General features: G+C 58.9%; 3 protein-coding genes across 4 annotated transcripts; 1 reads left to right on the top strand and 2 right to left on the bottom strand.

Moving 5' to 3' along the window:
* Positions 1–20,792: 20,792 nt before the first annotated feature.
* Positions 20,793–25,149, bottom strand: LOC142003950 (membrane-spanning 4-domains subfamily A member 4A-like). Its single transcript, XM_074981344.1, has 7 exons — positions 25,029–25,149; positions 24,246–24,413; positions 23,607–23,723; positions 22,923–22,979; positions 22,093–22,248; positions 21,555–21,674; positions 20,793–21,171 (listed from the first exon to the last, which is right to left on the bottom strand). Exons 2-7 carry the CDS (start codon positions 24,360–24,362, stop codon positions 21,076–21,078), a joined length of 663 nt encoding a protein of 220 aa, XP_074837445.1. The 5' UTR covers positions 24,363–24,413; positions 25,029–25,149; the 3' UTR covers positions 20,793–21,075.
* A 20,831-nt stretch (positions 25,150–45,980) lies between these two features.
* On the bottom strand, positions 45,981–56,290 carry FXYD1 (FXYD domain containing ion transport regulator 1). The gene is made up of 9 exons (XM_074981345.1): positions 56,188–56,290; positions 53,877–53,911; positions 52,930–52,994; positions 51,724–51,756; positions 51,427–51,501; positions 50,949–50,985; positions 50,623–50,672; positions 49,348–49,390; positions 45,981–48,726 (listed from the first exon to the last, which is right to left on the bottom strand). The coding sequence occupies exons 3-8, from the start codon at positions 52,985–52,987 to the stop codon at positions 49,368–49,370; spliced, it is 276 nt and encodes a 91-aa protein (XP_074837446.1). The 5' UTR covers positions 52,988–52,994; positions 53,877–53,911; positions 56,188–56,290; the 3' UTR covers positions 45,981–48,726; positions 49,348–49,367.
* A 3,143-nt stretch (positions 56,291–59,433) lies between these two features.
* Positions 59,434–67,766, top strand: LOC142003949 (leucine-rich glioma-inactivated protein 1-like). Of its 2 annotated transcripts, XM_074981342.1 has the most exons (9): positions 59,436–60,526; positions 62,018–62,089; positions 62,519–62,590; positions 62,796–62,867; positions 63,906–63,977; positions 64,469–64,638; positions 65,025–65,189; positions 65,843–66,354; positions 66,744–67,766. In XM_074981342.1, the coding sequence occupies exons 1-9, from the start codon at positions 60,309–60,311 to the stop codon at positions 67,047–67,049; spliced, it is 1,659 nt and encodes a 552-aa protein (XP_074837443.1). In that variant the 5' UTR covers positions 59,436–60,308; the 3' UTR covers positions 67,050–67,766. The 2 variants fall into 2 exon arrangements, with proteins under 2 accessions (XP_074837444.1, XP_074837443.1); XM_074981343.1 differs by lacking the exon at positions 62,519–62,590 and having other exon boundaries at positions 59,434–60,526.
* The last annotated feature ends 478 nt before the right edge of the window (positions 67,767–68,244 follow it).

Genomic DNA, 68,244 nt, shown 5'->3' with positions numbered 1-68,244 from the left:
CCGCCGGTGCTGCACATGGCACTGACGCTAAAGAACTTGGGGCCCGACTCCCTGCAGGTCTCAGTAAGGAACAGAGGGAGCTGGGTTCGTCTGTGCTTCACCGACACAAAGCAGCAGAAATGCAGCACTTCCAAGAGGAACAAAATGATTTATTTGGTGGTGAGAAGTGGGTCTGGCCCACGAAAGCTCATCACCAAATAAATCATTGTGTTAGTCTTTAAAGTGCTGCATTTCTGCTGCTCAGTGAGGGAGGCCTCGAGCCTCGCCGCGCTCGGTTTGCAGCCAGAGCCCATGTGCCTCGCCAGTGCGGCAGTGAACTCTTCTGATCTGATGGATCTGATGCATCCGCATCTGACGAAGTGGGTCTTTGCCCATGAAAGCTCCAAAACATCGGTGAGTCCGTGAGGTGTCCCAGAACTTCTTGTTGAACTTTTCTATGGGTCTCTCCCAAACACTTGGTGCTACAGCGGCCTCTGGGGGCAAAAGGCAGAACTGCAGCACTTCTTGGCCAGAGGGTTTCTTGTGTCATCAAAACCAACAAGAAGTCCTGGGGCACCTTATAGACTAACAGCTATTCTGCAGCGTGAGCTTTCGTGGGCAAGGACCCGCTTCTTTGCCTATGAGATCTGATGCTCCAAAAATATCTGTTAGTCTAGACGGCGAGACAGGACTTCTTGTTGGTTTTGAAAATACAGACTAACGTGGCTACCTCTGGTTTTATGTTGTCGTGGTCATTGTCATCAACAACCATGGGCTCAGCACCCATTGGTGTCCGATACCTCCCCCAGGATTTCCTTCCACCTTTCCCTGCCCAGTGCAGTGTGGCTCAGCTTCTGTAGACGAGCTCCGCACCAATCTACTATAACTACATCTATAACGTCTTCTTGCTGTTCTCGAAGACACAGACTAACAGGGCTACCCCTCTGACACTTGTCGCCAATCTACTATATCATCTACCCATTCCCTGTGGGGTTTGCCGCTTCTATTCGAACCATCCATTATGCTCAATACCAGGGTCTTGACTTTTCGTTCATCGTTCATTCGGCAAATATCCCGAATAGCTGTAACGCTGTTGTCTAACCTTCTGCGGTAGGTTCTTTCGGATGTATCTTCCTCTATAATTCCTCTCTCGTATTTTATGTGTGTGGGGGGGGCAGGAATTCCATGCATGCCCTGTGCTGCAGAATTCACCCGGGAGTAGCAGGTCCCAACATACTGCTGGGGGAGCCGGTCTGGGACTGAGTCCTGTGGGTGGGTGACAGGCTGGGCTTAGGAATGCCTAGAGGGGGACAGACTGGGGCATGGGCCTGGGAGCTAGTGGGGTGACAGTGTGGAGCCTGGGGATGTTGGGGGAGCAGGGGCTGCAGAGACTCATGGGATGCGATGCAGGGGCTGACTGAGCAGGAGGGACTTGGACTCAGCCAGGCCCTGCATGGGGGAAGCTCCCAACTCTGTAAAAGTCCCTTCCAAAAAAAAAATTCCAACCACACCAACAACCTCCAGGTTCACTCCCATTTCTTCTCTGCTGCTCATCTCATCTCTTACCCCAATGCCCCCAAGCTTTCGTGTAGCCGGAACACTAGCCAGTGGGGTCTAGAGCCTCTGGGACACATTAAAAAGCAATGATGTTCAGTTGGGTGGTGCAGAAAATCCTGGGCCTGACTCAGGAGCCAATCAATAAGCAGCACGCTGGAGAGCACATTGGTCCCATTCACTCAATAGCCAATGACAGTGCAGTGATTTGCATGGACAGCTTGGGTCAGAGCTGCGAGCAAGTGTCTCTTAGTGGGAAACATCAAGAATTCTAGAGCTTTTGTGCAAATGATTTCCCAATTTACTTATTTGATGAATGGTACAAGAACTTATTTGCATAAATTACAGCATCCAAAGAAAAGAGAGGCAAGGTGGGTGAGGCGACCTCGGTTAAGGAACCAACATCTGTTGATGGCAGCACAAGCCTTCAGGTTATACATATATATCTCACAGAGCTGGCAGGGACCTCAAGACATCATCAAGTCCAGTTCCCTGCCCCCTTGGCAGGACCAAGAAACATCTGCCTCTGACCCCCCACCGCCCCGCCCGTGGGAGGGATCTCTCCCTCCATGGGTGTCCCCCTCCATGTAGGGGGGAGGATATCTCCCTGTACGGACAGGTCCACCTGAGATGCATGGGTGGGACCCTGTCTCCTGGCCAGATCTTTTCCCTAAGACAAGGTCCCCCAGTTCTACGAGGGGTCTCTCCCAGGTCATCTTCTGGATCAGAGACACACTGCCTAGAATAGATCCTGCCACTCCTCCCCACCTCCAGGTCGCTCCCCCACCCACATCATCTTGCTCCCCTGGCCCTCCTGGCCAGCCCTCCACCTCCACCTCAGAGGCTGGGTGTCCATCCAGGGGAAAAAGAAAGGGTCCCACAAGTGTACAGTTCCCATGGTTACCAGTAGGGGTCGCCCCACTGATGACTCTCTCCCACCTACTGAACAGCAGGTTACAACTGGCATCTCTAGTTAGCCCAGCATAGGTGGGGTATGGCACAGGGAGGCCAGGGCTGGGGTGCCATGAGCAGCCTCCCCAGGATCCCTGGCCTTGTCCTCCTGCAACCTCCTCCCACCTCTGAGACTGATCCACCTGGGCCCCTCGTCTCCTGCAGGGGAACACGGTCCAGGCCGTGCCGGCAAGCAACAGCAAAGTCACCTCCCTCCTGCTGAATGCTGGCCCTGCCCCCTTTGCAAACCTCTGCCCCCTGCCCTGCACCGTACGGGTGCCGCCTGTCCAGGCCCATCCCTGCCAGGGCGCGGCAGACGGCCTCTCTGCTCATGCCAAACCTGCGTCCTTCCGCCGGATAGACTCAAGCCTGGCTTGGAGGGGCCCCTTCTCAGCCCTGCTGGACATTGTCCAACCCATTGCAACTGCTGGAAGGATCCAGGCTGCTGCCCTGACTGGCGGGGCGCCCCCTGCAGGTGCACTGTGTAGTGTAGTGATAAAAGCTCATGTGTGTGTAACACCAACAGGGCTAGAACCTGCGAGCATGGGAGCTAAAGCCCTGCACTCTACCACGGGAGCTAAAGGCCAGGTGGAGCTCAGCCAAGGCTGTAGAGCAGAGACTTCACTCACCCCAGATGATGTCTCAGTGCCTGTGGGTACTACATGTGTATCATGGCTCACCTGTCCGTCACCTGAAAGATGGGGGGCAGGGTCTGAGTCCGGGAGTTGCGGGGCGGGGAACGGCTGCATTTCTGTGCCACTGCACTTCCCGCCCCCCCGAGCGAGCTGTGCTCAGGGTCTGGATTTCTGAATGTGACAGCAAGATTTCAGGGAGGGAGATGGGGTGGGTGGGGCTAGATAGGTACCGAGAGGGCTGTGTCTGGAGATGGGGCTGGGGCCAGGTGGCGGGAGGGCTGTTTGGAGAGAGAGACGTGCGTCTGAGCAGGGGCAGGGGGAAGGGTTCTGGTGGCTTTTCATCCCTAAGTGTCTCGTTGCTGCTTCTGACTCAGTCACCAGGCGGCGTGTGGCAAAGTGGCCCAACTCAGTCCTGGGCTCCGAGGGTGCGTCTGTCGGCAGGCTGGCTAGAGACACAGCACATGGCAAACGGACCCCGTGATGAGGTGAGCAGGGGTGCACCCCTCCCCCATTCCCTCCTCACTGGCCCGGCGAAGGCCTGGTGCCAGCCCAGGCGCCGTGCTTCTGCGAGTGAGAGGTGCTGGCGCCAGCACAGCTCAGCCAGGTGCAGTGGAGAGGCCCGTAGTCTCAGTGGTTAGGGCACTGGGTGCACTCTTGGGAGAGCGGCACTCAAGCCCCTGCTCTGCCACTGACCCCTTTAGTCAGGTCACTTAGTCCCTCTAGGCCTCAGTTTCCCTTGGGCTGAAAGCACTGCCCTGACTCACAGGAGCCATGAGGCCAGAGGCATTTGCAAGGGACTCAGGTGTGGGGGACAGAGCAGCACTTGGGCGCCATGGCCTGGTAACCAAATGCTGCGTCACGCTATAACCCCCGAGCTTCCCGGTGTGTACCTGTGTGGCCACAGCACAGTCCCTGCCCCCGGCCAGCCCCAGGGATCTAGTGGCTGAGTAGCACGATGGTCACACTCCCAGCCCCAAGCTACCTCCACAAGCTCACCACCCCCATCCTGTGGCCCCACACCCTCGGCCCTGACTCCTGCACCCCCTGACCCCCCTACACATCGCAACCTCCTGTTCTGACTCCTGCACTTCCCCACGCCCTAACTTAAGTCTTTCCACAGCCCTGCAGAGCCACTACCTCACTGCCCTGAGCCCCTGCGCCCCTTCCCGCACGTCAATGTCGTACAGGTATGGTGGGGTTGCACCAGGACAGGGCCTGCAAGAAATACAGAACAGAAAGGATGTGGATACATTGGAGGGGGTCCAGTGGAAGGCAACAAAAAATGATTAAGGGGCTGGAGCACATGACCTATGGGGAGAGGCTGAGGGACTTGGGCTTATTTAATTTTCAGAAGAGAAGACAAAGCCCTGGCTGGGCTGATCTGATGGGTTTGGTCCTGCCTTGGGCAGGGGGCTGGACTTGATGGCCTTTTAGGTCTCTTCCAGCTCTATTGTTCTATGATTCGAAGGCCAAGGGGTGATTGGGTAGCAGCCTTCAACTTCCTGAAATGGGGGGGCTCTAAAGAGCATGGAGAGGCTGGTCTCGGTGATGATGGATGGCAGAAAAAGGAGCAATGGTCTGAAGCTACAGAGAGGGTGGTGTAGGCTGGATATTAGGAAAAATTATTTCCCCAGGAGGGTGGGGAGGCACTGGAATGTGTTGCCTAGAGAAGTGGTAGGATCGCCATCCCTGGAGGTTTTTAAGTCCCAGCTTGACAAGTCCTGGCTGGGATGATTTATTTGGGGTTGATCCTGCTTGGGGCAGGGGGCTGGACTCGAACACCTCCTGAGGGCCCCTCCCGCCCTTGGATTCTCTTAGTCAATGAAATTGGCTACGTTTACCCTAGTACTGTGGTGACACAACAGAGGGGGCTCAGCAGGGGGCGCTCTTCCCTGGATGTCACTGCTGGCCCCAGAGCGGCACTAGGGGGCGCTGCGCTGCAGGGAATGGGGCGCTCAGTTGCACAGCCAGGGAATAGCAGAGCGAGGAGGAGAACCCAGGAACCCCCAGGGCCAGGGCCCCAGCCTGAACCTGGAAACAGCTGTCTCTGCTCCCACGGGTACCCAGTCCTCCCCTCCTAAGCTGACCAGCCATCCCGTATTAGGTGGGACGGTCCCTGTATTTAGGCATCCCGACATTTTTTTTATATAAAACCAATCGTCTCATATTTGACCGGTCCCTGTGCTGGCCGGAGACTCGCAGGGCTTTTTTTTCCAGCTGCTGTCATATTACAGTGTAGCTCCTTGCCTGCTGCAGCACAGAGATGCCACTGCCAGCCCCAGCCTTGCTCAGGTGTCTGGGTGGGCTGGGGACAGAGCTGGTGGGTAGGGAAGGTAGGGGCTGGAGCTGGGGTCATCGCAGTGTAGGGCTGGGCCCATCGCCAGAGCCCCCTCCACAGCCCCCGCTGAATCACAGGGCCAGGGCTGGAGCCCTGTATGGTGAGGGGCCCCCCTGGACCTCCCGCAGTGCCGGAGCCCGCAGCACTGGAGCCCTGTGCAGTGTGGGGCTAAGGTCAGAGCCCCTCTGGAGTCCACAGCACCGAGCCCTGAAGAACCTGGTGCTGGCTTCTTTCTCTCCCCAGCCCCAGTGGGCCGGGGCCGGGGCCAGGGCTGGGGTCTTGCTGGGAGGGAGGGCGCAGGCTGGGGCTGGGGTTTGGGTGGGAGGGAAAGTGCAGCAGTGGGTGGAGGGTTCAGGAGGGGGCTGGAGGAGGAAGGAAGGATGCAGCCATTAAATGATGACCAGCTGTCCCGTTTTAGCCAGGACAACCCCCACCCCCAGGATGTCCTGTATTTACCCTAGGGAAATACCCTAGGGGAGTATGGTCACCCTGTCCCCTACTCTAGCAGCAAGACCCCCCCCTGGGGACACCAGGATCCTGGCTCCCAGCTGCCCCTGTTCTAAACACCAGCCCCCTCGCCCTTCCTGGAGCTGGCGATGGAATCCAGGAGTCCTGGAGCCCAGCTTCCTCACTGCTCCAGCCACTCAGCCATCCCCTGTGGCTGTCACAGCCTGGAGCACAGCCTGATAGCTCCTGCCTGGAGGCTGTGATGGTGCTGGGGCTGGAGGACAGACCCATGGGGTTCCTCTGATCTCTGCGCCCCCCCACCCCCACCCCCAGTGGGGAATGTTGCTGCAGGGCTGTGCTTTCTGACTCCCTTACCATCAGCAACATCTGCTCAGCACTTGCTCAACCTCTTCAAGGAAACTGTCAGCAGTCAATGGTGAGCGAAAGGGGAAGGAAGCTTCCCACCCCAACCCCACTGTGTGCCTGATGCTGGGCTGGGCAGAAGTGGCGGCCTGTGGTTTTCCAACCATGCAGGGCCAGGAGGCAGAGTGTGTTTAAGGAGGACTCTCCTGTGTCTGAACAATACAGGATGCTCTATGCCAAAAACAAGCCAGTGTCTAGTTGTTAGAGTGGGGCAGTCAGGTCTAGCCTGGCTCTGGAAGGAGAGTGGGAGAAATAGGTCAGAGCTGGGGGAACTGGCAGCCAGGACTCCTGAGTTCCAGGGGCAGGATGGTGGGGGGGTAGTATTGTCAGTCTGATGCTTTCATACACAGGCAGGGAGGACATGGAAATATGACCAGCAGACGGATCATCCCTGAATACAAACCCTGGCACAGAGTGAGCGAAAAACCCCCGGGCAGAGTTCCCTGTGAGCTGAGCACTTGGTCAGCTGCCCAGGAGTGGTTCAGGTGCCGCCCTACTGAGCAGCCAAGCCCCCACAGCCGGCAGCTTGTGTTTCTACTGGTGGTGCGCAGCTGCACATCACTGTGCATAGAACAAAATGTATTCTACCCATGGATGGGAAAAAACTAGACAGGACACTGTTCCTGGGGACCCCCCAGTGCAGGCCATAATAAGGGTGAGTCAAGTGAGGCACTCGCCTCAGCTGCCACAGCTCAGGAGGTTCAATTAAGATGCCAGCAGTGCCATTTTTAAAAGCCAGCTGGGCAGCTCTCTCCTAGTTGCATATGGCTCCTTAAGGAGCCATTTGCAGCTTGGGACGCTGCTGGCTCTTCCTCCGCTCCCTCCCTGCCCTGCCCTGCTGCACTGATGGAACTCAATTTAATTGATTAAACAGCTGGCTGTTAAACCAAATAAATTGAGTTCCATTAGTTAGAACAGTGAAGTAGGGACTTCCTGTGCTGTGGGGGAGGGGGTTGGCGGGGAGGGGGAGGCGGCCTGGTGAAGGAGCAGTGGGGGCAGCAGCTGCACCAGGGGTTGGCTGCTCATGTGAGGCAGGGAGGGCTTGGGTGCAGCAATTTGGCTGGAGCTGAGTGTGGGGTTTAAGCCGGGGTGGGGGGGGGTCAGGGGGAGCAGCTTGGGGCTGAGTGTGGGGTTTAAGCCAGAGGGGTGGGGGGCAGAGCAGTTTGGGGCTGAGTGTGGGGTATAAGCCAGTGGTGGGGGAACAGTTTGGGGCTCTACTCCTGCCTTTTGTTCAAACAGTTGTAGTACTTTGTGTTTACGCAACTCTGAGGGGTGGGGAGCTGGCGCCTGGCTCTGGGCTGCCCACCACTCAGGGGAGCTACAGAACTGACCAGCACAGCAGCCCTGCTGGACAGTTTCTCCTCTCCTGTGAGCAAGGGCAGCCCAGAGCCAGGCTCTCAGCTGCCCCACTCACAGAGACAGGAAACTGACTCCCTAAAGTTGTACAACCCCAAGTAAGTCAAATTTTGCACAAGAATGAAACCTCTGTGCAAGTTAGGGGTTCACTGTAATTACTTAAGGAAACTTGTCATCTATATAAACAAGGCTCACATTTTTACAAATTTATCCTTCCCAATTAAGGCTTATTTTTATATGCAGAACATACAAGTTTGCTGGTTGTCTACAATTAACTTGTTTAACTGCTCTCCATTGTGCCATTATGTATTTGTTTTATAGTGAGAACTTAAGATGAAAGATTTTTTTAACAGGCAGGTGGGGTTGGGGGGTTGCAGTTTGTGGCTATTTTGTGTTTGGCCCCCAGAACATGTAAAAAAATTACTTTGTGGCCCCGTTTTCTTTTATAAAAAAAAAAAAAAAAGGTTGGCTACCCCTATTTTAGGGCCCAGGAAATCTAAGTGGAAAGCTTCATAAACTTACTTTGTCCAGGTGTTCCCAGAGCAAGGTGTTTAAGATAAAATAATCCAACTTTTCTCTTGGTTGTGTATTTAGTGTTCATGGAAAAATGAGAAATATTTCCAGTGTGGTTGGCCCAATCTGGATTGGTTTTACGCAGGGCACAGCTTTTTGTTTTTCTTTCTGTAAAATAAATTGTAAACGCTTTCTGTTCCTTTCTCCCACTTCACCTGCTGGTTGGTTTTCTTGCCTTCAGAAGTCCTGTTCTGTAAGCAGTTGGATCAAAACGAAAGGAACGCATTTTCTCCTTTTCCATAAAAAGCAGGGCAATAGTTTAAAGAAGTATTTCTGGTGTCCTCAGGTCTGTTACCTACCTTTTATTGTAACATGACAAAGACTTCAAAGCATGTGTGACACGTAACTCTCTTAGCGATAGGTCTGTATGTTGAAACAGGCCATATTTTTGGTTTATTTATTCCTCACAGTGCATACTCTTCCTGGAGTTATTTTTTAAAAATATGACTCCTAATGCACAATACAGTTTTAAAACTTATTATGTAACATGTAAGCATAGAATCATGGAAAATTAGAGTTGGAAAAAGGGCTGAAAAGTCCCCCAAGTCATGTTGAAGCAATTCTGAGGGTGGGAACAACTGCATTCATGTAGTCCAAACCCCTGCTCAAAAACTGGACCAACCTCAACTGAATCACCCTAGCCAGGGCTTTGGCAAACCTGCCCTTAAAAAATCTCTGAGGATGGAGCTTCCACCATCTGTCTAGGTAACTCCTTCCAGTGCTTCCCTAACCTGCTAGTGAAATAGTTCTTCCTAATATCCAACCTGGACCTCCGCATCTGTAACTTGAGACCATGGCTCCTTGGTCTGCCGTCCATCACCCCTGAGAATAGCCTAATTCCCTCTTGTGGAAACCCCTTTCAGGGGGTTGAAGGCTGCTCTCAACTCCCCGCCCGTCGCTCTTCTCTTCTGCAGACTAAATAAGCTCAAATCCCTCAGCCTCTTTTCACCAGTCATGTGCTCCTGCCCCCTAATCACTTCTGTCACCCTCGGGTGGGCTCTCCCCAATGTGTCCACGTCCTTCCTGTGACACGGAGCCCAAAACTGGGTGTGGTCTCACCAGTGCTGACTAGAGGGGAATAAGCACTTCTCTCGATCTTCTGGCAGTGCTCGTACTAATGCAGCCCAGTATGCCGTTAGCCTTCTTGACTACAAGGGCACGCTGTCGGCTCATATCCGCCTTCTCATCCACTGTGATCCCTGGGTCCTTTTCTGCAGAACTGCTGCTCAGCCAGTTGGTCCCCAACCTGTAGCAGTGTTTGGGATTCCCCCACTCTAAGTGCAGGACTCTGCACTTGTTAAACCTCATCGGAGGGGATGCAGAAAAATAATACAGAAAATTAATTATTTTAAGACAGCTACTAAGCCACCTGCCTCATGCCATGTCAGCCCCACTGCCCATGCTGAGAAAAGTCAACTTCAACCACTCCTTAGGGGCGCCCTCTCCATAGGAGCACATCTTTTTCAAAGTGGTATAATAAAATAATATGCTTTGCAACAAAGATTTTGTCTGCTTTCTGAACAGCTGTTTCCTGTATGAGGTCCATGGTAACATCAATGTAGCAATCCCTTAAACATATGTTTCCAATTTTCAGGATACCTATTTTAACCAGGAGTGTGAGCCATTTAAAGGCTGGTGTATTTAAGTTTAAGAATTGAAGGGGAGAGAAAGTAACTCCTTTGAGTTTATTGCATCATGAAGTCAATGTGGCCATCCCTTGAACATGTTGCAAGTTAACTATATTCAGTAGATTTTAAGTTTCAAAGATGGCGGTGATTTGAATGCCTGAGCGATTTCGTCAGAGACCAAGTTTTACACATCAGGCATTGACGTTGCCAAGTGTTTCATCTGCGATTAGTTTGGACTTTCTACAATTAATTCATGACTATAATCCAGACAAATCTTATTCAAATTTGGAAATCGCCCTGTGAATATTTCTCTGCTTGCCAGCGACAGTGGCTTCTTGCAAAAGAAGTTTTAGCCAACTAAAATAAATTACGATCTACCTTTGAGCATCCACAGGTCAGGAGACATTATCAAATATGCCCATCTTATCAATAGTGACTAACATTAATTTCAATACAACTATTGATGAGTTTGCCTTAGTAAAAGCACGCAAAGTGCAATTATAAACAAATACCTAACAGTACCTGATATGGTGATATTTTAAAGGTATTAATATATAGATTATATGTATCGATGATATTAAGATATATCTGCATTTTCCCTTTTTCTATGACATAAATACTATGAATATACAAAGATGAGGGGACGCGATTTTATATTCTTGCGTCAGGCGCAAAATTAGCTAGTTGCGGCACTGCCCCAGTGCGGAGCCCAGCGATCCCGTCTGAGTACACAAACGCAGTGGCCTCAGCCTGTCTTGTACCTTGTTGGCGGGGGCTTGCTCCAGGGAACAGGCTGGGGGTCAGTAGTTGGTGCTTTGCCCTCATCTTTAATACTGCCCTCAAAAATCCAGCTGGGGACTAGGGTTGTAGGGGCAGGCAATGGGGTCCCCTGTTCTGCAGGGGACGCTGTACTGGGGCAGAGTATATGGCTATATACATCTCATAGAGTTGGAAGGGACCTCAGGAGATCACCCTGCCAGTCCCCTGCCCTCTTAGCAGAATCAAGCACCATCCTTTTTTTTTTTTTTTAAAAGCTATTTGCCCCAGATTCCTAAATGGCCGCCTCAAGGAGTGAGCTCCCAATGCTGGTTTAACAAGCTAATGCTCAAACCTCCCCACACTGTTCTCCATGCCTGAGGCAGTGGCTGAATCTCTGCCCCATCAGGACGCTGTAGTGCCCAGTATCTAGCACAGCACCATGATGTACCGGGAAAGGCTCACTCCAGCTGCTAGCAGGCTCAGGGCACTCCCGATGAACCCCACCTTCCTCTGCACGGCAACCAGCCCACTTAGCCCTTCACCCTTGTGCTGCCCCAGGAACAGCCAAAGAGGGTAATGGGGTCGTGGGCAGCTAGGAAGCCATCGCAAGCCGCTGTGTGTGGGAGGACATGAGCAGAGGCTGGAAAGCAAGAGGAAGGGGCTGTGAACCCCTCCCTCCCTTCCCTGACTTAGGCCAAGGGGCACTGGGGTGGGAGCCCGGGGTTTACTCCTGTGGAAATCATCTCCATGCAGTTTAAAATTAGAGCTGGGCAAATGTAGATTTTTTTCAGTTCACTGCCAATTGCCAAAGACAACAATAATATCCCTTTCAGCGCGGCCCAAAGGCCAACATGTTTGGCTCCACGAAAAGCAGGAAAAAAAGTGTTGTTTTGAGTCAAACGAGCCGTTTTGTTTCGATGGAATCCAGTGAAATGTCCTTAGTCTGATCATTTCTTGCTGCTCGGTGTGCTGTTTTAAAAAGAAGGCCTGAAAGGCCGACCAACACAGCCAAGCATTTCATTTTGAAAATGACAAAATGAGACAGTCTGATTTGACCATTGAACACTCTCTAGTTTTTTTAAATAGAAAAGTAAGGGCTTTTCGGAAGGAAACACTGTGTCCAACTGGGAAAAAAGGGTTTATTTAAAAAATGAAGCCTGCCCATTTTAACCATTGCTTCATGTTTAAAAAAAATAAGACACTTCCAAAGGAAAAGCTTTTTCCAACTGAAAAGAGCCCCAAAGCTTTTTGTCAAGCAATGACAATGTGAAATGTTCCAATGTTGGGTGTTAAAAAGCAAAGTTTTTTTCAACTGACATGCCCAAAGGCTTTTTTTAAAAATGCCAAATTTATACATTTTTTATTTTTGTTTTTTTTTTTCTTTTCCTGCCCCCAAAAGAACCATTCAGCAAACGTGACGTGAACTGGTTTGGGGGCTGCCAGAGCCACATTTCTTACTGAAAAAATATTCTGGCTCTAAAACACAACACGGTTCCGTGCACAGCTCAAATACATCTCCTGGCCCCAGTAAAAGGTGATCGGCATCCCTGACAGCATTCCTACAAGAGGCTCCTAGCGGGAGAGTGTGCGCACAGCTGGAGGGAGTGTCTGTCGTATCCAAGACGGCATGTCTATTCCCGGTGGTGTCACGTTTGCCTCTGTGTGGCTACGTCTACACTAGCCAAACACGTCAAAATTGCCATGCAAATGGCCATTTCGAAGTTTATTAATGAAGTGCTGAAATACATATTCAGCGCCTCATTAGCATGCGGGCGGCCACGGCACTTCGAAATTGACGCAGCTCGTCCAGACGGGGCTCCTTTTTGAAAGGACCCCAGCTACTTCGAAGTCCCCTTATTCCTGTGAGCAGATGGGAATAAGGGGACTTCGAAGTAGCCAGGGGTCCTTTCGAAAGGGAGCTCTGTCTGGACGAGCCACGCGGCGGCGAACCGCGTCAATTTCGAAGTGCCGCAGCCACCCGTGTGCTAATGAGGCGCTGAATATGTATTTCAGCGCTTCATTAGTAAACTTCAAAATGGCCATTTGCATGGCCATTTTGAAGTTTTTGGCTAGTGTAGACACGGCCTGTGTGTTCCTAACTCTGTACAGTCGACCCAGCTTACCTGACTAACCTGCCAAGTAACAACTGACCCATTGGCTGTGTCTACACTTGCATTCCTCGTTCAAAAAAGATATGCAAATGAGGGGAATCAAAAAATGCAAATTAGGTACAAGTTTGCATATCAGATGCATCATTTGCATATTTTTATTTCGAAATAGCTTCTTTCAAAAGAGGAAAACCAGTGCAGATGCTGCTTTTTCGAAAGTCAACCCTGTCTTTGAAAGAATCCTTCTTCCCATAAAAAAGGGAAGGATGCTTTCGAAGACGCGGTTGACTTTCGAAACAGCAGTGTCTACAATGGTCTTCTTCTTTTGAAAGAAGCTATTTTGAAATACGAATATGCAAATGATGCCTCTGGTATGCAAATTTGCGACTCATTTGCATTTTTGATTTACCTTATTTGCATACCTCTTTCGAAAGAGGAATGCCAGTGTAGACACAGCCACTGAGGAGCAAAGACACTTGGTTAGGTTTATTGCCCGCTGTGACAGGTGGGAAGACACATGCAGTGTGGGGTGAGTTCACCCCCTCTTTGGATTGTCCTCTGTCTCCAGACAGTGAGGCCTAAGGTGTAAAATTAGTAGCGTTATCCTGATGATGGTGAGACAAGCACACGGGGTCAGCAGCGGCAGAGGCAAGGGTGGTCCCGGGGGCTCCAGTCGAGGTATGGTTCCAGCCCCAGGCAGCTACAGCCCTGGCTCAGCTTGTGCCCCGTGAGTAATCTGGCTGGGGGGGTATGGGGGATGCCCATGCCTGGGGAGCCTGGCTGCAGGGGAGGGGCTGTGGCGATTGGATGAATTTCAGTCGGACACCACCGCTGTAGAGGCTTCTGCACTAAGCTCCAGAGGTCCAAAGTTGAAGCCCACCTGTTGGGACAGTTACACCTACATGCTGCTCCCAGATCCAGGAACCCTTAAGAGCAGACACACAGGGCTCGCCAACGGGCCACCCTGACCAGCATTTCCCCTCTGACATGGCTGGCGCCAGCTGCCTCAGAGGGAGTGGACGGGAGGGAGGTGACACGCTACGGTGGGGTATCTGCAGAGGGGTGGAATCTCCATCCCTCGAGGGGTTTAAGCCCTGGCTGGGACGATCCTACTTTGGGCAGGGGGCTGGACGTGATGACCTCCTGAGGTCCCCTCCAGCCTGTCGGTTCTATGGCAGACCTGAGCAGTCAGTGAGCGACCCCTCCCAGTCTGAGCGCCGGACAGTCAGAGGCTTGTGGCACCTGGCACAGGACATTGTACTGCTCCACAGACCCTATTGTCCTCCCACAGCTTACCTGGGTCTTTGCAGAACCCAGTTCCACTTTTGATCTTTGCACCCTCCCTGGCTGTGAGCGCCCCAGGCTGAGGACACAGCGTGGGAGGAAACACTTCTGGTGTTTGCTTTAAACCTGCTGCCTCCCGATGTCTTCAGCTGGTCCCTCTGTCCCGCTTTAGGTGCCTGGATAAATGTCACTTCCCTGCGCCGGTTCTTCCACACTGTTCACCAGATCCTCTCCTCGGCATCTCTCATCTACAAGGAGGGCCTAGAGGGAGCTGGCAGTCAGAACTCCTGGATCGAGTACCAGGTCCAGGAACGAAGTCGGGGCTGGTGGTTGGAGCCCTGTGTGTCTATAAGAAATAAACTAAAGATTGTGACACTTGGCAACACTCCTATCCAGGGGCCCATGGGGCGGGGGGAAGGGCCTTTCATCAGACAACTGTTTGTTTAAGATAACATTTATGGTTCGGTGCAAACAGCCAGAAACCAATTTGCAGAAAAGCACTCCTAAGCAGCTGTGCACACCGTGCAAGGAGTCCCCATGCTCCCTTCCCAGCTCCCTCCCCGGCCATCTGCCCCACATCAGCCCCCCAACCTCCAACCTGCCTGAGCAGCAAGAGACAAGCCCCTGAGAGTTGCCTCAGAGAGGGATCCAGAAGCTATGTACTATAGGGAACAAGAGACAAATTGCACCACTGGGCCTTGAGAGAACTTTATTCTCCTCCCCGCCCCCCAGCCTTCCAGACACCCTATGAATAATTGCCACTATGAATCTACCAGGCCATACAGCCAGCTCACGTGACTCTGGGCTCCATTTTTTGTCCCTGTATTTTCCACAAACTGGGCCAGGAACCAAGTTTTAACCGAAGGGTTCCCACCCCATGGAAAGGCTCTATGAAGCAAGGCGAACTCATGAGCAAAGATCCCAAAGGAAACGGCTTTGAACGGGGGCAGGAGCAGTGAATCTCAAGCTGCAAAGCAAGTAACACTCCTGCCTTCAGAATGTGCCAGCCTGCTGCTATGAGAAATTGGTAATTCATATGTCAGCTTGCTCATACCTTAGGCTTGGTTGACGGTTTTGTTTATTTGCTAGGTCATCTGCTTACGGCAGTTTTCCAACACTTGTCATCTAGTTTTCTTTAGGTAATAAATGTGCATTTCCCCTTATCTAAAACTGGCATGCCTTTGACTGAAACCGCTGAAGAAAATTTCAGCTAGGTTAATACATGCTTCTTGCATGTTCTTCTCCGCACTGGGAGGGGGGGCTCTGGATGAGCTACTTACACTATTTGCAGTGCAAAATGATATTTTGGGTTTAAAGTCCAACATTTGTAAGCATTTCAGCATGGCTGGGGATATCCAAACTGTTTTAAAATCCACATGCCTGGGCCAACCACCTAGAAAACTGGCGTGCCAACTCGGGGCCTACCAAGGCAGCTTGTGGTATAAAAGTGGTGTCATTTGTTAAAGGGGTTCCTGAGATACAGGTCCCTAGAATGACCCGTTTTTAAAATGTCAGCTGCCTGGCTGCACTGCTTTGACAGGGCAAACCTCTCCAAAAATACAAAGTCAGAGTAGTTTGAAAATTTACTAACCAGCTAAGGAGCAGGGTAGAAAATTAGGCTGCAATACTGGGCTTATTCATGCATGGAGTTTCTGAGACACAGCTCTTCCTTCAGTGACTCATTTTTTAAATGTCAACATGCTTCTCCTACTTTTTTTCAATCCTCTCTGGAGACCAGGGGCTTAGATTATCTTGAAATTTGCCATACAGACAGAGAGAAGACCATGGCAAGATTTACAAGGCCACTTTGGAAGGAGTTTCTAGAGATTTTTTTGCAGCTCACACATTTTGAAAAACATTCAGCTTCCTAATTGCACTTCTCTGCACAGCGCTAGGAGAAAAAAAACCCACAGAAACAGTCCCCTTTCACACTGGAGAGTGCAGTCAGGAGCTGGGGTTAATACAGAACCGGCACCAAACCCAACACTTAAACAGTTTTCGGACGTTTTGCAAGGCTGATGCCAGACCTCTGGGTGCAAAACAGACAAAGCCTCCAACCAAAAAAATAGAAAACAAAATTAGTATTCAGCAAGGTGCATTATGCTGGAGACCTGGAGAATTTTGCCTGACAAACGTTAACCATAGAATCATAGAATCACAGACCTGGAAGGGACCTCACGCGGTCATTGAGTTCAGCCCCCTGCTCCAAGCAGGATCAACCCCCAACTAAGTCATCCCACCATGACTATGTCAAGCCAGTACTTAAAAACCTCTAGGGAATGGAGCTCTCACCACCTCTCTAGGCAACGCATTCCAGTGCTTCACCACCCTCCTGGCGAAAGTTTTTCCTAAGATCCAACCTACTCCTCTCCTTCTGTAACTTCAGAGCATTGCTCCTTGTTCTGCCATCTGTCACCACTGAGAACAGCTTCTTTCCATCCCTTTTAGAGCTCCCCTTCAGGATGTTGAAGGCTGCTGTTAAATCACCCCTCAGACTTCTCTTCTGCAAACTGTGCATCTCACAGCTCTATTAATTACAGCTTCACGTCCCTTCTAGCGATTGTAACCCCTTCCCTGACCCCACATCCTGTTCACCATCACAGTGCAGGGTTGTACAACACAAGGTAAAGTCTGTCTTGTGGCTCCATTCCCAAAGCACCCACTGTCGGTGTCCAGGCCCAGACCCAATCAGATAATCCCCCAGGAACATGTCTCATTTTGCCAGGAAACAGAACAGGATTCCAGTCCAGCTGCCTCCTCTCTGCTGGTTACCACTGATGTTCCAGGCCAGGTGTAACTCATTTTGTCCCTTAACCTTTCTGATTGAGTCCTGGCAAGCTTGTGCTATTCTACGTAGATAGATAGCCACAGGTAGCTGCAGTGTCGGGAGAGACAGAGCGTGAGCAAGTCTGGGGCTAGAGATAGATTAGTGTCTGGGGAAAAGGAAGTGTCTGGTGTACGAAAGGGAGGGGATCTAGAGGCCAGGAGAGGGGCACAGGCTGGGGAGACACTGGATGTGGGCTGCTGGGTAGCCCCCAAAACACTGTGGTTGTACCTAGAGCGCCCACCCCAGATACCAAGCCATCGCTCTTCCGCAATGGACTAAGCAGCATACAGTTGCCTCTGTCCGTCCGTAGGTGGGACTGTCCCGGTGGGCACATGACTCTCTGGGTGGCTGACTGGCCATATGGCTATGTGTGCAGGCAACGTTGCATGTCTGACTCCTGGAACTGTCCACATGTCCGAGTCTGCCCATGCCGGTATGGCTGGTGGGAGTGTCCGTGTGTGCCTTATTCTCTGGGTAGCTGATTGGCTGGGGAAACTGTGCGTAGCTGGACATGACTCCGGCTGACTATCTGGTGGAACTCTGGGTGTGTCGGTGACGCTCCCTGTGTCTGACTGTTGGAATTGTTCATGTGCCCGTGTCTGCGCAAACCTTTCTGGGTGGCTGACTGTCGGGTGGGCCTGTCAGTGTGTCTGCATGCACATGACTTTCTGCCTGGCTTACTATGGGGGAGGGGAACAGTGTCTGTGTGTTCATGTTGCACCTTGGTGGTTGCCGGCTTGATGTGTCTGTGTGTTAAGAGTGTGAATGCGTGTTTCTGTTATGTGTCTCCCTGAGTGTGTGTGTGCGCGTGTGTGAACATGCATGTATGTGTGAGCGTGCTGGGACTGTGACTCTGTTGTGTGTCTATTGTGGCCAGGCGTCGCTGAGCATGTATGTTTACGTTAAGGGCTGGGGGAAACTGTGCTGTTGTTTTGGTTAAAACCCTGCACGCGCGCGTACGCATGCACGCCCACACACACACACAGAGTGTTTGCACTGCAGAACCTTCCGCTGCTGGCAGCAGGGCAGGTCCCATCACTGGCCTGAGAAACGCCAGGGAAGCCAACAGGTGAATCCCAACATGGGTCTGGCTGTGTCCGCGCCCAGCGTGCAGCTCAGTCAGCTCCAGCACTCACAGCATGAAGTTTTCACAGCCCTGAGCACCGTGGCTGGCTCAGCCTCATGTTTACACACAGAGCGAGGCAGAGGCCGGTCGGCAGAACAGCCAAGTGGGGCCCTGTCCACCCCAGGGGAGCCTGGGAAAAGATGGAGCCAGACCTTCCAGGGCTGGGCTGGGCAGGGAGTGTGGGGGCTGCAAGCTGAGTGGCAGTTTGACTGGGGTGCAGGGCCCCTGGACTTTGCATGCTGCTTGCAAATAAACAAAACCTCCTCAGAGCCAATCTGGCCAGCCCTGAACTGTGCCTCCAGCTGGGATGTCCCTAGCACCCTGCCCTGACTAGCTGCCAAGCTCAGGCAACATGTGTGTCTGTTTATTGGGCGTTCGTGTGCATGCATGAGCCTAGGAATGCCCAAATCTGTCTGCCCCATCACAGCCAGGGGAGAGTCTCCCCGACTCTCGTACACCAATATCCCACTCCGTAACCTGGGGCAACCCCAGAGAGACCCGGCCAGGGCAAAGCCCTGTCCCCAGCCTGGCCTGCCTCCCGCTCACCCTCCACCAGCTGTGCAGCTGGCCCTGGCTGCAAACAGCTGAACTTGGACCCCAAACTGTAAACAAGGGGCCCATCCTGGGGAGCTCCAGAAACCCTGCTCTGCCCAGGCCTCACCACCACCAGGCCTCCCTGCTCGATGGCTGCATCTACCCTCCCAGCTGCTCTCTGAGCCAAGCACACTGTAGTTGGGAAAACCCCTCCCCTTTCTGCAATTTCTTCCTCAGCCAAACAGAGTGTTTCCCCTGTGTGCTGGGTGGTGTCTGGGAAAACAGGACATGCAGAAGGTACCAATTAAAAGCACTAGATTTGGGAATAAAAAATGTCACAGAAGAATGGGGATGGAGGTGACTGAGTCCAACCAATGCAACTAAACCATCCCAGCCAGGGCTTTGTCAAACCGGGACCTAGAGATATCTGCTTGATGCTGGCTGCCCCCCAAGCCCCCACCAGGAAGCAGTGGCCGAGCAGGTTGCTGGGCCCCAGGTGAGCCCCACGCCTGGCTGGGAGGTGGGACTGTGAGCACCAGGGTGGGGAGGTCAGCAGCTGGCAGACCTGCTCCTGTTAAAGGCACCGCTGACAGGAGCGCTGCATGGGACCAAGCCCCAGCTTTCCTGTCTGCCACAGCTGCTGGTGCCTCAGTCGGCTGCGCTTTTCTCCTGTACACAAACCCCGGGACTCTGTGGTGAGGCCCCCACAATGGGGAAAACACCCCCTCCCCTCCCTGCCCTTCCGCAGGGCCAGCATCCCTGGCGCCTGCTTGGCAAGGGACAATGGGGAGGAGGGGTCCCTCAGCTAGTACAGGGTGCACGCAGGCCCTCCCCAGTACAGCCCAGGCCGCCCAGGGGCCACTCCTGCCCTCAATACCACAGTGATCTGCAGGGGGCGCCATGCTGCTGGGGTCAGGGGGGCTCAGCAGGGGGCACCAGGGAGCTTGGCAGGGGGTTCCCTGCTGTGAATGGGGCTCGGGCTCAGGAAGGAGCAGCAGGTTACTGGGAGAGGGAGTCGTTTCTCAGCTGCTCTTCAGTGTTAACCTGTCAGGTCTGCTCCAGCCCAGGGCGAGTTCCTTAGGTCCCCACATCCTTCACCACAGGGCCCCAGGTGCAGACACTGCCTGCTCACACTGCACCTGCTGGGGCTGTGGACTGTTGAGGGGGACGGCGCAGATTTTTCCCTGCAATTGACTTCTACTTCCTTGCTACCTGCTTCAACCATTCGAAATCACTCCCCTCGCGGAGCTGGCGGAGACCCAGGAGTCCAGGCTTCCTCGCGCTAACCACTAGCCCCACCCCCAATCACAGCACACAGGTGTATCACCACAATCCCTTCCCACCCCCTAAGGCCCCTGGTGCCTGCCCCCTACCACCCCCTCCCCTCCATTCCCACCCATCTCTGATCCTTCCACCAATAACATTCACACCCTTTGCACACCTGAGCCCCTTCGCATTCGCCTGTGTGCCCAGCCCCCGCCAGCGCAGGTTTACACCCTCTCCAGATTTCCACCCAGGCCTGTATTTGAACTCCCAGCCCCTGGGGCTGCCTCATGTTTCATGCCCATCACCCAGACCATGCAGCTGGGCCTGGCGGGCTGCCCACCTGCGCACTCCCAGCACCACCCCATTCCTTTGCCATGGGCCCAGGAGCCACACATCCAGCCCCAGCACCATGCTCAGGTGAGCGCCATGCTGAGCAACGCTCCCTGGAGGGACAAAGGGGCCCCATGCAAGCCCGGTGAGGGACTCAGGCAGGAGCTGAGCCCTGGCTTGACCCCACTCAGCACCTCACCTGCGAGAAGATGGCTTAGTGGGGGAGGGGTGTTTCTTGTGAACCCCTCACTCAGCTGGCACCAGTTAGGTCTCTAACCTACCCCACGAGGAACACCAGCTCCCCAGGCTACCCACAGCCCCACATGGATTTAGCGCATGTCACTCCTTGCATTTTACTGCAGTGCTCAGACCTGAGCTGTGCACTGAGCCGGACCGATCTCAGCTTGTCCCCTTTACCGCAGTGCTGAGATCTGAGCCGTGCACCGAGCCCGACCGATCTCAGCTTGTCCCCTTTACTGCAGTGCAGGGGCCTGGGACATGCACCAAGCCTGCCTGTTCCCACCTCACCGCCTTTATTGCTGCATTAAATTCACTCGTTGGCAGGTGCCCTCCCAGGGTTTTGGTGTGTCTGCAACACCAAGGCCAGGCCTGGGGCTGCGGGTCTCTGCGCCAAGTCAGGGGATGCTGCGGAGTAAGAACCAGAGATGGGCTAGTCCTTGGTATGAAACGTTTACTGGGGGTGGAGAGAGGGGGTGAATGGCAGCAGAGGGGGTCAGACCCTTTCAGCAGGGACCAAGCTGTCATTGGCCAGGCTGGAGCCCCCGGCCCTCCTTTTCAATACGCTGCTGCGTGACCGCTTCGGAGACAGCACCCTCAGGAACAGGACTCCAGCGAGTGCTGCTATCCGCAGGGATGGCCCATGTGCGCTGGGGCCCCGGAAGGGCTGGCAGCAGCTTGCAGTGGCTCAGGTAGGTGGCTGCTGGCATTGGGCCCAGCTCAGGGGGTCTGGCAGTCCTGGTAAGGGGGTGGGCTTTTGTGGGCTTCCATGGTGGGGGCAGCTGGGGGGCCCATGGTCTGATAAATCACCACAGACTGGAGGGAGAGACAGGAGCAGAGTATGAGGGGCAGCCCTGGGGCCAGCCTATGTCCTGCCCCCACATTCCCCTGTGCCACCACGCCTCCCTTCTTCCCCCCACATTCCCCTGCAGCCCTACAGGGGACCGCACAGACACTGCCCATAAAATCACACCCCAGGCCCCTCCCTGGGCACACCTCTTAACTAGCCTAGAAAAAGATGGGTTGGAAACATTTTTTCCCCCCGAGGAAGCATAGCAGTCCTGACCGTGGGATTTAACCACTAGCCCCCACTTCCCTCTCTGAGCCAGGGGGAGAAGGCAGGAGTCTTGCCTCCCAGCCCCTCAGCTCGAACCCCAAACCTCCCTCCCCCTCCCTTCCCTCCCCCCCGAGACTGTCACCGTGTCACTGTAGCTGTCCCGGCAGATGGTTCTGCACCCGAACGCAGCGCTGGAGATGGAGACACAGAACTCCAGGATGGTGAAGACCAGGAGAATCATAGCCACTCCGTAGATGGTATCCTAATCAGGGGAGACCCTCCAGGACTGACTGACACAGCTCCCCACACTGAGCCTCCTACTCCCTGCAGCAAGGCAATCCCTATAGGGCCCCTACCCTGCCCCCCTCAGCACCAGGCCCCCAGCTGGGCTCCCACCCTGCCCCCCTCAGAATCTTGCCACCTGCAGGGTCCCACCCTGCCCCCCCACCACAAAGCCCTCCCAATGGGCTCCCACCGTGCCCCTGCTGGGCCCAAACCTTCCCACCTCAACACAGCACAACCTGCTCAGCCCCCGTCCCACTCCCTGTCTCCTGCCTCCCCGTAATGCCATGCCAGGCACCAGGCCCAGCTGCTCCACCCTGCTGAGCTGGTCTCAGGCAGCACCGATGCCCCAGCTCAGCTGGGCAGAGCTGGGCAGGCCCGAGGGCACCCCGACTCACCATGGGCACTTGGGAGGCCGGGGCGCAGGACATGGACCCCTGGTCCCAATCACAGAAGCGGTAAGGGTAGTACATGACGAACGAGAGGGAATGGAGAATGATGCCCACTCCGGACAGGACGGCACTGATGATGTTCATAGCCAGCATGGCCTTCACCTGGGAGAGGTGGGAATCACAGGCAGGGAAGCCCAGGGCCTCATCCCCACCCCCCGCCCAGCTGTCCACACCTGCTCCGTCCTCGCCCACTCTCCATGCTGACTGGGGGAGATTTCACATCAAGCAACACAAGCTGAGGGGGTCCCAGCTGGCCCTATACCCAGAGCTCTCCTGCTCCTTTTCACATTGCCCAGCCCCAAACGGGCACTTGGCTGATGTCCGCCGTAGTTTCCACTGACACCGGCCTGAGGTTTTGGGGATTTTAATTTTCATTTTCCCTCCACTTTTTAGTAGCTACCAGCTAACAATTTGCTCTTTGCAGGGGCAACTGTTGGCCATTTCCAGCCCTTTGGGAAGGGCTAAAAAAATCTGGTGAAGGGGGAGAATTTTAGAGGCTGTTTTGGGATGAAATTTTCCATTTTGGGCAATTTTCACCTGCAAATTCTGCCTTTTCTGACTAGTTTTGGGTTTAAAAGTTTCCATTTTCAGCAGTTTGTAGCTGGTTCTATATGGGGGGGGTGTTAAATTTTGGGGGAAGAGTCACAATTTTCCACCGGTACTTTCACAGTGAACTTGCACCAAGAGTTTTCATGTTTTCATTTGCCGGGGCAGGGGAGGAACCCCACGGAATTCCAGCTGGCTGAAAAAACCAGGACAAACATCTTGTTCCTTACCAATGAAATCTTGGGTTTCTTGGCAGCCGCCACACTGAGGGACCCTGAAATGATGAACTGGGAGGAAAGCAGACATGGGTGAAGGCTGCTGCCCACTCTCCACCCAACAGCAAGTGAGACTGTACCGGTGCCCTCCCGCCGGTGCCTCAGTTTCCCCGCCAGCCATTCGGGATAATGGCAATTCCCTCCCGCAGCAGCAGGGTGAGGATCAATCCACTGGGATGGGAGGAATGGGGATGTCAGACGTTGGCCAACTCACTAAACACCCCGGGGATCCCTCCCCGCATGCCAAGGGCCTTATGTGCCCCACACTTCCCAGCCAGACCTGGGTCACTCCAGATTCCCCCATTCTACCCTTTCCCCTACGCTGGGGCACTGTGTGCCCTACAAGGACTCAGCTGAAGATGGGGAAGGGGAGTCTGCACAGACATACAGCCAGCGGCCACCCCAAAGGACTCAGAGGAAATGCACAAGCTTACCCAGCAGGCCAGCAGCAGGTCAGGGGCCAACCACCAGCTCCCCTAGCTCCACGGCCAAAGTCCCAGCCACTCTCTTACCACTGACAGTGCTGCCTGGGCTCCCAGAGACTGTGGCCAGGCTCAGAGCACGGTGCAGGATCACTACACTGTCCTGCAGGGAGGATTTGGAGAGGATATCCTCCCTTATTCTGCCACCAGGACTTACCAGGCTCCCCATCCACACAGGGGTCCCTACATCCATCGAAACCAGATGGTGATTGTCTGCCATGAGCAGGATGATGCCAAAAGCTATTAGCATGACACTCGTCAGTATTTGTGTGATCTGCCGAGAGACCATGGGGCAGAGTGTTACTGGTCAGGAGGCACATCCTAGGGAACTTATTACGTGGCTACTCAGCCCTTACTATGTGGCTACTCAGTCCTTACTATGCAGCTACTCACTCCTTACTACACGGAATCTTTATTTTCTAAATAGCAAATCATTCACTAGAGGATAAAGCCTCTAAACAGAGGCTTAGGTTTGTGTTCTGTTCCCAATTCTGCCTCTTACCTGCTGGTTGACCACAGGAAAACCCCCTTCCCTACTGTGACTCAGTTTCTCCATGATTCCTCATTTGTAAAGTACTACAAAATGATAGGTGCTCCCTAGGAGCCATGGATGATCATCAATACTAAGGCTACCAAGGCCTTGCTACAAATTAGCTCAAGCTGAGCTTCTCAAAGTTATTTTTAGGCACCTTAATTGCAGGTTCATGCATCTTCTGCTTGAGAAAAGTGCCTGAGTTAGGTGCCTAATTCCCACAGACTTTCCATGACCTGCAGGTGGCCAACCTGTGCAACTCACCCCCAGAGCCAGGGGCTCCCCCTGGTAGAATTTGCGTAAAGACCGGGGTTGGGCAGAGGACTGGTGCTCGGGTATGATCTGCGTCAGCAGGACGACTCCTGAGGGCCCGGCCTCCATGTGGGCTGCGGACGGCTGTCCCCAGTGTGCAGACAGGAACCAACAGAGCAACTAGGAGGGGGATGAACGGAAAGAAAGGAAAGTTTCCCAATTAGGTGGATAATAACTGGGAGCCAGGACTCCCGGGCTCTCCCCGGGCAGTGAGGTGCAGTGGTTAGAGCAGGGGGGGTGGGGGGCTCCCGGGACACTCGGACTAGGGGGGTGGAGCTGGGGGGCCAGAGCCCTTTTCCCAAGGAACCAGCCCCCTCCTGCCCCCGCAGCTCAGGGGTCTCTCCGCGGCCGGGAGCCCCCCACCTCCCGGCGCAGCGCAGCGCTCGCCCAGCCGCTCTGCGGAGAGGCCCGCAGGGAGCCCCCCCCGGCCGCTGGGCCCGGCCCGACCCGGGGAAGCGGCGGTCTCCGGCCCAGGGCGCGGCGGGCAAAGCGCAGGACGGGCTCCGGGGACCCCCGCCGCCCCCGGGGCTGCTCCGCTGCGTGCGCCGCCCCCGGGCTCCTGCCTGGCGCTGCCCGGCCAGCGGCTCCGAAGCGCCCCGCGGAGGGGGGGGGGGCGGCGCTGACTTCAGCCTGCCCCCCCCCCGCACCCCATCTCCGCGGCTCCCTCCAGCTCTTCGGGGCGCAGCGCGAACCCCGGCCCCGATCACCCCCAACTCCTCCACCCCGCGGACCCACCTGCCGGCGTCGGGCTGCTGGGGTGGCACCGCTGCAGACACGCCGGGGGCGGGAAGGGGCGTTGCTCTGGGTTAGTTTTGGTTTGACTGGTCGGTGCCTTGTCTGGTCCGAGTGGGGGCGACGTGCGGGCCTGGGCCTTCCCCGAGCAGCCAGGCCTGGAGCCCGGACAGCCGGACAGTTTCACTTAGGAGCTGTGGTGCGGCAGCCCCACTTCTGCTCCCAGGAGACGAACCCCTTAGTCCTTAAGGTGCTCCAGGACGGCTTGTTTTCTGGGCCTTTCACAATGATGTTCCTCTCTCGGGCTTGAGTTCGGTGCTTCCAGAGGGGCAGCCTGTTGGGCTGTAGCTTCACAAAACCATGAATCTGAAGAAGTGGGTCTTTCCCCCGGGAAAGCTAAAAAAGACATTTGTGAGTATTTAAGGAGTTACAGGACTGCTTGTTTTATTCTTTGAGCAGTGAGTTACTGAAATCATGAATAAAAAAAAAGCCCCATCGGGTAATAAAAGTAATAAAGATAATTGTGATAAGCTGTCCTGCAATTCATTTTCGATCTGTTGACAGCACTAGTTTCTATTGAAAATCAATTGGCTAAACTGTAAGAGATAAAGGCAGTAACCCAGAATGTAGTAGGCATCCTTCAGTCTGCATAGACTATGGATCGCGCCCTTTATAGTTTCAATTGAGGACTTCATTACAGCGTCTATTGTGACTATCAGAGGGGTAGCCGTGTTAGTCTGGATCTGTAGAGCAACGAAGGGTCCTGTGGCACCTTATAGACTAACAGAAAAGTTTAGAGCAAGAGCTTTCGTGAGTTAACTCACTTCTTCAGATGCATCTGAAGAAGTGAGTTAACTCACGAAAGCTCATGCTCTAAACTTTTCTGTTAGTCTATAAGGTGCCACAGGACCCTTCGTTGCTCTATTGTGACTATGAAGACCCACACGAGAGTGACAGTCCTTGCTGCATCTCTTGCAGATGTGGTGGGTGTCTGGCAAGTCCTTAGTGTGCTTTCTAATGTCTGTTAGGGAAAGTGAGCAGATTTCATTTCGTCTAAGGAATGGTAAGAGGGAGACCAGCAAAATAAAGACACTGGATTTCAAGAAGACAGACTTTCGCAGACTCAGGGAAGTTTGTAGGTAAGCTCCTGTGGGAAGCAACACTACACGGAAAAACATCTGAAGGCAGTTGGCAGTTTTTCAAAGAAGCATTATTAAGGACACATGAGCAAAACTATTCCACTGTGTAGGAAAGATAGGAAATAGAGCAACAGACCATGTGGGCTTAACCAGGAGCTCTTGAATGATCTAAAAATTAAAAAGGAGCCTACAAAAAACAGAAATTAGATGAAATTACAAAGGTTGAATATAAACAAATAACACAAGCATGGAGGGGCAAAATTTGAATGATGAAGGCACAAAACAATCTCAAACTAGCTGGGGACATAAACGGTAACAAGAAAACATTCTCCAAAGATATTAGAAGCAGGAGGAAGACCAAAGATGGGGTCGGCCCACTGCTCAATGAAGAGGGAAAAATAAAAATATAAAATGCAGAAATGGTGTTCTTTGTTCCAAAACTTGAAATAGGAAAAGAACAAGTTTAAAATTTCTCAACAGCGTTAGATATCTTCAATTCACCAGGGACTGATGAAACGTATCCCAAAAATATCTCAGCCATTAGCTAGCCTCTTTAAAAGTCACCGAAGGTGGGTGAGATTCCAGACGACTGGAAAAGGGCAAAAATTGTGTCCATTTATAGAAAGAGAAATAAGGACAACCCAGGACACGACAGACCAGTCAGCTTAACTTCCGCGCCAGAAAAAATAAGGAAACAAATAATGAGGGAACCCTCTTGCAAATATTTGGAAGATGGTGATAAGAAGGAGATAAATAATCATCAGCGTGGATTTGTAAAGACTGAATCATATCTAATCGCTTTCTTTGACAGGACAACAAGCTGTGTGGATAAGAGGGAAGGGAGAGGTGTGGTATACCTAGAGTTTAGTAAAGTGTATGATACAGTCTTGCATGACCACCTAATAAATAACCTAGGGAAATACAGCCTAGACAGGACTACGATAAGATGGGTGTGTAACTAGTTGGTACCAATTCCCAGAGCGTAGGTATAAATGGTTCACACTCATGCTGGAAGGGCATAACAAGTGGGGTTCTGCAGGGAGCAGTTCTGGGCCCAGCTCTATTCAATATCTTCATCGATGATTTCGATAATGGCATAGAGAGCATAAGTTGTAAGGTTTGCAGCTGATACCAAACTGGGAGGAGTTGTGAGTGCGGTGGAGCATATGATTAAAATTCAAAATGATCCGGACAAATAGGAGAAATGGTCTGAGGTAACAGAATGAAGTTCAAGCAGGAAAAATGCAAAGTCCTCTGCTTAGAAAGGAACAGCCCATTGCACAAACCCGGAATGGGAACTGACTGCTAGGAAGGAGCACTGCGGAAGGGGATCGATGAGGCATAGTGGACCACAAGCTAACTATGAGTCAGTAGCGTGAGGCTATTGCAAAAAAACCAACCCCATACTGGGAGCAAGGCACAAGAAGTAATTCTTCCGCCCTGCTCTGCTGTGCCCTTTCAGAGCAGGTGAGACAAACACCTGTCAGGGATGATCTGGTGCCTGGTCCTGTCCCGAGTGCAGGAGATGAGCTGAGGGCTACTCGGGTCCCTTCCTGTCCTCGTCATCTCTGAGTCTATGAGTCTTGTTTTATTTGTCTCTACCGAAGAGAGCCTCTCAGACGGGTACCTCTGAGCCGAGAGCTCAAGGCCCTGGGGCGGGAACAGCTCGCTGTAGGAGCGCCTGGTCGTTCTAACGTTACACGCACTTTGAGCGTGGCTTCAGGTCGAGGTTGTGCCAAGTTTTTCTTTCCTTCTACAATAATTAGCTGGGCTGGAGCCCCAGTTGCAGCTCCACCCGCAAGTGGAAGTTGGGCTGGAAGAAAGTTAGATACAGAAATGTCTTGTAATATACGGCCTAAGTTCACGGGCTGGGCTCTGTGCTGGCTGCAGGGATTGCTCTGTTGGGGTCTGGGCCGTGCCCCACGCTGGCCGGGGGAAGGGCTGGCATGGTGCTGAGGGGGACTCTGCCAGGGGGCTGAGCTGGGACCTGCACTGGCTGTGGGGGAGGGGCTGGCATGGTGTGGGCAGGGGCCCGTTTGGGGGGCTGGGCTGGGATCCGCGCTGGCTGGGAGAGGGGATGGGGCTGGCAGGGTGTGGGCAGGGGCCTGTTGGGGGGGCTGGGCTGAGATCCGCGCTGGCTGGGAGAGGGGCTGGCATGGGGGAAGGACTCTGTCGGGGGGCTGGGCCAGGCCCCACACTAGCCAGGGGTGCAGCTGGGCTGGCACGGTGTGTGTATGTGGGGGCGAGATGGTAGGAACTTGCCCAGACAGACAGATGGATGGACACAGCAAAAATAGTATCTAAGACACGGTGCTCCCGTCAGCGGAGGCTGAAGTTACCTGCAAACACCTCCAGCTGTCAGGGGCCTGAGTGGTCCCGGGGATCGTGGTTCACGTTGCCCCCCACCCACAAAACCCGACCCGGCACCGGGGGGAGCCAGGAGGAGTCGAAGGGCTGCAGGAAACACTGGTGCAGCCCACACACCTTGGCATGGGTCCCTGTCCCGTGTCGTGGTACCCGGACCCCTTCACAGAGAAAAAACAAGAGTCCTCTTCGGGCTGTGCTGAGCACCAGCTGGCCTTTAGCTCAAGCTGCAGAGATGCCTGCGCTAAGCTCCCGAGGTCCCAGGTGGGAGCCTGCCTGTTAGCAGTTATACCACCAAGGTGCAGCCCCCTGGGACTGCGTAACATACTCCCAGAGGCAGGTTGCTGCTCCATCTAGTGGCCCCGGACCACTCACAGCAGGAAAGCAGGAGCCTCCTCTGCAGCCTGAGCTAAGACACAGAAGCTTTTATCTCCAGCTGCAGCAGCCCCTCAGTTGCCCTGAGCCCCGGCAGGCCCAGGTTCGAGCTGGCCTGTGAGCGGTTACACCACCATGATGCCCCCAGCACCCCATGCCACGTGCCAGGCGCTCCAGCAGCAAGAAGCAACTCTTCCTGTCGCTGCCGGTGGCGGCATCGCCTGCAGAGCTGGGCCCCCAGAATCCGGCCACTCTGCTGGGGTCAGTTGGGCTCTGACGTCTTCTTCGATGCAGATGGTGCACAGGGTGAGGCAATGGCCCAGATGTGATGGGCTGCGGGGAGTCCTGGAGGGTTGGGGGAGCAGGGAGACCTGGGGGTCAGGAGTCGGCACCAAACTCAATTCGCCAGGGTGCCATTTTCCCTAACGCCGGCCCCGGCCAGGCCATCAAGCTCCTCGGCCACACTGTGTGCAGAGGTTTCCTCGATGTGTGGGGCTGGAGCGGCCCTCAAGAGGGCATCAGGCCAGAGCCCAGCACCAGGCAGGGTCCAGGGACCTCAGAGTGGCCCTGACAGTGACAGAGGATGGCCAGCCTGGTCGACAGCGCTGCAGTAACAGGCCTCCCTTGGGGCCTGCTCGGGGCTGGGCCCAGCTGTTCTTTGGGGCCGGGTGTCCTTGGGGTGCTCACAAACAGTTGCACTTGTGGGACCAGCGCTGGGCGAGCCGTCCTTAGCCGGTATTGTGTGGGGCTGTTCCCTGGCTGCCCTGCCCCCTCTCGGGCCACATCCCAGATCTCAGCAAGCCAGCCCCATGCAGTGCTATATGCGGCCGTTCCCCATCTGCCCCACCCCAGATGCAGCTGCATCTCAGCCCCCTATGCACACAATCCCACAGGCTGTGGGTGGAAAGCGAGTTGTGCAGATCAGGCCTTTCTGGTGGTGTGAGTGAAACCTCCATCATCCTAACCCTCCATTTGCCAGTCCCTGAGCCTAAACAAAGGCCCCCACTCTGGGGTGGAGCAGCTGGGGGACAGACACACATAACGCCCCAGGAAGACAGCTCAGCCAGTGCTGAGAGGCAGCCATGTGCTGCTCAATGGCCTGGCCAGCTCAGTTGGTAGAATAGAAGACTCTCAGCGTCATGGGGTCGAGCCCCTCTGGGGCAGCTCCCATCCTGGACAGACTTTCTCAGCCAACCCGGTAATTCCAGCAGCTGAGCGCGGCTCCGGCACAGAGCACCAACCCAGGGGGTGGAGGGAACATTCCTGCCTGCACGATGCCAACTCTGTGCTCGGAGAACCAGGCAGAGCTCAGCACAGTGCCCCTGGGCCCTGCTGCCCCTAGAAGGGGACAATGGAGCCACCAATGCATTGTGAGCCCCACCCGGGAGTCCCAGCTCCCCACCCCACCCCACTCTAACCACTAGACCACACTCCCACTCCCTGTGAGAAGCTCACAGTCAATTTGCTTCCCCGGGGGGGAAATGTTTAATGTCATGAAAACACAAGAGAAAGGTGCCTGCCACTGAGACGGGGAGGAGAAGTAAGAGTGGAGGGGGAAGCCGGGAAAGGACTGGGGGCTCCAGGCCAAGAAAGGGGGACGGGGGGAGGGGCAAGGCCAGCAAGGGAGGAGGGGGAACAGGGGATGGGGCTGGACTGCTCCGGGCCAGAGGGCTGGCAGGTAGATCACTGAGGCGAGGGTGGGGGCCACTCGCCAGCCCTCAGGGCTTTGCTTCGGGTTCTGTCCCAGCCCCCGAAGCCCACAGCGTCTCTGGGGGCTCTGCTCCAGCCCCACAGAGATCCCTGCGGACGTCTCAGAGCCGTGAGATGTCATAGGCACTGCAAGGAAAAGGGAGAGGGGTGAGGGGGGGCTGGCCTGGGGGCCTGCAGGCCCAAGAGGGGATGGGGGGCATCTCTCACCTCCTCTGCTTGTGGCCCCCACATCGGGGACACTTCCCATATTTACCACCTGGGGATGGAGGAAACCAGTGTGAACAGTGCAAAGTGGGGTCCTGGCTCCCAGCCCCACCAGCCCCTTCCCCCCCCAAGAGCCAGCGGGAGAACCCAGGCATCCTGGCTCCCAGCCCCCTCCCTTCCCAGAGCCAGTGGGAGAACCCAGGTGTCCTGGCTCCCAGCCCCACCAGTCCCCTCCCCTCCCAGAGCCAGTGGGAGAACCCAGGCGTCCTGGCTCCCAGCCCCACCAGCCCCTTCCCCCCCCAAGAGCCAGCGGGAGAACCCAGGCATCCTGGCTCCCAGCCCCCTCCCTTCCCAGAGCCAGTGGGAGAACCCAGGTGTCCTGGCTCCCAGCCCCACCAGTCCCCTCCCCTCCCAGAGCCAGTGGGAGAACCCAGGCGTCCTGGCTCCCAGCTCAGCCCCACTCACAGGTGAGGATGAAGATGCCCAGAACGAAAAGGACGGCAGCAGCCACCAGGCCCCACTTGCGCAGGGAGTAGTAATCTGGAAGGAAGGGGGGCTGTGAGTGCATGGGGAGGGGCAGCACCCCCTGCTGCCTGGGGCGGGCACCACAGCTACCCACCGTAAGAGAAGATTTCCTCCTGGCTTCGGTCCGGTCCTGTGAGAGCAGAGGGAGAGTTACCACTGTGCCTAGCTGGGGGTGGGAGGGGCGGGACAGGGCCCTTTCCTGACCTGGCCCAGCCCCTGGGTGCCCGTGGCTTGCCAGCTAGGGCCTGAAAGAAGAATCTCTGAGTAAAAAGCCACCTCTGGGGTGGAGCATGGGGGAGCAGTTATCCAGGGAGCCCTCAGCTGGCCCCAAGGTGCAGCCACCTCTGGGGTGGGGCCTGGGAGCTGGTTATATGGGGCGCCCTCACCTGGCCCCAAGGTGCAGCCACCTCTGGGGTGGGGTCTGGGAGCTGGTTACATGGGGTGCCCTCAGCTGGTCCCAAGGTGCAGCCACCTCTGGGGTGGGGCCTGGGAGCTGGGTGGTTCACCTACCTGAAGCAGTCGTGCTCCTGCTTCTGAGATTCGAGCCTCCGGACCGTTTGTTGGCTGCAATCAAAGGCAAATGGGACTCACAGCTTGGACCCTTCTGCCCCCGCCGGCTCTGCCAGCACCCATGGGAGCACCACCCCCTCAAGGCACAGCCAGCGTGTTAACCAGTGGGTGCTGAACTGGGACTTACCCCCTTGGTCCTCCTCAGGGGTTGCCTTGCCTGGCAGGGCTGTCACAAAGAGATTCTCCACGTCATTCTCTGTTGGAGCAAAGGGCTAAGTGGAGGGTTTGAGGCGGGCAGGTTTTTAGGCAAGACACCCCCCACCCATGGCCGTCCCCAGACACCCGGCTTCCAGTGTGGGTGTGTCCCTGCAGGAGGGGCTGAGCCTGGCTCTGCATGTCGCTGTGTATGCATGAGAGCTGCTTGCTGCCCGACAACAGACCTGTCTGCTGCAGATCATACTCCCTGTACAGCACCTCATTGAGGGGGATTCCCCCACACCTCCGCCAGGCTTGCAGGGAGCTGAATCTCAGCGAGAAGGCTCCTGAGACAGGGAGAAGCAGGGCCATGCCCAGGCTCACCTGAAAGGACGGAATCTGAGGGAGACCTGCCCTGCCCCACTTGGAGCCTGGCTCACAGGCCTCCAAACTAACCACTAGATCACACTCCCCTCCCAGAGCTGCTCTAGCACCCAGGAAGCCTTGCTCCCAGCCCCACCAGGACAGCCTGCCCCTCGTACAGGGGTTTTCCCCAGGCTGGACTGCCTGGGCCCCAGGGTGTGGGTGCTGGTGCTCCCTGGGACGCGGGCCCACAGCAAGAGGCAGGGGTGGGGCAGGGGAGCTGGTTATCCAAGGAACTCTCACCTAGTGTTCAGGTGCAGCCACCTCTGGGGTGGGATGTGGGGACTGGTTATTCAGGGCTCCCTTGCCTGCCCCCAAGGTCCAGCCACCTCTGGGGTGGGGCCTGGGAGCTGGGTAGTTCACCTACCTGAAGCAGTCGTGCTCCTGCTGCTGAGACTTGAGCCTTCAGACCATTTGGTGGCTGCAATCAAAGGCAAATGGGACTCACAGCTTGGACCCTTCTGCCCCCGCCGGCTCTACCAGCCCCCCTGGGAGCACCACCCCCTCAAGGACTGACAGCGCATTAACCTCTGAATGGGGGCCCCCTCTGGGTGGCCCTCCCTGCACCCCTCCCCCGACAGGCACCAATCACCACCCTGGAGAGGTTCAGGTGCCACTTGCCAGTTTCTATTGGTGGTGAACATCTGCACATGCCTCGGCGCACACAAAAATTTATTCTGCACCTGAGTGGACAAAATTAGAGGGACCTGAGTGCCAGAGCTGCAGCCTCTGCTAGCCCAGCTGTGGGTTCCCCCAGTTCTGCCAGGGCCCAACCCCAGCCCCCTGTTCTCCCGTCTCTTTTAAGGGTGAGCTTTTAGGTAAGGCGCTTTCTCCCAGCCAGGTCACGTCTGACTGGCGTACTGCTGCTGGGTGCGCACTGCGGGGCAGAGTGGACGTGTGCTGTCTCATTGGGGTATGGACTAAGGCTGCGAGGTGGGGGGCTGGCTTGGCTTCTCTCTCACCCTTAATTGCCCCATCTTCTGCGTCCTCCCCACCGCTCCGTGCACGAGGCGTGTTGACTCCCCACACTGTAGTTTGGTCCCCATCTGGCCGCATCATGCAAAGAGAGAACTGAGATTAGAAACCCTGGGTCTGCCCATGCAGCCACCTCTGGGGTGGAGCAGCTGGGAAACAGCCGCACAGGGAGGCTGGACAGGCACAACCTCAAAACCAAGTTTGGGTCAGGACTCCAGAGTCCTGCCCCAGTTCAGGCCTCAGCGGGAGGGTCGCTGGTGAAAGAGAAAAGCCTCCGTGTGCATGTGTAAGAAACAAGGATCCATGGGGCAGCTAAACTGTAAAACACACACACACACACATGGCACTGGCCTGATCCCAGCTAGGCGGGGGACACACACAGAACCACTTCCCCCATCTAGGCCCCCACCTGCTGCCCACAGCACAGCACCCCCTACGGGGCCCCCACTGGCTCTGCAGCACACGATCCAACCAGTGGGTGCTGAACTGGGACTTACCCCCTTGGTCCTCCTCAGGGGTTGCCTTGCCTGGCAGGGTTGTCACAAAGAGATTCTCCACGTCGTTCTCTGTTGGAGCAAAGGGCTAAGTGGAGGGTTTGAGGGGGGCAGGTTTTTAGGCAAGACACCCCCCAGCCATGGCCGTCCCCAGACACCCGGCTTCCAGTGTGGGTGTGTCCCTGCAGGAGGGGCTGAGCCCGGCTCTGCATGTCGCTGTGTATGCGTGAGAGCTGCTTGCTGCCCGACAACAGACCTGTCTGCTGCAGATCATACTCCCTGTACAGCACCTCATTGAGGGGGATTCCCCCACACCTCCGCCAGGCTTGCAGGGAGCTGAATCTCAGCGAGAAGGCTCCTGAGACAGGGAGAAGCAGGGCCATGCCCAGGCTCACCTGAAAGGACGGAATCTGAGGGAGACCTGCCCTGCCCCACTTGGAGCCTGGCTCACAGGCCTCCAAACTAACCACTAGGTCACACTCCCCTCCCAGAGCTGCTCTAGCACCCAGGAAGCCTTGCTCCCAGCCCCACCAGGACAGCCTGCCCCTCGTACAGCGAGAGGAAGGTGACACTTACTTTCCTGAGCCAGAACTGGGACCAGGCCCAAAAGCAAGAACAGCCGCGAGACCTGAACCTGCAGCAAAACCAGACACTCCATTGTTTGGGCTCTGCTGGTAGCAGCAGCCGCTCCCCCCAGCTCTGCCAGTGCCCCTCACCCCTGACCCACCACCCTGCCAGCCCAGCCCTGGGCTCCCCCAGCTCTGCCGTTGCCCCCCCACCCCTGACCCACCACCCCTTCCAGCCCAGCCGTGTGCTCCCCCATGCGTTCATGTCCTCCTGGTGTAGTTCTGTATGGAATCAGACGAGCCACAGGGGCTGCTAGGTGACCAATGCGTGTGAAACACGTTCAGAGCCTGAGACACCGGGAGGAGCTGCCAGGGGAGCAGGGATTTGCCTTGTTCACTTATGAGCTACTGGGGGGGTCTGGCAGACTGATGTTGGATCCCCAAGGCTGCAAGTTAGAAACCTCCCCCGCCCTGGACCAAACCCTGACACAAGCCCAGGGCAGAGACCAACACCCAGCAGCAGTCAGGCCAGGCAGGGTTCGGGGATCAGGGGCTCTGATCTCTGGCCAGCTGCCTGGTCTGGAGCTCAGGCTGACCCTCAGGCCTCACATGAAGGCGGTGGCTGGGCACGGTGGGTGCAAAGGGCAGACGGTGCAGATGGTGGGTGAGGGGGAGATAGGTGGGTGGGTAAGGAAGGGGGAGGGAGGGGCTGTGAGGGGGATATGGGGCTACAGCCGTCAGCGGGGGCCCATCTGCATATGTGCCTGATGGGGTCATTCCCTCCCGCTTCACCTGGGCCAGCCCCCCTCTCCCTAACTTGTGGCTTGGATGCCTGGTTCCCATCACCTGCCCAGCTCCCCTAGTCGCTCCCACCCACCGCCCCCAGCAGCAGCCGTGACCCCCCCAGGCCAGGGTCGCGTGTTCAGGAAGTCAGGGCCGCAGCGCCAGATGGGGGCACAGCTGGCTCTGATCAGAGCCGGGGAACCCAGGCGGTGGGGACTGGGGGGATGGGGACTTACCCTCATGGCAGCAGGCTCTGGGCTGGTGCGTGAGCAGGAGGAGGAGGGCAGGGCTGGGGCGGCAGAACAAGACGGCCTCACGAGTCATTTCCTCCTGCCTGTACTTCCTGCGAGGCGCGTGTGCGAAACCCTGTGTGTGTGTGCGCACACACAGAGCAGTGTTTGTCTGGGCGCTGGGGCCAGGGGGTTTTATGCTAGAAGAGTACCTGTAAGAAATTTAAGTTACTTTCACTCTAGCCCCAAAAGCGAAGGGAAACCCGAGAAAGGGAAGAGCTGAGGAAGAGGTCTGTCCCGCCCCAGGACTGACTGCAGCTGAGCGCCGGGTGAGCTTCCTTATGTGGCGTTATGTGCAGCTGTTCCCCAGCTGCCCCACCCCAGAGATGGCTGCATCTCCATGTGTTTAACTTCCCCTCGCCTGCCCTCTGCCACTTCCTTATCCCTTGGGAAGCCAGGGAAGCGGCAGGACAAGACTCTACCCAGTCCCACGCAGCAGGAGGCTGCCCACCAGGAAGATGCCCTGGGCCGGCTGGAGTAGGTGATAGTAAGCCCAGTGCATGCGGGGAGTCTTGCACCGGAGCTGGTGTATGCTGGGAACACAGCTCGGTTCTGGGTGCACAGCGTCCTGAACTGCTCTGGTGCATGCTGGGAGATGTTTTCTCTCCATGGGGCCCACTGGGAAGGCTGGGGCATGCTGGGATAGGGCTTTCAGTTGCCTTTTTCAGGGCTCTGCCCTCCGGGTTTGTACTTTACTCCCCCAGCTAAGTGGCAGCTGGGCCCCAGCCTGCTGAGTGCCTGGGGTGCTGAACGAGGCAGAGCCAGACGGGAGTGGACGCCCCTCAGAGGGGAAAGCCGCCCCCCTCATGTACCAGACTCGCCTGTCTTATCCCAGGCTGGGTCCCCCAGTAGATTCACCCCTCACATTCCCAGCCAGTCTCAATCCCCCAACCCCTCCAAAAACTGTGCTCAGGCCCAGCCCATTCTTGAAATGTGTCAGCCCAAGTCCTGAGGACTGGGACAAGCAGTCCTGGCCCTGGGGAACTGCCACATCATACAGCTGTTCCCCAGCTGCCCCACCTCAGAGGGGTGTATCTCTGTACCAGGTGAGCCACCCCCATGAGGTGTTACGTGTAGCTATTTCCAGGCTATCGTACCCCAGAAGTGGCTGCACTTCTGCATCCCCTGAGCCCTCTCTGTGTGATGTTATGTGCCGCTATACCCCAGCTGCCCTGCCAAGGGGTGGCGGCATCTCATCACCCGGCGAGCTGTCCCCAAATGGTGTCATGTGCGGCTGTTCCCCAGCTGCCCTGCCCCAGAAGTGGCTGTGTGGGTGGTGGACATAATAGACAGGTGAAGCTACACCTCCCCAGACAGGATGACACTAAACTGTTCAAGATAGTCAAGACAAAGGCATACTGTGAAGAACTTCAGCAAGATCTCATCAAACTGAGTGACTGGGCAACAAAATGGCAAATGAAATTTAATGTGGATAAGTGTAAGGTTATGCACATTGGAAAAAATTACTCCAGCTATACTTACAATGTGATGGGGGCTAATTTAGCTATAACTAATCACGAAAGAGATCTTGGAGTTATGGTGGATAGTTCCTTGAAAACTTCCACCCCGTGTGCAGAGGCAGGCAAAAAGGCAAATAGGATGTTAGGTATTATTAAGAAAGGGATAGAAAATAAGACAAGGAATATCTTACCGCCCCCGTGTAAATCTATGGTACGCCCACATCTTGAATAGTGTGTACAGATGTGGTCTCCCCACCTAAAAAAAGATATCTTGGCACTGGAAAAGGTTCAGAAAAGGGCAACTAAAATGATTAGGGGCTTGGAACAGGTCCTGCCTGAGGAGAGGTTTAGAAGATTGGGACTTTTGAGTTTAGAAAAGAGGAGACTGAGGGGGTACATGATAAAGGAATATAAAATTATGAGAAGTGTGGAGAGGGTGAATAAGGAGAAGTTATTTACTTGTGCCCATAATACAAGAACTAGAGGACACCAAATGAAATTAATGGGTAGCAGGTTTAAAACTAATACAAAAAAGCTCTTCACTCAGCTCATAGTTAACCTGTGGAACTCCTCGCTAGAGCAGACTGTGAAGGCTAGGACTGTAACAGAATTTAATAGAGAGCTAGATAAATTCATGGAGGCTAGGTCCATAAAAGGCTATTAGCCAAGGGTAGGAATGGTGTTTTTGGCCTCTGATTGTCAGAGGCTGGAGATGGACAGCAGGAGACAAGTCACTTGATCATTGTCTTCGGCACACAGGTTACTGGGCTGGATGGGCCTTTGGTCTGACCCAGTCTGGCCGTTCTGATGCTCTTACCTCCTGCAGCTCTCCTGAAAGGGCACCGAGGCCATGGTCCTGCCCATGCTCTGCCCTGCTCCCACATCCGGCTTGTCCCCACTTTCTCTTGCACCCACTCTCCCCCGCAGCTGGAAAGGCTGGGGCTCCTCCTGCTGCAAAGGGAGGCTCGGGGGGTCTTCTGGCTCCAGTGGCAAGGGATGGATGTGGGAGAGGCTGGGGCTAGTCTCCCCACAGGAGGGAGGGGGGATTCATGCTCTGCATTTCAGCGCTTGGCAGTGTTATGTGCAGCTGTTCCCAATCTGCCCTGCCCTAGAGGTGGCTGCACTGGGTTTGCTTTGCACCTTCCTGGACATATGGCCCAAGAAGTGGAGGATGGAAATACAGCACCTAGCCCTGGAAGCGGATATTCTGTGAGAGCGAGAACACGCCATAGGATGGAAAACTGAGAAAGAGAATGAGAGGCCACTGCCCTCTGCTGGAGAGGATCAGTCCTGCTATGTATCAGAAACCCTGTACTGCCCACACCTACTGGGGATTCCCCCTCACCTCAGTGTTGGTCCTGTAGTATTACACCAGATCTGGGGTGGGGGGACCCTGTGGCTGGGCTGGCAGGGGCTGTGGGTCACAAGTGAGGGGCACTGGCACCGGGGTGGGGATGGGGCTGAATAACAGAGTCAGAGCCCAGTAAGAAACAACCCCATGTTTATTGAGCACTGGGTCTGCTCTGCCCCACGCAGAGGGGCCGTGAGCGGTGGCAGCGGCAGGGTGGGCAAAGCCGAACACACGTCACAACAGCAGCACCCGGTCAGCATCCAGCTGCTGGCCCAGGGCCCTTGCCCCAGTGTCCAGGCCTGGGGCATGGCATGGGGGCACATGGCTGTTCACCCCCCGGGGAACCCCCCCCATGCAGTGGGGGAGGGATGCCATAAGCAAAGCAGTAACAACGTGGAGGATTACATGCTGTAGGGAGGACAGGAAGTGAAGGGGACCCAGCGGGGGTGGCGGGTGAAGCTAAGGGTGACCCCTTCCTGCACATGGTGCCTGCTCCCAGCATGCATTGGGCTTTCCAGCCAATCAGAGGCAGAGTTTCTAAAAGACAGGGGGGCTCAGATACTGGGGCTCCCCCTTCCCTGCCCCCGCAGATGTCACCGGGCACTGGAGCCGAGGTCTCGTAGCCGTCCTGGGTGAGAAGGGGGTGGCAGGGTCTGCGTCCCCCCAGCCAGAGGGGGGCACACTACATCCCAGGCACCGGGCCTATGCGTGGCCTGCTGGAGCTGCAAGAGAAGAAGAGAGCTGTAGGGGTAGAGAGGGATGGGGAGATGAGGTCTTAGGGGACCCCTCCCCACTTTCACCCTCAGCTGGGAAGACACTCGGCAGCTGCAGGACCATGTTGCCATGGCGTTTCCATGGTGCCCCCACATCCCTGGCAACAGCCATCTCCAATACAGATAAAGGACCAGCCAGATGGGAATCCTTAGCTAACCCCCCCACCCCTGCCACATGGCCTCCCATACTGGGGAGGCCACCCCCCCGCCCCCCAGAGCAGTATGATGTCAGCCAGGGGGAGTGTACAGGGACAACCCCCACCCCCAGTTCTGCTGTCCCCCTCCCCCACTTTCTGGGTCACTTACTTGGAGTCTTCCCCGGCTGTCTGTTCTCCGATAGGCTGAGGGGGGACACAAAGGGGGAGTCTGATAAGCTGGGGGAGGGAGGTCGAGGCTGGCTGGGATGTGGGGCAGCTGGAGTGAGGGGCACTGTTGGGAGACACTGGTGGGGAGGTCTTCACCAGGGAGACAGCAGCAATGGGAACAGATAGAGAGCGGGGAGAAGCCCAGGGGCCAGGTACAATGGGGGGCAGTTGTGAGGGGAGAGGCCCAGGCTGGAACAATGAGTGGTTAGAGCCGGGGGGGTCAGCTGCCCCCGGGGTTGTTGTGCGGGAGAACCACTTACCTGGAGTCAGACTTTTTACATTTAAACTTCTTACCTGCAGGGGAGAGAGAAAGACTGAGTGGGGGGGCAGACAAGGGTGGGGGGGAATTGGGGGGGCAGGTGATGGGGGAGGGAGGAGTTGGCGGAGAGGCTGGCGGTTGGTGGCAGGCGGAAGTTGGGAGCACAGAGCTGGCTGGGGTTGGGGGGACTGAACAGCAGGGTTTGAGGTTTGGGTCTGGCTGGGGTTTTTGGGGCAGCTAGGGTGTTGGAGGGGCTGGGAGCCCAATGGGGGAATTGGGGGAGGGGGCTGGTTGGGATATTAGGGGCTGGCCCCTGGGGTTCAGGTAGGAGGCTGACCAGGGGATGCAGGGCTGGAAGCCCAGTGGGCGTAGTCTGGGGGAGGGGGCTGGCTGGGGGTGTAGGGGCTGGCCCCTGGGGTTCAGGGTAGATGGCTGACCTGTCGGGGCACAGTTATTTAGTTGTGCAAGTTATTTACTTGTGCCCGTAATACAAGAACTAGAGGACACCAAATGAAATTAATGGATAGCAGGTTTAAAACTAATAAAAGAAAGTTCTTCACTCAGCACATAGGGGGTCACGGAATTTGTGGGGCTGCCCAGAAGGATTCGAGATGGGTGCTGCCAGGGGCTTAGGGGCCAGCCTGGGGTGTCAAGGGGATGGGAGGCTGCTGGAGGGGTTCAGGGCCAGGCAGGGTCAGTGTCTGTTGGGCTGGGAGGCAGACCAAGGGGGATTCAGTGTTCAGGGGGATGAATGGACACCCAGTGGGGCTGGCAGTCCAGGGGTTTGTGGAACTGGCTGGCAGGAGTCAGGGCTGGGGGCTTTATGAACCACCAGGAGTCCAGGGGGGGTGGGGGATGGCAGAGGGGTTCAGAGGGCTTGGGGGCTGTGGGGCCAGTGGGTGGGGAGGAGGTCTGGGGACAGCTGAAGTATTTGGGAGGCTCAAGGGTGCTCAGGGGGGTTGGGGAATAAATAGGTTCAGAGGGTCTATGGGGCCAGTCAGGAGGTTTGGGAGGCTCAGGGGGGCTATGGGAGGCTGGCTGGAAGTGAAGAGGTGTGGGGGGCTATAAGGCTGGCCAGGGGTAGGAGGGTCTGGGGGGCTATGGGGCCAGCTGGGGGGTCACTCACTCAGCGCTGTCAGGATGCCCACAACGAACATGACAATGGCCAGGATGAGGCCAACCAGGCGCACGGTGTCATAGTCTGGGAGGAGAGCGGGGGTCAAAGACAGACGGCCCCACATCCCATCACCCTCCCCCAGACACACAGCCCCTTGGTCCCACAGCTCAACCCCACAGCCCCACACAGCTCTTGCCTGGCCCCACGGCTCCCTCCCCCGAATCCCACAGCTCCTGCAGTTCTCATGAGGCCGCATGTCCCAGCAGACATCCCAGCTGGGCACTGGGCTGGGGGCACCAGGGGAGGGTGCCTGGGGGCGCCTGACTGCAAAGCCACAAACATGGCTGGCTCTGGCCCCCTTCAGCTGTGAAGAGACAACAACCCCAAGGGGCACTCACCATAGGAGAAGGGATCCCGGTGTCCCTGGCCATCTGGAGAGAGAAGAGAGGAACCACTGAGCTATCCCAGCCCCAAAGAGGGCTTGCTGAGCCCAGAGGTGCAGCTGCCTCTGGGGCAGGGCAGCTGGGGAACAGCCACACATAACACAGTGCAACAGCTGGGGAGAGGGAGAGACAGAGACATCCCCCCATGTCATTCACTGCAGCAGGATCGTTGCTGCAGGGCAGAGGGGAGCCCCCAGTGAAGCCATTAACCCGTGCCCAGGGGCACACCCTGCTTTGCTACCACCCCTCCCCAGACCTGCTTCCCACAGCCACCCCCACCCTGCTCTCCCCTGCACAGCACCCCACCCCTGAGTCCCTGACACTGCTCCCCTTGGCACAGCGATCCAGCCAGCCCCACCCTGCTCCCCTGCTGTACAGCACCCAACAGCGCCTCCCTGCCCCCAACAGCAGCTCCCCCCAGCCCCCCTCCTCACAGCGCTGCTGGGTGCGGTGGTGCTACAGGGATGAATGATGCAAACCCCAAGGGGAAGGGTTGCTATGGAAACAAGCACATCAGGCGCCTCTGTATCCTCAGCTGGCTGCGGGGGCCGGGGGGGCAGATCGGGAACCTGGCATCTGCCCACGGCATGCGGAACTGGTCCTGGCACAGCCCTGCTGGCGCACCTCCCTCCCAACCCACAGCCCCCCACTGCACCAGCCCTGGGCCCCCTGGCAGGGGCCCTGCATGGGGTACCCCTGGAGGTTCCCTGCTCTGGCGCCTGGCTGGGGAATCACCAGCAGACAAAGTGAGGGTTGGGCACAGACAGTCTGATGGAGACAGTCAGGGAACCCCCCCGCCTGGCTCTCTCTCTCACACACACACAAACACACACACTTGGCTGCAGGGAACCCACAGGGTGCCTGGGGCTGGGTGGGGAGGGGCAGCCCTGGGTGCCATGGCTGTGCCCTGCTGGTGCCCTACCCCAGCATGGGCTGTCTCCTAGCCCCCCGGATGGGGGCAGAGAGCATCCAGGGGAGGTGGGGAGTGACAGACTGACCTGCGCCCTCCCCACCCCCTTCTTTCCCATCCCTGACCCTAGGGTCCTCGCCCCACCCCACCCCACCCTGCATCCATGAGCTCAGCACTGACTGTGAGAAGAGAGTGCCCCCTGCTGGGTCCCCACCCCATCACCCCGCAGCCCCACAGCGCCCCCTGCTGGGTCCCCACCCCATTGCCCCACAGCCCCACAGCGCCCCCTGCTGGGTCCCCTCCCGCCCCCTGTAGCACAGTGTGTCTATCACCAGGGGGACCATTAGGGCCAGAACGTGCTGCTGGAGCAATTCTATGTGCCCCTGTTGTGCCCCAGTGGGGTATCCAATTCACTCCCCTCTCACCACTGCCCCAACTTAGGCAGCCAGCTCCGCACAGGCGTGAGGGGGCAGGGTGCTGGCACCCGGACCCAGGAGCTTGGGCTCACCCCATCCCTGCTCTGGGATCTGCAGGCAAACCAGCTGGTCAGCCTCCCGCACGTTCCCGCAGCCGGACCGCCTGTGCCCATCTCCCAGCCCGACCGACTGAGTCTTCTGGGAGCCAGACCGGCTCTTCCGCTCATCTCAAGGGGCGTGAACCCTGAGGCCTAGTGACAAGAGTGTCGATGTACACAGAACCCTCTGTGGCTCAGTTCACACACGCACACACACACACACACACACACACGGGATCACAGTGACATGTGGGTGCCTAGTGCGTGTGAGTGCAGGGTTGATGCTGTTGGGGGAATATAAGAGTGTGTGTGTGTGAGAGAGAGAGCAACGCTAGTGATAGCTGGAACTGCACTCTTCCTTTGAGCTGCACAACCGGATCAAAGCACAAAGTACATCTGCACTACCTCCCGCCCCCCACAGATCAGTGCGCACACGCACCTGGTGCAGAGCACACACACTGCACCGAGTGGAACGCACACACACAGAGCCAGCTGCAGACACTTCCCGCTTCCCTGCACTGAGCTGGCGGGTGGGGGGGTCCTTGGCAGCACAGCAGCCGCAGAGCCACAGCGCAGCCAGTAAAAACACACCGCTCCACAGACCCGCCTCCCCCCAACCCCAACACACACCTGCTGCCCAACACCCCCACTGCACCCACCCACACCACAACACACTACACAACGCCCCATGCTACACAGCCCACACCGTCCCTTCGGCCTGCCTTGCACCAGGGCCTACAGCCGCATCGCAACAGCCTGCCAAGGGGCCAGGAGACACACTACACAGCCAGACAACACCTGAACGCCATTCGCCTGGAGCCAGGCACACTGCAGCCCTGAGGCAGCTTCACAACACACACACCAAAGCACTGACCCCCCCACCCCACTCAGCCCCTGCTACAGCCCCATACACCCACTGCCACAGCCTGGCAAAAATCCACCCACCCACAAACCGCCAGGCCCCGGGGACCTGACACGGAGTCAAACACCCCCACCCCCACATGCTGCAGTGACCCAGTAATGCAGTGTGTGATGAGATCCCACCCCACGCTCAGTCATGCCCCTGCACACACACCCCCTGCATGCATGTACACACACACACACACGCACACGCATGCACGCACACACACACATGCACAGAGTCCACCCGATCTGCAATAAGTTCTTGGGGACTGCAGGGGAAAGGGACAGGCAGATGGAGCACACTTCCCTACACAACCTGACATCACACACACACACACACACACAAGCTTGCACAGAGACCACAGACACGAGACAGACACAACACACACTTTTGCCCCGTAGACACTCACACACCTGAGCTCTCTAAACACACGGCACTGTGCACACATGGGCACACCACACACAAGAGCTGCATGCGCACAGACATGCACACACAACATGCACACACGTGTCCAGCTCCCAGTTCCCCTCCCGGCTCCCTCAGCCTCCAGTAAATGCTAACCCCATCCCTGTGCCGGGCCGCTCCGGCTTCCTGGCTGGAGCTGTAAGAACCCCAAAGCCGACAGCCCCATTGCCTCCCTCCCTACCTGGCACAACCCTTCCCCCGGCCCTCAGCTGCTAGGCGCAGAGCTGAAGGCCAGGGCACAGTGCTGGCATGGAGAGGGTGGGGGAAGCCTGGGCAACTGTCTGACTTCCTGGGCATTGGGGGGCAAGTCTGGCAGGGTGGGGTGGGGGCTGGGATGCCAGGCACTGGGCTCCACTGGCACAGGGACAGAGAGGGGGCTGGGATGCCAGGTGCTTGGGTTTCATGAGCTCAGCTTTCTGGGATAAGACCAGCCTGCATACTGGTGACACCTGCCTCCTGTTCCTGGCACCAGAGGCATCGGGGAGCTGGGCACTGTGGTACAGGGCAATTGGGTATCATGGCCACAGGAGAGTCAGGTGTAGGGGGACCTGGCACCACGGGCACAGGGAGGGTTGGGCACAGGGGAATCGGGCACTGTGAGCACAGGGAAGGGTTGGGCACAGGGGAATTAGATGCTGTGGGTACAGGGAGGGTTGGGCACAGGAGAATTGGGTGCTGCAGGCACAGGGAGGGTTGGGCACAGGGGAATCGGGTGCTGTGGGCACAGGGAGGGTTGGGCACAGGGGAATTAGATGCTGCAGGCACAGGGAGGGTCGGGCACAGGGAGGGTCGGGCGCTGCAGGCACAGGGAGGGTCGGGCACAGGGGTATTAGGTGCTGCGGGCACAGGGAGGGTTGGGCACAGGGGAATCAGGTGCTGTGGGCAAAGGGAGGGTTGGGCACAGGGGAATTAGATGCTGCGGGCACAGGGAGGGTCGGGCACAGGGGAATTGGGCGCTGCGGGCACAGGGAGGGTCGGGCACAGGGAGGGTTGGGCACAGGGGAATTAGATGCTGCAGGCACAGGGAGGGTCGGGCACAGGGGAATTGGGCGCTGCGGGCACAGGGAGGGTCGGGCACAGGGAGGGTTGGGCACAGTGGTATTAGGCACTGTGGGCACAGGGAGGGTTGGGCGCTGCAGGCACAGGGAGGGTCGGGCACAGGGGTATTAGGTGCTGCGGGCACAGGGAGGGTTGGGCATAGGGAGGGTTGGGCACAGGGGAATTAGATGCTGCAGGCACAGGGAGGGTCGGGCACAGGGGAATTGGGCGCTGCGGGCACAGGGGTATTAGGCACTGTGGGCACAGGGGAATTGGGCGCTGCGGGCATAGGGGGCGTCGGGACCCTGGTGCGGGTGGCGGCGGGGGGGGCTCACCGTGCCTGGGTGCCTCGGTGGGGGTGGCCATGCTGCATCCGCGGGTCTCTCCCGTCGCAGGAGCGAATGCGGCAGAGCCCGGGCGGGGGAGACCGGCGGGAAGCGGCTTTTTCCGCTGCGTATGGAGCCGGGCGGCAGCCAATGGGAGCCGGCCGCGGCTGAGCTCGGGAGCGGGGGCGGGGGGCTGTAAGGCTGCGTGGGGAGCGGCAAGGCTCCAGCTGCCCTGCCAAGCTGACCCCCATTCCTCGGATCCCGCCCCCCCAGCCACCTCGCTGTCTACTACCCGCAGGGCGTTCCCAGCGGTATACACAGGGCAAGTCGCCCCACCCTGAGGTGCAGCCACATCTGGGGCAGAGCAGCTGGGGAACAACCACATATAACACCACAGCGGGAGGATTCTCCTGGTGCTGCGTGGGGGGGCGGGGGCGGGGGCGGGGCGGGGAGCAACCCTCCAGGAGTCTCCAGGAATTAAAGATTAAGCTTTAATTAAAGATTGTCATGTGATGAAATTGCCAGAAATACATCCAACTAAAACTGGCAGCCCCATTGCTGAGAAGCAGCCACCTCGGGGTGGGGCGGGGGTGTACAGCCACACATAAAGCCACAGTGGGACATTCATCCAGTGCTGACATGCAACCATCTCTGGGTCGGGGCAGCTGGGGAACAGCCACACATAATGTCACAGTGGGACAGTTCATCCAGCTTTCAGATGCAGCCATTGACCCCATATTGTCCCCAAACCCACAATCCCAGAGCTGTCCCATCTGCCCATCAGACTGCGTATCCCACTTCTCACACTGCTGAGCTCAGCCAAATATGCACAGACACCCCCCTTGCAAAATCCCCACCCAGCCCCCACACAGAGACCCACAGTGAGCCAGTCCCTGCCCCACAGCACTCAGTTTAAACAGCCATCGTGAGAGAGGTGAAACTGGGTTAAGGCTGCAGAGGTGGGGGGAGGAATATAAATATATGCAAAACACTTCCTGGGCTCATTTGTTTCACTTCATTCCATTTCAGCCTAGCCCAGAGCTGCCAGTGGCTGTCCAGGCTGAGGTGGGATGGGCACAGCTCTGGAGTATTAAGGGTAAGATCTCGGGGGAATTTTGCCCCTCACTGGGCAGCCGGAGGGAGGCCGTCCTTGTGAAATGGGGATGGGCACTCGGGGGTTTTGGGACCAGAGGGCAGCATCAGTGTCTAGGGACATGGTCCTCTCTGATGAGTCAAGGACTAGCAACATGGGAGCTGACACCCAACCAACTTGTGTGTCCTGCCGCCCCCTGCTGGAGGGAATGGGTCCTGCTCTGAGTGTGTGTGTGTGTGTGTGTGTGTGTGTCCTGCTGCCCCCTGCTGGAAGGGATGGGTCCTGCTCTGAGTGAGCGTGTGTGTGTGTGTGTGTGTCTGTCTGTCCTGCTGCCCCCTGCTGGAGGGAATGGGTCTTGCTGCGTGTGCGTGTGCGTGTGTGTGTGTGTGTCCTGCTGCCCCCTGCTGGAAGGGATGGGTCCTGCTCTGAGTGAGCGTGTGTGTGTGTGTGTGTGTGTGTGTGTGTGTGTGTCCTGCTGCCCCCTGCTGGAGGGAATGGGTCCTGCTCTGTGTGTGTGTGTCCTGCTGCCCCCTGCTGGAGGGAATGGGTCCTGCTCTGTGTGTGTGTCCTGCCGCCCCCTGCTGGAGGGGCTGGGTCCTCCTCTGAGTGTGTGTGTGTGTGTGTGTGTGTGTGTGTCCTGCTGTCCTGCTGCTGGAGGGAATGGGTCCTGCTTTGAGAGTGTGTGTATGTGTGTGTGTCTGTGTGTGTCCTGCTGCCCCCTGCTGGAAGGGATGGGTCCTGCTCTGAGTGAGTGAGTGAGTGTGTGTGTGTGTGTGTGTGTCCCCTTCTGCCCCCTGCTGGAGGGCATGGGTCCTGCTTTGAGAGAGAGAGAGAGAGAGAGTGTGTGTGTGTGTCCTGCTGCCTCCTGCTGGAAGGGATCACACTGGCTCTCAGTCTGCTCACACACTGCCAATGGCCCGGTTCCTACGCACACGAGCAGCGGCACCAGCCCAGGCGCAGGCTGGGAGTGGTAGCGCTGTAGTTTCTGCAGGGGCCGGCTAAACCCAAAGTGGTGAGCTCAATCCTTGAGGGGACCATTTAGGGCAAATACACTGAAAAAAATTGCTAGGGATGGTGATAGGCTCTGCCCTGAGGGCAGGGGGCTGGACTCAGTGACCTCTGAGGGCCCTTTCCAGCTCTATGAGAGAGGCATATCTCCATATTATCACCCCAGGGCATGACTGGGATGGGATCTCCTCCAGGCACAATTTGCAGGGCAGCTTTCTTAGCTGTCTCAGTCCCCTCCCAGCAGCACCCGTGGAAGGGCCTGTACGTGGGCATGGGCCATGCACCAGTGCCATGGGGGCAGGGTGGGGAGAGCAGAGGCTGCAAGTCAGAAGTGAGGAGGCATGGGCAGAGCTGAGGTAGCCCAGAGCAGGGGGCTGTGGCTGTGGCTGGGGGGGAGCCCAGGGCCCCAGTAGTGGGGAGCTGGGGGTGGCACAGTTGGGGGGCAAGGTGGTGAGTACAGTCCAAGGTGGAGACGGGTTCAGTTCTCTGCCACGGGCTCCCCTGATCCCAGGACAGTAATTGCCAGGAGGTGGGTGGGGGCACGAAGGTTTATAGGGCTCATGTCTCTGGTCAGCGACTACAGAGAGCATCCCTAGCTGGACACTCACAATGGTGGGGGGAGATCCTGGCTGTAGGGGATCAGCCCTGAACCAGGTGTTATCAACACAGCCCCAGGGTGGGTCCTTCAACAGGGACCTTGACTCCCACCCCAGCTCCCCTTGGTCCCCGCTCCCACAGAGTGCTCAGCACCTTTGCCTGGAACCCATGGAGGGGCCCTTTGCTGCCAGGGACAGCCCTGCTGTGTGTGTGTGTGTGTGTGTGTGTGTGTCCCTGCTGGTCGGACAGGCCCTACTCTGCGTGTGTCCCTCCTGGAGGGGACGGCCTTGGCTCTGTGCACGTGTCCCTGCAGCCGGGGAAGGGCCCTGCTCTGCGTGTGTGTCCCTCTTGGAGGAGACGGCTTTGGCTCTGGGCATGTGTCCCTGCTGCCCGGCTCAGATCCTGTGGGCTGCAACCAGAGCTCAGGGGCCTGGTCTAGGCTAAGCGCTACGACTATGCAGCGTGGGGTGGGGGATGAGGGGTTCACTCCTCATGTCCAGGCAGGGGTCTGCATCTCGGGGAGACCTGCACAAAGAGCAAAGGGATTACACACGGACAGTGGGTAACACTACCCCACCCCGAGAGGCAACCCAGAGTCCTGGCTCCCAGCCCTCTGCTCTAACCACTAGACACCGCTCCCTTCCCAGAGGCAGGGTGAGGACCCAGGTGTCTCTGTGTAATGTGAATGACTGCCACGCTGGGAGCTGGGACCCACAGATCTCACAGAAGCCAGTGCCCACCGAGGGAAAGACCTTGCTCTCCATTCCCCACACCCGCCTAAGCCAGCACGTCCCCAACCTGGGGACAGATCAGAGCCGGGGCCCACTGTTGAATTTGTAGTAAGAGGTTCTGGGGCTCAAGCTAATTTTTAGCTTTTATAATTGATGCAGCAAACCCGCAGCTGCCGGAGGCTCGGCACAGCCTGGCCCAGAGCAGCTGAGGCTCTGCATGGCCCAGCCTGGAGCTGCCGGGGGCTGTGCACAGCAGAGTCCGGAGATGCCGGGGGTTCTGCCCAGCTCTGTACTTCCTGCTGGAGGGGCCGGGGCTCAGTCCTAACGAGCTCTGGCACACACTAAGCACGGCTATTGCTCCCTTGGGGAACCGGCCCCTTGCCTCACCCCTTCCCCCTGCCCCGCCCCTACTCACCAGCCTCTGGGCCGCCTGTCCTATCTCATCCGGGTGGACAAACCTGCGGGGAAGAGATGGGGTCAGGTGCCCGGGGCACAGTCTGGCCTGGGGTGATTTGCAGCCAGACGCTAGACAGAGCAGGCCTGAGGGCAAGGAGAGGGCTCCAGTGTGTGTCACACAAGGCCTGAGGGCAGGAAGATGTAGCAGAGGTGGATTAAGATGTATTGGGGCTCCAGGCACAAAGAAGATTTCGGTCCCCTGCAAGCCCTGTCACAGGGCCCTGTCCCTGCTCCTCCTCTCCTGCCCAGGTCCTGCTCCTGGCTGGTAAGAGCTGGCCAGGGCCGAGCTTAGGGACAATGGTGCCCCACCCCCAGGCCCCACTGCCTCCCCACTGCTCTTCGTTTGTAGTGGAAGAAGTGTTGGTCTCAGCACTGGCGACCCTGGCATAAGCGATGCCTGGCTGGGTGGCCGGAGAGCAGCGGCTGCTGGCTGAGCACCCAGTTCTGAAGGCCCAGCTGCCACCAGCAGCAGCAGAGATGTAAGGGTGGCCTGGTATATGGTGTACTGATACCCTGACCTTGTGCTGCATTCTGCCTCCCATGTCCGACACCCCACCCTGTGCCCACCACCCCAATCCCCACAACCCTAATTTCAGCCTTTCACCACCCACACCCTTAACCCTGCCACTGTGCCCCTGCACACCCAAGCCTCTCCCTGTGCCCCAAGTTCTGCCCTGTGTCTCCCCATATCCCTAGTCCCTGCACTGTGTCCCCATTATTCCTAACTCTGCCACTGCTCAGCCCTCATCCCTGGCTGCTGTACTGTGACCCTGCACCCCTAACCCCAGCACTCTGCCCCCTATGCCACTAACACCAGCACTGTACCCCTAACCCTGGCACTGTGTCCTCTGTGCCCCAAACCCTTCCCTGTGCCCCAGATACACCTAACCCCAGCACTTTGCTCCCAGACCCTGCCCTGTGGCTCCCATGCCCCCAAACCTGGGTTCTTGCTCCCTGTACCTGCAGCCCCAGCATTGTGCTCCCATGCCCCATCCCTGGCCATCTCCCAACCCCATGCCCCTATCCACGCCTTGTCTCTAATGTGCCACCAACGCCCACCCAGAGCCAGTGCACAGCCAGGCACCCTGCACCCCCCACCCACTTCCCTGTGCCCCCTGCAGCCCTTGCACACCCAAAGACACTGTCCCATCCCATCTCCCCCACCCCCCATGTCCCTCCATGGACCATGTGTGAATCCCACCCTGGAGCAGGCTGCGGGGCACTAGGTACTTACGACGAATGGAGCTTCTGAGGGTCCCTTCCTCCTCATCAGGCTCACCAGTCCTGGGGGGACAGGAGCGTTACATGGGTCCCTGCACTCCCTGACCCCCACCCAGCCTGCGCCCCTCACTCCTGACCCACAGCCCCTGCTAGCCCAGCCCTGGGCTCCCCCCAGCCCTCCAGGGCCCCACACTCCCTGCTAGCCCAGCCTTGGGCTCCCTCAGCCCTGCCAGGGCCCCACACTCCCTACTAGCCCAGCCTGGGCTTCCCCAGCTGCCAGGGCCCCGCACTCCCTGCTAGCCCAGCTCTGGGATGCATTGCAGGGTGGGAGGTATTTACCTTTGTTGCTGGTTAAATTTGCAACGGCAGCGGCGACCTAGACAACACAAAACAGTAACACTGGGCAGTGAGATGACTGGAGGGGTGCTGCTGGCTGGTGGGGGGGAGCTAAGAGCCAGGACTTCTGGGGTGTCTTGGGGAGACCTGCTCAGCTCCAGGAGGGGAGTAGGGCCTGGGGGGAGGGGTGCGGGAGAGGGGATGCAGAGTAGCAGCAGGCTGAGCAGAAAGTGGTTAATGAAACTGGGCTGGGGGAGCCGGGGGACTCAGGTCTCTCCCCCCTCCCCCCAGCAGCTGATGGCGCCAAAGGGCTGGGAGAGATGCACAGGGCTGAAGGGAGGTGGCAGCCAGCCAGCCCCAGGGGCAGCATGCAGAGGGGTACCTGAGCACCCTCAGTGTTCGACTTAGTGCCGCCCTCTAGACCCACTGGAATATGGACCCCCCCCCCACTCCCCACCTCTCAGGGGCGCCCAAGACTCACTGAGGATGATGAGGATTCCCAGCAGGAAGAGGATGACGGCGAAGATGAGGCCTCCAATTCTCAGGGAGTGATAGTCTGGGGGAGGTGGGGGGCAGAGAGCTGGGGTCAGGGGGAGGGGGACATGCTCCCCCAGACCCACAGATACACAAGCAGTGTGCGTGTGTCCCTGCCACCCCTGTTCTGTGCACCCATCGCCCCACTAGCGCCGTCAGCAAACAGATCTAATCTCAGTGCCCCAGAGAGACCCCCTCCCTTCCCCTCCCCCTCCCCCCCACCGCCCTGAGGCCCCCAACTCACCATAGTTGAAGGGGTCGTGCTCCTTGGGAGGCTCTGAGGGAGGGAGAGAGACATTAGATCCCCTGGTGCTGGAATTCAGAGCTGCTCCAGAGACACGGCGTGGGCTCTGGTCCCCCCCTCGCTCTAACCACTGGGCCCCACTCCTGAGCCCTAGTCACAACCCAGGGCCTTGGCCCAGAGGGCTGGTCTAGACTGAAACCGCCCTGGGCGAAGCCATGTCTCTGAGGGGTGCAAAGAGCCGCAGGGGGCAGCCAGCGCTAGGGGATGGACGAACTGGTCGCCTGCCTGTCGGAGGGGCTCAGGTGGCCTGAGCAGGAAGCCCCCCCTGGCACTCTGTGAGCCTCGATGCTGACATGCGGAGCCACTGGAGCAAGGCAGGTGTGAGCACACTCCCGCCCTCCTCCCCGCTGGGCCTGGCTGGCTCCTGGAGCAGGAACAGGCACCGGGCGCGGGGACGGTGCACTCGAGGGCAGTTCGGGGAGACAGTCCCTGGTGGCAGTGGAAAATCTGGGGCCGTGGCAGGAGTGATGGCTCTGGGGGGAGAAAGAGGGGACTGGACCATGGCCACAGCACAGAGCTGGGATGGGAACCCTGGGCTCCTGCTTCCTAGATCGCTGCCTGAGCCGTCAGACCTCCTCCCCGTCTGCCGGGATTCCTTCCGCCAACCCCACTGCAGGGGTTGCTCCTCCCCACCCCCGCTGGCCCCCACTGCCCCTCCCCCTCTGCTGGGACTTCCCCCACTCCACTGCCCCCTCCCCCACTTCTGGGATTCCCCCTTACCCCTAGGCTGTACTGTACCCCCCTCACTCAGCTGGTTTTCCTGGGCCCCCACCACCTCCCCCCAGCTGAGCAGGTGGCTGGAACTTTTTGATTCTCTGCTATTTGGGCTCCAAGCTCCAAGTTCGTGCGCAGGCCCAGAAGGACAGATGAATGAAGGATGTCCCTGGCACTGAGGGCGCAGGGAGCAGCTGGAGCAGAGTGGGGCTGGACGGGGTGGCGGGGGAGTACCATACCAAACTGCAAACCCTAAGCCCCACAAGCCAGGGTGTGTGGCCATGCACCTGCTCCTGCCTTTGAGGCAGGGGTAGGTGCATTGCTTGTGGGATGCACAGCCAGGACGCCTGGGTTCTGTCCTCAGCTTGGGGAGGGGTCTGGTGGGGTCTGGGAGCCAGGCCACCCCTGCGTTCTCCTGTCCCTGGCACTCACCAGCACTGGTTGCTCCCAGCAGGGCCCAGCAGAACAGCAGCAGGATCCACGTCCCCATGTCTGTCCTGTTGAGACACCAAAGGACAGAGGGAACGGGGAGCACAGGGGCCAGGAACAGCCAGGCTGCGGCAGGGAGACACTGGGTGTGCAGTGGGGCTGGGGCAGGCTCTTGGGGTCTGGGGAGTAGGGTGGGGCTGTGGCCTGGGTGGGGAGGTGCAGTCCTGGGGGGAAATGCTCTGGGGGGTGAGGGAGTCTGGGGCTGTGGCCGGAGTGAGGGTTCTGGGGGGAGAAATGGGGCTGGTGGGCGGGGCCTGGGGGTGTGGCCAGTGGCTCACATGCAGCCCCAGCCTGGTGGGGCTGCTGGGGACCAAAGGTCTGTTACCGTAGCAGCGTGGCCTTGCCCCATTCCCCTAGCTGCCGGGTAGTGTTTGCAGATGATAATGCTGCCCTCCTTCCCCAGCCAGGGGACCCCATGGCAGGGACAGCACATCCACCAGCCTTGGCCAGGGCTTTGCTCCCTTTAGGCTGGGTGGGTTCCCCCTCTTCTCTCTGCCCATTGCTCTCAGCCTGCAGCTATACAGCAGTGGCCCCCACCACCATTGTACCCCTCTCCTCTGCCAGGGCCAGCAGAGAACCCAGGAATCCTGGCTCCCAACCCCACACCCAACCCACCAGCCCCCTCTCCTCTGCCAGGGCCAGCAGAGAACCCAGGAGTCCTGGCTCCCAGCCCCTGCCCAACCCACCAGCCCCCTCTCCTCTGCCAGCACCAGCAGAGAACCCAGGAGTCCTGGGTCCCAGCCCAACCCACCAGCCCCCTCTCCTTTGCCAGGGCCAGCAGAGAACCCAGGAGTCCTGGCTCCCAGCCCCTGCCCAACCCACCAGCCCCCTCTTCTCTGCCAGGGCCAGCAGAGAACCCAGGAGTCCTGGTTCCCAGCCCCTGCTCTTACCTGCAAGCAATGGAACGGGGCTGGGGAGCTCGATGCTGAGACAGGAGGAGGAGAGATAAATATTTCACACACCCCCATCCCTCGTTGGCAGCCACTAAAGGGTTAACCCAGGGGATTTGCATTTGCCAGCCTAATCCCTGTCACTAGGCACCCGTAACCCCGAGTTACACCCCGGCCCCACTCCAGCACTGCATGGCCCCCCAGTGTGCCGCCCCAAGCACAGAACATTCCAGCCTGCAGGCCCCACAGCCGCTGGGCCTTGGCACCCCTGAACCCGCCTCTGCCTGCAGCACCCCCAGGCCTCCTGTGCCCTGTGCCCCGCACTGCTGACCCACAGCCCCTGTTATCCCAGTTCTGCGCCCTTCAAGTCCTGATCCGCACCTCTGGGCTCTCAGCTCTGCCTGTGCCCCTCAGACCCAACCCACAGCCACCCCTTGCACCTGCCTGCGTGCTCAGGCCTGGGCCTCTGGCTGGCGGCTGGGCAGGACGGGGCGTTATCGTGGGCTGCAGGGACTGGCTCAGGGCAGAGATTAAGGTAGCTAAATTCAGCTGGGTTGGCTGCCTGACAAGCCCCGGCCAGAATGGGAGCTCTCGATAAGAGACCTGCGCGGTGTGAGTAGCTGGAGCAGGCTGGGAGCCAGGACTCCTGGGTTCTCTCCTGGCTCTGGGAGCAGAGCAGGCTCTAGTGGTTAAAGTGTGGCCCCTACTCACCCCGTCTGTGTCCTCAGAGCTACCAGAGCCTGCTCCTAGTCCTGGCTGAGGCTCCCCAGCAGCCTGGCTAAATATACCTGGCCCCATGGCTCCGGAGTATAAATACCCCTGACTCAACTGGCCTGGCATGCAGCACCCAAGGCCTGGCTCACAGCTCAGCTGGGTAGCCCCAGGGGGCATCTGGCCTCAGCTGAGACCCTGGTCCCAGAGCCCTCCCATGAACGGCTGACCTAAGGCAGGCCAAGGGTAGGGGGCTGGGTCTCAGACTAGGAAGAACAGCCCATGACCTGGCAATGGGACCCCTCAGCCCTGTGCTACATACCTGCCCCCCATACCCTCACAGAAACCTTCAGCCCTGCCCCCTCCTCTGAGCCCTCCCCACTGACCCTGCCCCACTGCTCCCTTCCATGCCCCCAGCCCACTTCCCTCTATTGCCCCACAACCCCCTCACACCAGCCCTCTCCGAGTCCCCTTGGCCACACACCTGTTTGCTGTCGCTGGCTGCCAGCTGGAAAGACCCTGTGGGGGCTCTGGGGACTGTGTCAGTGGGCCAGGCCAGACCGTGGGGTCTGCCCCTGGGCTCTTGGCCCAAGGACATGAGGCCATTTGCTCCACCATTGGCTTGTGGCACTCATGGCCACTGGGGCGGGGAGTGGGTGGGCATAAGATCTGCAGACAGGGATCCAGTCTCTTGTCAATGGGGTGACCCTGAGGTCCAGGAGAGGGAGCGGCCTCGCACCTGGGGGGATGGACCCCCATGGGCACAGCTGTCTCTGGAGCAGGCCTGTCAGAAGGCCCCCTGGGGCAGAGTCAAGGGGCCACCTCAACCCCCCCAGATGTTGGCACATCCCCCTGCAAAGTATATCCTTCTCCCCAGGCACCCCCCCCAACTTCCCTGGGTTAGACCCCCTTGGCTGACCCCCTCACTGGGGGCAGACCCCCTGTTACAGTTCCATGCCTGACCCCCCCCTCGCTGGGGGCAGGCTCCCATGGCCGACCCCCCCTCTCTGGGGGCAGACCCCCCATTACAGCCCTGACGCCTGACCCCATAGCTGGGGGCAGACCCCCCGTTAGACCCCCCACGGCTGACCCCCCCTCGCTGGGGGCAGACCCCCCAGTTAGCCCCCCACACAGCTGATCCCCCCTCGCTGGGGGCAGACCCCCCCTGTTACAGCCCTGACGCCTGACCCCGTAGTTGGGGGCAGACCCCCCCATTAGGCCCCCCCGCCTCACCCCCCTCGCTGGGGCAGACCCCCCGTTAGACCCCCCCGCCTGACCCCGTCGCTGGGGGCAGACCCCCCAGTTAGCTCCCCCCCACGGCTGACCCCGTCGCTGGGGGGCAGACCGCCCCCGTTAGACCCCCCACGGCTGACCCCCCCTTGCTTGGGGGCAGACCCCCTCGTCAGACCCCCCCCGCCTGACCCCGTCGCGGGGGGCCAGACCCCCGCTAGACCTCCCACGCCTGACCCCCCCTCGCTGGGGGCTGACCCAGTCGCTGGGGGGCAGACCCCCCGTTAGCGGCCCCCCCCCCACGCCTGACCCCGTCGCTGGGGGCAGAGCTCCCCCGCCCGTGGCGCAGAGCCGGGCGATCCGCTCTTACCCCGCTGCCCCGGCAGCTGTCAGCCCGCTCGGACGCGGAGTGCGGCCGGACAGCGGGAGCGCCCCGCCCGAGGGCCGGGAGGGGCGGGGGAGGGCCGAGGGAGTGGGGGAGGGGAGCAGGCCATGGGTGGAGGAGCCGAGGGGTCGGGGCGGCGGGGGGGCTGGAGGGAGGGGGCGGGGGCCCGTCGGTTCAGGCTGAACGCCCCGCCTGCTGCCCGGGCAGGGGGCTGGAGGGAGGGGAGCAGCCCCGGGCAGGCTGGGTGCGGCGTGTCCCTGTGGCTGTGCGCTGGAGTATGCGGCGGGGGGGGGCAGTGTGTCTGTGCGTTGGGGGGCTGTCTAGGTGTGGTTGTCCAGGTAACTGTGTGAGGGTTCCAGGGTGTCAGGTGACAGCGTGTCAGGGTGTAGCTGGCCGGGTGACAACGTATCCGTGTGTGGTGACTCCCATGAGTCTGTTGGGGTGATGGTGTAAGTGTGTTGGGGTATGAGTGTGGCAGTCAGGGGGGCGGTGTGGCAGGGTGTCTCTGTGGCTGTTAGTCTTTAAGGCGCCCCAGGACTTCCTGTTGGCTTTGGAGATACAGGTTGCTCGGCTGCCTCTCTGATATTATGGCTGTTGGGGTATCGGAGGGGCTGTCAGGGTGACAGCATGTCAGCGTGGCACAGTAGCAGTTCGGCTGTCAGGTGACAGTTTCAGTGCGTTGGGGCATCCTTGTGGCTGTCCAGGTGACGGCGTGCCCATGTTGAGGTAGCAGTGTAGCTGTCAGGGTGACAGCATGTCAGGATAGCGGTGTGGCTGTCACGGTGACAGCATGTCAGTGCGTTGGAGTGTCAGTGTAGCTGTTGAGGTGACAGCCTCTCAGTGAATCAGCATAGCAGTGTATCTGTCAGGGCATGAATGGGATGGTGCTGTTGTGTCTCTGCCCAGCCTGTTCAGGTGGATTGTTTCCTGGCTCTGGGCTGGCCAGGGGGAAGCTGAGGTGGGGGGCTGGGGCAAGCCCTGGGAGGAGAAGGGGGTGATTCTGGCTTGCTGCCTCCCTGCTTTGCTGCCCGTCCGTGGAATAGAACTGCAGATGGCTGGGATCATCCCCCTATTCCACGCACCCCCTCCAAGGTTGGGCACACATGGACCTGCCCCTCCCCGGCCGGTAAAGAACCCAAGGCAGGAGGGCAGTTTTGCAGGCCAGGCTGGAGTGTGAACACAGCATCCAGGCCAGAGCCCAGTTCACACTGCCCTTGTTCTGCATCCTGATTGGCACAAGTTGGTTAGGACTTCCTGTCCTGTCGGGCGACTCCCGACAGAGGTGGCTGCATCTCAGCCCTGACAATATATCCCCATGGGGTGTTGTCTGTGGCTTGTTCTGCCACTGGCCTGTATGTGTGGAATCAGAAATCCATGCAGGGCACAAATCCAGCAGTTACTAAGGAGGGGAGAGTTGTGTTTCCGGAGCTGGGGCAGTATAATGGTAACATCCGTGTGCTTTGGGATCATCAGTGGGAAGGAGAGAACTCGGGTGGTCCATAAACCTCCCGAGATTTGAGCCATTCCTTGATCCTCGCCCCTTCCCCCACAGAGTCACTGATAAGCTACCCTGAGGAACTTAGCATAGTCAAGTTATAGGTGAGTTCAAACTCTGGTAGAGGAGTGGGGTCTAATGGTTACAGCTGGAGGAGCTGGGAGTCAGGACTCCTGGCTCCTGATCACAACCCCGCTCTGGCAGGAAGTACAGGTTGAACCTCTCTCATCTTGGGACCTGACCGGTGCTGAACCAGAGAATTTGCTGGATGGTGGGAGATCAATATTGTCTAGCAGCAAAAACAACCTGTCCACAGCTCACTGGGCTCTGAGATGACATTCAGGGGTAAATTAGAGCTAAATAACAGCACAGAACACTGACAGCTGGGACTGGTGCCTCTAAGCAAACTCTGTTGGACTGCCAAAAATTTGGCCACACCCATAATAAGTGACCATCCAGCTAACTAAAGTCATGCTGGGCTACAGATGTTGCCAGGCAAGAGTGCCAGATTAGAGAGGTTCAGCCTGTGCAGGGTGCCCCCCGTAGGACTTGTCCCTTCCAGCAGGAGGCAGCAAGGACACACAAACGTGCATCCTCACACACTGTTCCAGACTCACTCCAGCCCTCCTCAGCTGTGGGTTACCATTCAGGAAGGGCCAGCCCCGCAACACCCCTCACACCTCCAAGCCCCAGCTCAGTTTCAGCCTCCTTTCCTTTCACCCCTCCATGCCCCTGTGAACTCCCTGCAGGGGGGGTTTCCACCACCCAATCTCCAGAGGTCCCCCCGCCCTGTTGCAGGACAAAGGCCCCTGTGTGAGGGAAATGCCAGCTCCGGGCTGGGATCCCACTCCCAGGGACTGGCAGGCAGCCAGACAGCTGGGCCCATTGTCGTCCCCCACAACCCACCCCTGGTGCTAAGCATCTGACCAGGCATTTCTGGGTGAGGGGGCGCAGCTGTGATGCCAGCAAGATCAGGAACCAGCCTGGGAGTGGGGGGCAGAGTTGGGGAATAACCCTGGACTCCTAACTCCCAGCTCCCCACACTTTTTAGACTCCATTCCTCCCTCAGGGCCAGGGATAGAACCCAGGAGTCCTGGCTCCCAATGCCCCTCCCAACTCCACCAATCAGCCCCAACTCTGCTCGTGGTGGGAAAGACACACAGCCCCTCCCCTGCCCAGAGCTGGCAGGATCGCTAGCCAGAAGCTCTGCTGTCTGTGGGCACAGACACAGGCGCTGTCTACACTAGGGGAGGTCCCCTGCCTTTGGGGTAGCTCCAGAGGCCCTCAGGGAGCCTCCTCCTGCACTTCCTCCCACTCTCACAGGGGGCAGAGAGCGGGAATGCAGTTCACTCGGGATGCTAACTGCAGCATGGCCAGCAAAAGGTTAACCGCAGGCGTGGGTCGGGGTCCTGCAACCCCAGCCCAGCCAGGGCCTTTCACTCTGCCCGCTACTGACACCCCAGCCTGCTCTGAGACACGGGGAGCAGGGTGGTGGGCAGACCTGTGCCTGGAGCTGGGTGGGGGTGTCTTTGTGGGGTCCCACTGCCCATGTTGCCCCATCAGCTAGTTCCCCTTCCTCCGTGACCCCAGGGTGACCCCCCGACCTCACTCCAGCGCAGGGTTTGTTTTCCTGACTCATGTTTTGGCCCAAAGGAGGGACGGGCCAGGCAGCTGCCGAGCCCTCCCCAGGCCGGGAAAGAACCCAGGAGTCCCGGCCCCCGCGCGAGATTCCACCGCCCACAGACCCCCAAGTGCTGGCTCCCAGCGCCCCGACCACTAGACCCCGCCCGGCGGTGGAACCCAAGCGTCCTAGCTGCCAGGCGCCCCGCCCAGAGCAGGGCCGGGACCCAGGAATCCGGGAACCCCGCCCCTGTGCTGAAAGTTCCCAACTTTTCTGCACTTGCGGCCCCGCCCAGGTCAACAGGCGCCCCGCCCCGGGGCCCGGCTCCGGCTGGCCGTTGGCTGGCTGCGCTGCCACTCACGAGGGGCGGGAGGGCAGCACACGCCCCGCGGGACGGCGGAGCGGAGAAGCTGCAGGCGGAGTGAGCGAGATCGCGGCGGGACAGAGCCGGGGCTGCAGGCAGAGCCGGAGGGAGGGTAGATCGCTAGCCAGGGGGCGAGACGGGGAGAGGTACAGGGGCAGAGACGGAGGTGCAGGGACAGATACAGGTTATGCAGAGGGACATAGGGGGCAGGCTGGGGACAGACGGGGCGATATAGGGGGGAACCAGCCTGGGAGGGGGAAGGCAGAGTTGGGAGATAACCCTGGAGTCCTGACTCCCAGCTCCCCGCGCCCCCACAGCCCTTTAGACTCCACTCCCCTACATAGGACGGACAGACAGACAGATGGGGGTATGTAGAGGGTACATTAGGCAGAGGAACAGATGGGGTATGTAGGGGGTACATAGGGGCTTGGCAGAGGAACAGAGGGGGTATGTAGGGGATACATAGGGGCTTGGCAGAGGAACAGAGGGGGTATGTAGGGGATACATAGGGGCTTGGCAGAGGAACAGAGGGGGTACGTAAATACAAAGCCTCAGGAGCTCAGAGACAGGTAGAAGGAACCCAGTGTGCAGTGGGACAAGCCCACCTCCCATGCCCTGGCCAGACGATGGGCTGGGGTGCACCATGGGCTGCTGTGGGCAAAGGGGGGAGCTGGGGGGTCTGTGCCCCCCTGCTGCTGCTGCTGCTTCTGGCAGCTGGGGGGAGTGAGCAGCGCCGGGCCCCCAGGCGGAAATGTCCCTTCAGCTGCAGCTGCACACAGGACAACGCGCTGTGCGACAGGACAGAGGGGGTCCCCCGAGGACTGCCCCCCGACATCACCTCTCTGTAAGAGCCCCTGCCCTGCCCTGCCCTGGTCCAGCTGCGCTTTGCTTGGATGGGGTGTCTGTGACCCCAGGCCTGGCTGAGGCGGGTTCTGGTGTTGACTCTGGCACTGGCCCCATGTCTCTGGGGGTTGTGCTGGTTCTCCCGGTGACCCTGGTCTGCCGCTGAGGCTGCTTCTGCTTCTGGTTCTGGTTCTGCTTTGCTGTGTCCTGCGGTTCAGGGTATGGCCCTAGGGCTGGGCCTGGGCCGTTCACTACCTCTCTGCCCCAGGGAGGGCTTTGGGTAGGGGCTGGTCTCAGTGCGTCTGGGCTGGTGGCCTGGCTCACAGTATCCCCTGGAAGAGGCGCTGGCCCTGGTGCTGGGACCAGTCCTGCTGGGATGGTGGTGCGGGCTCAGTGCCGGGTCTCCTGATTCTGGCAGGAAGGACCGTGAGCATCTCATCGGAGGCCTGAGCCAGAGCTCAGCCCCAGTCAGCCCAGAGCAGTGCATTGCTGCACCATGCAGGCCTGGCTTAGACGTTGCCCATGAGGGAGACCCGGGGAACCTGGGCTCACTGCACCTGTGGCTCTCGCCATTAGCAACTTCCCCTTGTCCCTTCGGTCTCCAGCCTGGGCTGTGTTGGATCTGCCAGGCCGGTTACAAGGGGCTGTCTAGCTCAGGGTCACTCTGCCCTGTACTGAGCGACCTCTGCAGGACCGCCTGGCTTGTCTCCTCCTGGCCCCTCCCAACTCTTCTCTGACCCCTCGGGAATTGTCAGCTGCCTGGAGCCGGCCGGGGACCAGCTGTGTTCCGACCCGGCTGAGGGCCTCACCCCACCTCACACTTCCCCGTCCTGGGCCCCAGGGAAACTCACCAATGCAGCGTACGAGTCACGGAGCCGCCTGCTCAGCCTTCGAGAGCAGCTGAGCCTGGTACCCAGCTGGCGTCCAGCCATGGCTCGGAAGGAGTCCGCTTGTCAGCCACGATTTGCTGACCTACATCGCGCCCCCTGTGATGGCCTCCGCTCAGACCTCCAGGCAGCAGTCCCTGTAAGAGGAGCACTTGGACGACCGCCCAGCAGAGGTTCAGCTGCTGCCCAGCTGGTTTGCAGAGCACTTGCAGCTGGCAGTGTGTGTCTATTGGCGATGGTGCACATTCCCACATGTATAGGTGCATATAACAAACTTTAGCCAGCCCCAGATAGGACCAGTGAGAGTGAACGCTGTGCCCAGGTGCCTCTTGCAATGTTGCTGGTGACCTTGGGCCTTGGCAGGAGGCCTGGGCTGGTTCTGGCTCTGGGCTGGCGGGTTCTGCTTTGGCTTTGCTGGTGGGACTGGTGTGGAGTAGCTCTGGGCTCCCTGGGATGCTGGTTCCATGGGAAGTCGGTGCTGGATCTGGACTCGGTTCCTCCCCTGGCTGCAGAGCTGCCTGTGGGACTGTGCTAGGTGCCAGGCAGTGCCAGTGCTGGTGCTGGTTCTGTCTCCTGGCCCCCTCACGCCCCATCTCCTCCCCCAGGTCCCTGGTGCGATCGGGATTTCCTGAGCTGCGAGAGGGAAGTTTCCTGCAGACACCATCGCTACAGCTGCTGTAAGGAGACCAACCCCCGCCCCACCAGCCTCACTGGTGTACAAGGGGGGGCTGCATGTGTAGGGGGAGTGACAGCACACAAATAGGTGTGAGCTGGCCACAGTGTTCAGGGAGGTGAGTGTGCCAGTGGGTGTGGCAGCCTGTGCATATGGGCAGGTGAGTATGTAAATGGGCATGTGTGATGGGGTTCAGGGGTCCCCATGCACTGCACCCCATCCACAGGCAGGAGTGACTCTCACTCAGCAGGTAGAACAGGAAGCTTATTAGGCGACAGAGGCCCAGTTTCTCACAGAAGAGTCAGTGCAGCAATCAGAGACAGTCATTCCAACCCATCCTGGGGAGAGGAGCCCGAGGGGTGCCCCTCTGGGGTGTAGCTTCCCCCCTCGCCAGGCTGGCTGCCTTCCAGCTCCCTCTCCCCACTCTCCCCAGCTTGTTCACAGCCAGCACCCTGGGGCTGATCCGGGACGACGCCTTCCTGGGGCTTCTGCACCTGGAGTATCTGTGAGTGCACGAGGGCTGGAGGACATGAGGGGGAGTCAGCTGGTGGGAGGGGCAGAGGAGGAGTGGAAGAGGGGCCTGGGAGGCAAAGTGGGGGTGGGAGTGAGGGTCACATGGGCGGAGGCACATGGGGGAGAGGAGCGGGGGGGTCGCAGGAGGCAGGAAGTGGGGGTGACCCACTGACAGGGCCCCTGTCCGCCCTTTTCAGGTTCATCGAGAACAACAAGGTCGGCTCCATTTCCAAGAACGCACTGCGGGGCCTCAAGGGGCTCGTGCATCTGTGAGTGACCCCTGCACATGGCACTCGGCCCCCCAGTAACCCCCCCATACCCCCAGCACCGACGGGCTCCTGGCGACCCCCCATGACCTCAGCATTGACCGCCCCCCCCAGTAACCCCCTGCATGACCCCCCAGCACCAACTGGCCCCCAGTAACCCCCTGCATGGCCCCCCAGCACCAACTGGCCCCCAGTAACCCCCTCCACAACCCCCCAGCATCGACGAGCCCCCCAGCATTGACCGGTCCCTGCCAACCTCCCCCATGACCCCAGCAACCTGCCACCACCAGGGCCCCCCAGCATCGAAAGGCCCTAGAGATTCCTGTACCCTACCCCACCAGCTTTTCAGCATTGACAGGCTCCAGCAACCCATTGCTCCCAGCCTACCAGCTCCCACAGGCCCCGGTCACCCCCCCCAGCTCCCACAGACTCCCGTCACCCCCCAGCCCCCACAGGCCCCAGTCACCCCCCCAACCCCCACAGGCCCTTGTGACCCCCCAGCCCCACCACTGACATACTCCGACAACCTCCCCAGCGCTTCACCGTCAGCATCGACAGACCCGCCCTCCCGTCTTCCCCTTGACTCCCAGCACCAACAGGACCCAGCAACACCCTCCAGCACAAGCAGCGACCCCTCAACCCACTGGCATTGGCAGACCCTGGCAACGCCCCTCCGGCCCCCCACCTCTGAGAGACCACTGTCACCTCCCTGGCACCCCATACAGATTCTGGGGCCCCCCAACAAGGACAGAATCCCTCCAGCCCAGTACCCCAATGCGATGGCACCAGAGGTGACAAACCCTTGGCTCTGACACCTCCCTAGGGATGCCAACTTTGTCCTGATGGGACCCCTGAAGTGGACCCCTCACCCTACCACTCCTGAGCCCCCCCAGGGGACAACCCCCAAGGGAACCCTCCCCCTACTCCTCCCCCACTGCCACCAGCCCAGCCTGTGGGGCCGGATGGCAGCAGGCACCCCCCCCGAGGGGAAAGGCCCCATGGTTGGGGGCCCATCCCCCTCTCTGATCTCTCCCCCAACAGGAGCCTAGCACACAACCACCTGGAGACGCTGCCACGCCACCTCTTCCGGGGCCTGGACGCCCTCACCCATGTGTGAGTGGGGCGGTGGTGGGACTGGGGGGCAGGAGCGGGAGAAGGGTGGGGCAGTGGTGAGATGGGGTGGGAGTGGGGGAGGGGTGGGGCAGTGGTGAGATGGGGGTGGGAGCAGGGGGATGGGGCAGTGGAGAGATGGGGTGGGAGCGGGGGAGGGGTGGGGCAACGGTGAGATGGGGGGGTGGGAGCAGGGGGATGGAGCAGTGGAGAGATGGGGTGGGAGTGGGGGAGGGGTGGGGCAGTGGTGAGATGGGGGTGGGAGCAGGGGGATGGGGCAGTGGAGAAATGGGGTGGAAGCCGGGGAGGGGTGGGGCGGTGGAGCGAGGGGGTGGCAGCGGGGGAGGGGGCAGGGAGTGGGGCTGGAGGTGGGTTGAAAAGTGGAAGGGGAAGAAGTGAGGGGTGGGGGGCAGCAGTGGAGGAGGGGCAGAGGAGGGTGGCGCCGTCTGGCTCTGCCCGGCCCCACCTGGCCCTGGCGGGCGACTCTCCCCCAGGGACCTGCGGGGGAACCCTTTCCACTGCGACTGCCGGGTCAAGTGGCTTGTGGAGTGGCTGGCTGGCACCAACTCCAGCATGGAGCTGGGCACGTGCCAGGGCCCCGCAGAGCACAACGGCACCCGGCTCAGCCAGCTGCACCCGCAGGACTTCGACTGCATCACCACCGGTAGGGGGCCGCCGGCCACTCGCGCCCAGCAGCATTAGGTGCGGTGTTCTCCAGCCGCCCCCACCCAGAGGTGGCTGCATCTCTGCCCCTTTCCCAGCAGGACTCAGAGTGCTCCGTCCGCAGCCCCCAGGGCTGGTTGCGTGAGCGGCCTCAGAGCACCTGGCAGGGCTGGGAGGTCAAGTGGTTGGAGTGGCCAGGCAGTGGGAGGGGGGCAGGTTATTGCAAGTGACTGGGCCCAGGGCTCCTGGTTTCTCTCCCGGGACCCAGGCGGGGAGGGGCCTGCTGGCTGCAGTGCAGGTCTGCGGGGTGCTGGGCTGTGTTGTCTCAAGGCTGGTGTGGGGCGCTGGAGGGAGGGCACAGCTGGGCTGACCCCGTGTGCCCCCCAGCGCTGGTGCTGTTCCAGTCGCTGCCCTTCCGGGCGCTCTCGGTGGAGCCATTCTGGTACCGGGGGGAGCAGCACGTGGCCATCGCGCAGCCCTTCGCCGGCCGCTGCAGCTTGCTGGAGTGGGACCACCTGGACGGGGCCTTCCGGACCTACGCCGCCATCAACGGTGAGCACGCCTGGCCCTGCGTTGCCATGGTGACGCCGCAGCGCCCGCCCCCCTGCCCCACCCCGGGGGTTCTGTGAAGCACCCCTGCCCCCCATCTCCCCAGAGAGCACTGACCCCCCTCAGGTACCCGCCCCCAGCAGCACCCCTGTGCCCTGCCCCCCATGACCCCAGAGACCACTGACCCCCCTCAGGTACCCACCCCCAGCAGCACCCCTGTGCCCTGCCCCCCATGCCCCCAGAGACCACTGATCCCCCTCAGGTACCCACCCCCATGGCACCCCTGTGCCCTGCCCCCCATGACCCCAGAGACCACTGATCCCCCTCAGGTACCCGCCCCCAGCAGCACCCCTGTGCCCTGCCCCCCATGCCCCCAGAGACCACTGATCCCCCTCAGGTACCCACCCCCAGCAGCACCCCTGTGCCCTGCCCCCCATGCCCCCAGAGACCACTGATCCCCCCCTGTTCCCCACCCCCCCATGACACCCCTGTGACCTTGTCCTTGCAACCCACCTCCCCACTCTAGGGGCAGCCCCCCAACCCCTCCCCTGAACCCTTCTCCCTCCCCCAGGCTGGCCCGCCATTCATCCTAACCGCTGAGCACTTGGGCAGCCCCCCAGTCGCTGCCTGCGCTGGACAGTCCCTCTGCCCCTCAGGTTCGTCGCCCGTGGCCTGCAAGCCGCTGGTGGTGGAGGGGCGGCTGCTGGTGGTGCTGGCCCAGCTGGCCGGGGGCTCCCACGTGTGGCGCCGGGAGGAGGCCTCGGGGCAGTTCGTGCGGCTGCAGGAGCTGGGCCCCCAGCGCATCCGCAAGCCCAACGCACTGGCCACCTTCCGGGTGGACGGCGACTGGTTCCTGGCCGTGGCTGACAGCTCCAAGGCGGGAGCCACCACGCTGTTCCGCTGGGGCGGGCGCGGCTTCTACGCCCACCAGGCCCTGCACCCCTGGCACCGGGACACCCACGTGGAGTTCCTGGAGCTGGCCGGGCGGCCCAGCCTTATTCTGGCCAGCAGCTCCCAGCGCCCCGTGGTCTACCAGTGGAGCCGGGCCGACCGCGCCTTCCTGCGCCACACGGACATCCCCGACATGGACGACGTCTACGCTGTCAAGCACTTCCGCCTGCGCAGCGAGGTCTGCATCTGCCTCACCCGCTTCATTGGCGACTCCAAGGTTGGTGCCCGGCCTGCCCAGCATGTGCCCACGGTGCGCCCGGCCTGCCCAGCGTGTGCCCACGGTGCACCCGGCCTGCCCAGCGTGTGCGCACGGTGCGCCCGACCTATGCCTGGTGTGTGCCTGGCATGTGCCTGCTGTGCACCCAGCCAACCCAGTGTGTTCCTGGTGTGCGCCTCCTGTTTCCAGTCTGCCCAGCACCCAGCATACAGCCCTGGCTCCCAGCTTGCTCAGGACCCGTTGTTCACTCCCAGTGCAGCTATTGTGCCCTGTTTTTCACTGTGCTCCCATCATGCTCTGCTCGCACTCAGCTGCTCCCAGCCTGCTCTGCTCCCCATGATCCTCTCTGCCTCCAGTCTGCCGCTACCCACCAGCCTCTCTACCCTCAGGTGATGCGCTGGGAGGGCTCCATGTTCCGGGACGTCCAGCACGTGCCATCGCGCGGCTCCATGGTTTTCCAGCCTCTGGCCATCGGGAACCACCGCTACGCCGTGCTGGGGAATGACTACGCCTACAGCCAGGTGTATCGCTACGACACCCGCGCCGGCCTCTTCCTCCCCCTCCAGGAGCTGAACACCCAGGCGCCCCGCGCTTTTGCTCACCTGGCCGTGCGCCAGCGGGACTTCGTCTTCGCCGCCAGCTTCAAGGGCGACACACAGATCTACCGGCACGTCACCATCGACCTGAGCGCCTGAGCACCCTGCCGGCACGGGGGCACCAAACGGGGTTTGGACAATGGGGGGCAGCGCCGGCACGGGGGCACCGAACGGGGTTTGGACAATGGGAGCAGCGCCAGCCACGGCCAGGCGGGCACAGCAGAGGATGCAGGCACTGGGGTGCTCAGGTGGGGGGCAGCACCAGCTATGCCCACCAGGCAGGGACCAACTTTTCAATCCCATTTCAACCCCCCAGCCATGCTGGTTAAAAACCATTTCCCCCGGTGCTGTTTTAAAAGGGACTGGTTGTTTCAGCCCTTGCCGAGGCTCCTGGCACCACTCCAGCCGCTTCGTCAGCCTTGTTCTCCAACGTACTCGGTTAATCATTTCTGTAGCGAAAAACAATTCCTCGCGGGGCAGCTGCTGCGCTGGGGCCTGGAACCAGCTGCCTCTGCTGCCGCGTTCAGCCATTTCTTGGGTTGAAGAATTCCAGTTTTACCCTTTCCTGCTTGTGCCGCGCACTCAAGGAAACATTCGGGGTCACCTCCGACCCCCCCTTCACATTCACGGTCATTGTTCTGCTGTGATCCCCTGGCGCTGCCCAGAGAGCGGCTCTTCCGGTTCCATTGTTTCTTTGTACAAAACAGGAACGAGGGTGTCCGGCGCCCAGCCCCTGCGCCCGCCTCAGAGGGGCTGGGTAAGGGGCCAGCGGACACCGGTGCTTCTGAGTCGGAATTTGAGCTCCCTTTGGCATGACTTTTGTCCCAGCTTCTTAAATCAAATGGGGGTGAAGTCCCCACTGCGGGTTGTAGCAGGGTGTCATGTGCCCAGCCCGCCCTGTGCCCAGCGTGTGCCCGACACACACCTCCTTTCTGCGGCCTGCCCTGTGCCCAGCGTGTGCCCGACGCACACCTCCTTTCTCCGGCCTGCCCTGTGCCCAGCGTGTGCCCGACACACACCTCCTTTCTCCGGCCCGCCCTGTGCCCAGCGTGTGCCCGACACACACCTCCTTTCTCCGGCCTGCCCTGTGCCCAGCGTGTGCCCGACGCACACCTCCTTTCTCCGGCCTGCCCTGTGCCCAGCGTGTGCCCGACGCACACCTCCTTTCTCCGGCCTGCCCTGTGCCCAACGTGTGCCCGACGCACACCTCCTTTCTCCGGCCTGCCCTGTGCCCAACATGTGCCCAACACACACCTCCTTTCTCCGGCCTGCCCTGTGCCCAACATGTGCCCAA

The sequence above is a fragment of the Carettochelys insculpta genome, chromosome 30, assembly GCF_033958435.1.
Source record: "Carettochelys insculpta isolate YL-2023 chromosome 30, ASM3395843v1, whole genome shotgun sequence".
Lineage (NCBI taxonomy): Eukaryota > Metazoa > Chordata > Testudines > Carettochelyidae > Carettochelys > Carettochelys insculpta.
The sequence above is the reverse complement of the archived record's forward strand: the minus strand, read 5'-3'. Positions and strand labels throughout refer to the sequence as shown.

Excerpts from the sequence above, each read along its gene's own strand:
- LOC142003949 (XM_074981342.1), top strand. The coding sequence starts at position 60,309 with ATGGGCTGGGGTGCACCATGGGCTGCTGTGGGCAAAGGGGGGAGCTGG. Across the intron at positions 62,090-62,518 it reads ACACCATCGCTACAGCTGCT|CTTGTTCACAGCCAGCACCC; the intron begins GTAAGGAGACCA and ends CACTCTCCCCAG. Across the intron at positions 65,190-65,842 it reads GACCTACGCCGCCATCAACG|GTTCGTCGCCCGTGGCCTGC; the intron begins GTGAGCACGCCT and ends TCTGCCCCTCAG.
- LOC142003950 (XM_074981344.1), bottom strand. The coding sequence starts at position 24,362 with ATGGAGGCCGGGCCCTCAGGAGTCGTCCTGCTGACGCAGATCATACCC. Across the intron at positions 22,980-23,606 it reads CTGTGTGGATGGGGAGCCTG|TTCATCATTTCAGGGTCCCT; the intron begins GTAAGTCCTGGT and ends CTTTCCTCCCAG. Across the intron at positions 21,675-22,092 it reads CGGCCTCCCAAGTGCCCATG|GATACCATCTACGGAGTGGC; the intron begins GTGAGTCGGGGT and ends TCCCCTGATTAG.
- FXYD1 (XM_074981345.1), bottom strand. The coding sequence starts at position 52,987 with ATGGGGACGTGGATCCTGCTGCTGTTCTGCTGGGCCCTGCTGGGAGCA. Across the intron at positions 50,673-50,948 it reads AAATTTAACCAGCAACAAAG|GACTGGTGAGCCTGATGAGG; the intron begins GTAAATACCTCC and ends CTGTCCCCCCAG. Across the intron at positions 49,391-50,622 it reads CCTCAGAAGCTCCATTCGTC|GTTTGTCCACCCGGATGAGA; the intron begins GTAAGTACCTAG and ends TCTTCCCCGCAG.